This window comes from Mauremys mutica, chromosome 1, assembly GCF_020497125.1.
Source record: "Mauremys mutica isolate MM-2020 ecotype Southern chromosome 1, ASM2049712v1, whole genome shotgun sequence".
In the NCBI taxonomy this organism is placed as follows: Eukaryota; Metazoa; Chordata; order Testudines; family Geoemydidae; genus Mauremys; species Mauremys mutica.
Genome location: NC_059072.1, coordinates 220235445 through 220307533, shown reverse-complemented (window position 1 = coordinate 220307533; position 72089 = coordinate 220235445). Strand labels below are relative to the sequence as shown.

At 40.8% G+C, this 72089-nt stretch overlaps 1 long non-coding RNA gene across 1 annotated transcript; it reads left to right on the top strand.

Annotated features, from left to right (window-relative positions):
• Window positions 1-16334: 16334 nt before the first annotated feature.
• Window positions 16335-55275, top strand: LOC123363782. The gene is made up of 5 exons (XR_006576895.1): window positions 16335-16462; window positions 25852-25896; window positions 37271-37482; window positions 40022-40095; window positions 54832-55275. It is a non-coding gene; the product is annotated as an uncharacterized LOC123363782 (long non-coding RNA).
• The last annotated feature ends 16814 nt before the right edge of the window (window positions 55276-72089 follow it).

The following is a 72089-nucleotide window of genomic DNA, read 5'->3' as shown; positions in this document are numbered from 1 at the left end:
GCACCAGTTTTATAGATTTGCAGATTGCAAGGCCAGAGGGACCATTAGTTCACTAATCTGACCTCGTACATAACACAGGGAATAACATTTCACTCAGTGTTTCCTGCATCATGCCCAATAACTTGCTGTTGAACTAGAGCATATCTTTAGAAAGAAACATCTGATCTTGTTTGAAAAATTTCAAATGATAGAGACTCTACCATCTCCCTTAGTAAACTGAACTAATGATAACCAGTTTGAACTTTGCTGATTTCAACTTCCAACCATTGGATCTTATGTAGTGAACACATTTAAAATGATTTTAAAAATGGCCACAGCTATGGGGTCTAAAGGAAAGAAAAGAGGAGTGCAAAGACCTGAGAGAAGTTAATGGGTTTGTAAGGGTTATTTTCTGACAACCAATATATCATGAAGTCATCCTGAATCAACTGTGAAGGTTTACCCTTCATATCATTTGAGAATTATCTTGGAATAGTATAAGCCCATCATGAGAACATCTTGAATTCATCATGACATCTGGCAGCTATTTTAACTCTGCCACTAACCTTTCATCTATGTTTAATGGATCTGTTACTTCAACTTGATTTGTAGCTCAGCCAGTGTACAGCAAATGAATGACTTTAGCAAGAAGTAAAAACGTTTGGTAAAGCCTAAAAAGGAGCTGTATCTTCTCAAGTCCATCCTAGCCGCATTAGACAAAATGGTTTTCCTACTGGTTTGGATTGTCTCTGGATTTCAATCTTTCTACATTTTTAAATTGTGGTTTTTACTGTCTTTAAAAAGAATATGGATTTTTCAGGCTGGGTCTACACTACAGACTTACATCGGTATAACTACATCACTCAGGGATGTGAAAAATCCACACCCCTGAGCGACGTAGTTATACTGACTTAACCCCCACCCCCGTGTAGACAGTGCTATGTTGGCAGAAGAGCTTCTCCTTTTCACATAGCTACCATCTCTCAGGGAAGTGGATTAACTACACTGATGGGAGAAGCTCTCCCATTGGCATAGGAGTGTCTAAGCTAATTTCCTCTGGGATACCTAAGGGTAGGGGCGGCTCCAGGCCCCAGCACGCCAAGCACGTGCTTGGGGTGGCATGCCACGGGGGGCGCTCTGCCGGTCGCCGGGAGGGCGGCAGGCGGCTCCGGTGGACCTCCCGCAGGCGTCCCTGCGGAGGGTCCGCTGGTCCCGTGGCTTCAGTGGAGCATCTGCAGGCATGCCTGTGGGAGGTCCACCGGAGCTGCGGGACCGGCGACCGGCAGAGCACCCCCTGTGGCGTGCCACCATGCTTGGGGCGGCGAAATGGCTATGGGAGTACTAGTCTGATTCTTAGAAGGAAAAATCTTAAAGTTTTAAAATATCACCACCAGATTCTAACAAGAGTTACCAATTTTTTATTTCGTAAGAATAAAATGCCATTCAATTCATTTGAGAGTTGAAGCACAACAGTCACTGCTGTTGCAGTCCCTAGTCTCCCTGGAAAGGCTGCCTATAAAGATTTTGCTTGTAATATGGACACTAGTTCACTAGGAACTGGACTGGGACCATCAACTCATTTAATTCAAGGCCACTGAATAGCTGCCAAGTCTGAGATTTTCAAAAATGGGAACCTAAATCTAACATTAAGCAACAGACTGATTTTCAGACACTCCGGGGGGAGGGGTGACAGGGCTGTGACACTGGCAGACTGGGTGTCAGCTCATGCCAAGGCCCTTAGGCCTCACTGAACACTGACAAATGCATAGCTGGAAACTTGTCTGGCTCACCTGTGTGGTAGTATTGTTAAAATAGGTATTTACTTTACAGAGCTGTGTTTAGTGTGTGGACTTTATGAAATGCTTATGAGTTGCTGTATGCATAAATATCACTTATAATATCTGTATCCCATGTTATAATGATATATATGAGTGTTTTGCTCTATAAGTATGAAAATATTTGCTATGAAACTGGAAACCTCCACAGTCAGAAACGAAGGGTTACTAAGTATGAAACACTAGTTTACCACAAGAGATGCCATCTCCTGCCCAACAAAAGGTCCACAGACACCAGGCAAGCTAATGTGGAACATCAGTGAACAAAATACTTTGTTGATTGCCTACCCCCACAAACCCTCATTCCATCATAGTTTTGCCAGGGCAAAGGGAATAAAAATCCCTGTCAATAAATTGTTATCACTATGCTGCTTGGAAATTGGAAAGGGCAATATTTCTGAGCATAAGCAAGGGATCCCCAAGCCAAGCTTTACAGGACATCTAGAGCTTGCACATTACAGAAGCTTCCATTATTTTTTGGAATCTAAGTCTGTAATTTTTTGTGCATGTATGTTTACTTGCATGTGTGTTTACTTGCTTTAACCTTGTATATAATGCTCATTTCTTTTTCTTAGTTAATAAATGTTTAGATAGTTTATTATAGGATTGGCTACAAGTGTTATCTCTGGTGACAGATCTAGTGTGCACTTGACCTGAGGTAAGTGACTGGTCCTTTGGGACTGAGATTAATCCAAATATTGTGATTTTTGATGAAAAGGACTATGTATCAGAAAGGCAAGATTGCCTGAATAGCAAGATATACTGGAGTACCCAGGGAGACTTCCTGTGTCTCCATGTTAAGGCTGTTTCAATGCTTCAGGAGTTCACATTTGATACTTGGTTGGTGAAATTTAATTGTAGATCACAAAACCAATTTGGGGTTTGTGCCCTGGTTTGGCACTCATGGTCATGAGCTAGGGTGACCAGATGTCCCGATTTTATAGGGACAGTCCTGATATTTGGGGCTTTTTCTTATATAGACACCTATTCCCCCCCCCGACCTCTGTCCCGATTTTTCACACTTGCTATTTGGTCACCCTATCATGAGTCCCTTCAAACAGCTTGACAGGGGGGTCTGAACCCCAAAGAATAATAAATGTATCGAGTAAGGTCTTTTATGCAAGCCAGTGACACTTTGAAGAACAATATTATTGTGTGGTATGTGTATGATTAGCATGTAAAGAGTTATGTATATATGCTGGAAATATGTTTTTTAAATATGCTCCTAATAAGCACTCTGAGCACCCCAGATAAACAGTTTGTCCTACATTTGCCAGTATGCCAGAGTTAAGCTTTGCAAGCAAAGAACGACAGTACATCTTTTGCAACTAAGGTACACAAATTGATCAAGCGAATCAAAAAAGCAAACCTAACAGGCTAATATGTATATAGTCTTTTTGGAGGCAGCGAACTTAATTTCTGTGAGTGTCTAGTAAGAGGGACTGGACAGGGAGGAGTCTCTGGGAAACTCAGGAACTAATGTTCATTGATTTTTACTTGCAAGGCAAGGCTGAGACTGGCAGAGTCTCGAGGAGTTTGCTGGCAAAGGGTCTCAAAGTTCTGGGTGTCCCGAGAAAGACATAATTCGGAACATCCAGCATCTCCCATTGAGCACATTTCAAACTCATGCAGGTATTTAACTCTGGATTTATGAAGCTTAACTTTAGGCTCTTTTTTTTTTATCTTGGCCTAGCTGTTAATAACTTTTGATCACTAATGCCTTGGACTAGATTCAAAGCAGTGACCTAGAGGGTAAATATACCTTGCTACTAATCCAGTTTCCCATAGTAACCTAATCAAATAATTTCTTTTTCCTATTATTTTGAGAAATCCTAGAGAAAGAAGAGAATCTGTGCAAAATACAATCAATCTGCAAACAATGCCCTTTCCTCCTTCCTGTCTTCTAGTTTTAAATTGTACACTTCTGATTTTTAAGGAAAAAAGCATATATATATCATGAAAAATATTCATCATAGTGCTGTTATTCTATTTTTAAAGTATAGCTGAAGATGGGAGGTGTGATTGCTGGGGAAATGCTCATTATTTTTGAATAGGACAGTAATGACTCTAATGGAGTGGCTAACGCTAGTGAATAATGAAATGAATGCTGGACATGCGTAACCTAAAATTATGTATTTTCCTCTGATATTTTTCATTTTTGAAAGACCAAAGTATAATTTTCTAATGCTTGTAAGTATCATTTTTGCTATATCTCCAATGACACCCTCTTGTGAATTATATATACCCTTTCTTTGTATAATAAACCAAGGCCTAAGGAGCATTTTAAGAATGTAAAAAAATCGTATATACTTGTTCCCATTATTTCCTCCAAAACGACATGAAATTCATTAGTAAATGGCATACATTTTAAAAATCAGTCCCTTAAGAACTCATGGTGATTAAGACATATCCAGTAGGATACTGGTTTTTGCAGTAACCTAATCAAATTAAATATTTCTTGTATTGCCATCATTATGGTATTTCCAAACTACTTCTAAAAATTTTAAAGTTCAATTAAAAAAAATCAGAATAAGGGTTTTAATTGGCTTGGGTATGCTCTGTGATGCCAAAGACATGGATTAATTAATTAGAGCCAGGTTGTGGAACCCTAACTCAAGCTAGTAAACATTTACTCATTCAAATAGTCCCTTTGATATCTGTGTGTTTCATGGGCACTAAGTAAATGCTCACCAGTTTGCTCCACAACACCAATCAGTTTGAGTAAGAGTCACAGAGTTCAATGAACTAGTAAAATAAGAACCCCTCCTGTCCCCCAGTTTCCCCAAAGAACAAAAAAACCCACAAGTAAGTATAGTCAGGTGATATAAAATACTGGAAGCTTGAAAAAAACTGCTTTCACAGACAGCAGCACAAAGGCTGGGGCACCTGAAACAAAGACTGCCGAACTCACCTGTGCTTGAGAGACACAAAGGCCTGGGATCCACGAAGGGACTTAAGCATAGGAAAGCTTAACATCACAATGCCTAACTTTTAGGTGCCTAGAAAAATCACAAGAATAACACTGCGATCCACAAAGCATGAGTTAAGCACCTAGGCTCCCTATACACTGAAAGGTGTTTAAGACTGCGATCCACAAAAGTCAGCATGCTGGACAGGAAGCCAATGGGAAATGCCAATGGGAAAGATTTGTCCTAAACTCACTCTCACTCTCTGTCAGACCGAATGACTATTCAAGTATTTATCCACAGTGGAACAATCATTGGGCCAAAGACAGAGAGAATGACTCTATATGCTGGTGGTTAGGGCAAGGAGATGGGAGACCCAGGGTACAGTCCCCTTGCTCCAGTTACTCTTTAATTACGTGGAACAACTTCAACAAGAGAGACAGAGAGATCCCACATCAGAATATCCCAAAGCTCAGTGGTTAGAGCACTCTCCTGAGACATGGGAAACCCCTGTTTAAATCCTTCCTCCCCTTCAGGCAGAGAGGAGGGAATTGAAACTGGGTTTCCCACATCCTAGTTCAGTACTCTAACTACTGAGTTAAAAGTTATAAGGTGGGCACCACTACCTCTGGCCAGATTTTTAATGAGACCTGATATGGTAGGTCTAAATCTGGGGTTTAGACACCTAACCTTTGTGCACAGATGCCAAACAACCTTGGGGGCTGGGACAGGAACCTGATTAGCAAACAGGACAACCAACTGTAGATCCTGGATAGTCTGAACACAGCTGGGGCTGCCCAGACATGTCCACTTGGCTTGGGCACAGACAGTATTTGTGAGAAGACAGCTGGCTGCCAGGAGCAGAATTACAGCAGCCAGAGGAGAAGCAGCTCTGGAGTTGCTCCCTTGCAGCAGGAAGGGGAGTAGCTGTCAGAGGGCTTGAGACTGTCCTGGAGCATCCAACTCCAGAACGGAAAGTGTGATGCCGACAGATCCCAGTTGCCTGGCTGTAGAAGACTCATCAATCTTTAGCTGGGCTAGGTGCCACTAGAGGGGGACAGAGCACCACACCAAGAAGGCATGGATTACATGAACCCACAAGACTTTGCTGTGTCTGTGAAGACTGACTGCTACTTGAGCCTGGTAAGCCTCCTCTGGTTTGGGAGTCAGGGATAGCCAGGGCTTGAATCCATCAAAGACCTATTTCACCCCTAGGGACAGATATTGGCATATCAGCCAGGGAAACCACCCCACCTCATCAAGCTCCAAATCCACCAACCAGTCAAGGCCTGCGGGGAGATTTTGGGGGAATTTTCATTATTTTACTAAGTTTGTGGGCATTTCATGTTTAATTATTGCCATGTGATTATTCAGTTGGTTAATTGTTATCCCTGATTCCTCTGCCTTTTCCTTTTGTTTTTGGTTCCTGCCTCCCCCCCCCACTTTTATTTTACCTCTGTCTTTTCCTGAAAAAACAAAACAAAACACATTTGTTTATTCTTATAATCTACTAGTCATTATATACACACACATATACAATATATATATAACATATATATAATGCTAGCAGGGAGAGAAAGTATTTGTACACATACATATAAGCTAAAGAACACAAAGCAGCAGCAACAAACAGAAATCCCAGCAACGCAACATGTGTTTAGTAACTGATTAGAAGTTGCTTGAAAGAGAAAAAAATATTAATTTTCTTCACAGGAAGATATTTGAAAAACGAGTTTAGAGTCCAGGCTCAGCTGTTTGGAAGAGCCTTGAGTGACAGAGAGGCTGTTATTCATAACCTGATTTCACCTGAGCTGTCATTTATGCTGAAAGGACAAAATCAAGAGATATTGCTCAGAGGAGACTAATATTTTTACAGAGTAAATTTCACCCGCACAAGGAAAAAAAACCAATATTGGTCCTATGTATATGTTTACATTTAAATCTATTTATTTTCACCTGTTTTTCTGTGGCATGTAATTTAATGCATTATAATTGTACAGTTTTCATAGAAGGTATGAAGTGACTAGATGTGGACACTAGAGCAGGGGTGTGCAAACTTTCTGGCCCAAGGGCCACATCTGGGTATGGAAATTGTATGGCAGGCCATGAATGCTCATGAAATTGGGGGTTGGGGTGTGGGAGGGGGTGGGGCCAAAAATTCAGAGTTCAGAATGTGGGAAGGGGCTTCGGACAGGGGCAGTGCCCCATCCAACCACCCCTTCTCTCTGTCCCCTGATAGCCCCTGGAACCATTGCCCCTGACTGCCTCCCACTGCCCCATCCAACCCCTGATCCTTTCTAACTGCCCCACCAGGACCCTTGCCCCTATTCAATCCCCCTGTTCCCTGCCCTCTGACCCTCGCAACTCCTATCCACCCCCCCACCCCAGAACTCCCCTGCCCTCTCTCCAACACCCCTTCCCTGCCCCCTTACTGCGCCGCCGGGATGTGGCTGGCGGCACTACAGTCCAGCCGAGGCTGGAGCCGGGAGTCCGGGGATGCGGGGCCGGGGCAGGAGTCATGCTGCCGGAGCCCGGAGCCGGAGGGCCGGAGCCAGGTAGCTGGCCGGCCGGAGTAGGGCGGCCGGGAAGGGACGCGGGGCCGGGCGGCGGGGCACGGCGGCGGGGCACGCGGGGCCGGGCGGCGGGGCACGCGGAGCCTGGGACCTGGGCGGCCAGGGAGGGATGCGGGGCCGGGGCCGGGGACCCGGGTGGCCAGGGAGGGACGCGGGGCCGGAGCCGGGGACCCAGGTGGCCAGGGAGGGACGCAGGGCTGGAGCCGGGGACCTAGGTGGCCAGGGAGGGACGCAGGGCCGGGGAGGGACGCGGCCGGGCCAGGTGGTGGGAGACGCGGGGCCGGGGAGGGACGCGGCCGGGCCAGGCGGTGGGAGACGCAGGGCCGGGGAGGGATGCGGCCTGGGCGCACAGCCCTCCGGCTCCTCCTACCTCAGCTCCGTCTTCCTGTTCCTTAGCGGGAAGCCTGCATGCTTCTCAGCCCTCCCAGGCTTCCTCGCGGGAAGCAGTGGGGGAGGAGAAACAGGGAGGAACATTTATGGGAGGAGGTGGAGGCAGAGCTGAGGTACGGTGGGGCCGCAGCAGGGAGCGCTTGTTAAATTGAAATGCGCTTTTAGAACCGGTTGTCCCATGCGGGACAACCGGTTCTAAAAGGGCTTCTAAATTTAACAACCGGTTCGCACGAACCAGTGCGAACCGGCTGCAGCTCACCACTGGCGGCATGTCCCGCCTCTGGCTCCTACTCGGAGGTGCGGCCAGGTGGCTCTGCGTGCTGTCCCATCCAGAGGTACCACCCCTGCAGCTCCCATTGGCCACAGTTCCTGGCCAATGGGAGCTGCAGGGGTTGCACTTGGGACTGGGGGCAGTGTGCGGAGCCCCCTGGCTGCCCCTACACATAAGAGTCAGAGGGGGGACATGCCGCTGCTTCTGGGAGACATGCAGAGCCACAGCATGGAGCGGGGCAAACCTTGGACCCCGCTCCCTGGTGGGAGCTTGAGGGCCAGATTAAAACATCTGAAGGGCCAGATGTGGCACCCGGGCCATAGTTTGCCCACCCCTGCACTAGAGGGTTCTACAATCAAGGTGGGTGAAAGTTGCTTGAGCTCTGAAGCAGTCCATAGATAATCCCCAAACATCATCCCCTAAACCCCATCCTCCAACCCAAGAAATATTGTGCCTGATGGGTGAAACTCACAAGATGCCAGCTAGCTACTTCTACATCTTCCTTTCTGAATCTGAAAGCACAGAAAAAACAGAGGAGATCTGCCTCTTCACCTACAAACAAAATGGTGCCTGAGCCTGATGGCTGTACTACAACAGGTGTCAGCAGATACCGTTGAAACTAAATCTAGTTTCCACCCTACAGGCCACCTTAACTGAGATTCAGAGTGCGGTACAAGCCTTATCTAGCCTGAGGGGTGAAGCAGAACACAGAATTTCTGAGGTGGAAGTTGATTTCAGAGATAACAAATTACAGGTTATGAAGATCTGTATTAATATAAAGACTATTAACTAATTCATCTAGAAAGCCACTCATGACAATGTAACATTAGGATTGTGGGTATCCTTGAGGGAATAGAGAGGGGCAAACCTTCTGTATTTGTTCCTAAACTGCTAAGTTTTTTGATCCGCTGGTAGATTTTTGTTTTGATATAGAATGGGCACACTGGGCCCTTGCCCCCAAGCCAGCTTCAGGAGGTTGGCCTAGAACATTGATTGTGTTTACCACTAAGGCGCTCATGTTGCAGAAATCCAGAGGAAAAAAAGGAGCTGTTATTGGGAGAACCAGCAATTAAAACAGATTATACGTGTGATGTGGTTGCAAAGAGGGCAGCTTTTAAACCAAGCAAAACAATGGGCCAGGAAGATGGGCTTGAGATATTTCATTAATTACCTGGCAATGCTCCATATTAAGAAAGTCGAGAAGACAGTATTATTCAGTTCCCCTCAGAAGGTGAAAAATACCTAAAAAAACTGCAAACTGCTCCCTCACAAGAGAAGACATCTGTGAAATGATCTGATTGTATGGAATTTATGTTTTGCTCTCTGAAATCTGATATGGCTGCTCTAAACAAATTGATGGACTCTAGCTGATATTGATATGTTCGTTCATTTTCCTTTCTTTCTCTCTCACTGGGGTTGAAGGTTAAAGGATTATCATCACTTTACTACATATAGCCTTAACTCATAGGAAAGGCACATCAATGTAAAATCTATCATACATGGGTGGCAAACCTGAGCCTGAGAAGGATCCAGAATTTACCAGTGAACATTGCCAAAGAGCCACAGTAATGTCAGCAGCCCCCCATCTGCTACCCCCCTCCAGCCCCCAGTGCCTCCCACCTACTGTCAGCCCCGCCAATCAGCACCTCCCCCTCCCTCCCCATGCCTCCCTGGTGGGGTGTGGGGAGAAGTAAGGGCATAGCAGGCTCAGGGGAAAGAGCAGGGGCCTTGGGGGAAGGGGTGGAGTGGGGGCAGCACCTGGGGTAGAGCAGGGGGTTGAGTAGTGAGCACCCCCCAGCACATAGGAAAGTTAGCATCTGTAGCTCCAGCCTCAGAGCCAGCACCTATGCAAGGAGCCACATATTAACCTCTGAAGAGCTGCATGTGGCTCCAGAGCCACAGGTTGGCCACCCCGATCTATCATATGATTAGTGTTGGTGTGCTTATATATAAAGCAATGATATATAGCTACATATATTATCATTGCTTTGTTAGATGGTGCTTCCTTATGGACTAATGTATCAAGGTTCTATAGGGAACAGATGATTACTTCTTGGGGCCCCAGGGGCTGTGAGGATTTCAAGATTCACCTAATCTGGCCTCTCTCTCTGGGTGTTAAGTGTATTTTTTGACTATTTAAACACATTCTTTGTTTTGATTGTAGGGTGCTAATGTGTATTTCTCTCTCCACTATCTTTTCCATTTTGTTTTTTCACTTGTTTAATTCCTCTTTCTGTCCCCGCCTGTTACTCTCCCATGCTGAGAATTTCTCTCATTCCTGTAGAATATGTACTGGGAAGTGACACCCAACTCCTGGATTATATAACTTTTGTTGCTTAGATATTCAAGAATTGTATGCTGCTCAGGAATATTTGCAATTTGTCATCTATTAACAAAGCAACTTCATATTTTATCCGGTATATTTTAACAATGATGGCTCCGATAATTAAATGCGTCTCTTTAATAACTCTATTAAAAGAAAAAAATATACCCAGTGCTTAAAGAAGAGAATGTTAACATCATCATGCTACAGGAGACACATCTGACAGAACTGGAAACTGGTAAACTGAATAGAGATTGTGTAAGTTTCCTAAATCTAGTTGCTTTAATTCTAAAGCGAGGGGCATTGCTATACTAATACATAAAAAGTTGAATGTTAATATTCTGAGCACAAGATCTGACAGTGAGGGCAGATTTACTGTCCTCAAGGCTGAAATTGGCAATTCTATAATCATCTTTCCCAATCTCTATGGGCCGAACCAGGATGATCCCAAAGTTTTTAATACATTTTTATGAGTATAAGTGACATAGGCCACCATCCAATTATTATAGTTGCAGACTAACGAAACTCTAGACCTAGTCCTTGATAAATGTTCTCTATCACCACATAAAAACACGAATACTCATCAGGTACGTCATACTGTATATACATGGCTGATTTAGGTTTACATGATGTGTGGAGATTGGGTAATCCTGTGGTGAGAGATTATATAGGGTTTTTTTCCCCGCAGCTCATTCATCATATTCAAAATTGGACTGTTTCTTAGTGTCACAAGACTTAATCGCTTCTGTCACTATTGTGGTACTTGGTACTATTGTTATATCTGACCAAGCTCCTATACATATGTCTCTTAGGCCCCTAGGCTATGCACACACACCCCAACTAAAATGTGGAGATTAAATACGCTCTGCTGTTTGATACATTAGTTGTTAACTCTATCCAGCAAGAGAGAGAACTTTAAAAAAAAATCAAATTCCTCCCCCCCCACATCATCTGACATCCTTTGCGAAGCCTTTAAAGCTTTCATCGGAGCCTGAATCACCCTTATGCCACCTTGAAAAAAAAATAGGGAACATTGAATTGATTCTCTTCCAAAGGAAATTAAGGCCTTGGATGAAGATTATGCTTCTGTCCCCTCCCCATAGAAACTCAGAACCCTTATCAATTTAAGATATGAAATCAACAAACTTCTGTCCCAAAAGGCAGACTTTGCTTTATTCGGTTTGCAGCAGAACTACTGGGAATCTGGCGAGAGAGCTGACAAGCTGTTGGAATACAGACTTAAGCAAAGGGCTAACAGAAAATAAGATTGCTGCTATTCACAATAGTATCAATAAATTATACACAACACAATCAGATATTAACAATTTCAACAGTTTTATTCAAAACCATATTTAGCTAAAAAGGGACACAGTAAAGATGTCCTAGATAACTTTTTTAGTGGATTGTCTCTGCCACAGATCTCTGACTCTCAGAAGGAACTTTTAAATACCCCTCTAGAAACTTACAGAATTGACTCAAGCCATATAAGTAATGAAGGTTGGAAAGACTCCTGATGCAGATAAGTTCCCAACTGAATTTTATAAAAAGTTCTCTGAAACTTTAACACCTAGATTATATTCAATGAAGCCAAGAATGAGCAAACTCTCCTGCCTACTTGAAGAAAAGCTGTCATTTCAGTTATTCCTAAACCTGGGAAAGAGCTTGAACTATGCACTAATTACAGGCCAATTTCTTTAACCAATTGTGATGCTAAGATTTTAGCTAAAGCTCTTGGTATGCAACTGGACAAAATTCTCTAACATACTATACACATAAATCAGGTAGGCTTCCTTCATAATAGACATGGCTCAGATAATTTGCATCCACTGATTGATATTATTGCCGCTTCACGAGATTCTAAAGAACACGTAGCTGTCATTTCTGTAGATGCCAAAAAGGCTTTTGATCACATAGCCTCTTTTTCATGTGTTAGAAAAATTTGGTTTTGGTAAACAATTTATTGCTTGGATGAAGCTTTTAGACTCTAACCCAACTTTCAGGATAGTTACCAATGGAATTATTTCTGCCCCATTTCCACTACAAAGAGGCATAAGGCAGGGCCGCTCCCTTTCTCCTTTTCTGTTTGATTTATCTCTAGAACCATTAACCATTGCCATCCAAGCAAATCAACATATCCATGATATCAGATGAGCACAAAATTATGCTTTATTCAGATGATGCTCTTGTATTTGTATCTAAGCCTGAGGTTATCATTTCTGACCTTCTAATCACTATTCTATTAATAAGTTTGGACTCCTCTCAGGATATACAATTAATTGGGGGTAAGTCAGAAATCTTAGGTGTTAACCAATATGCCCACAAAGGCCTTTTCTCAAATTGGGAGTTTCAGTAGCAATCCTCTGATGTGAAATATTTAGAACTAATGAGTCTTCAAAATATTCAGGACATCCCTAAGATAAATATAGAACCAGTTATTGCCCACATGCTTAACAATTTAGGGAGATGGAGTTTGTTCACCCTCCGTTTTTGGAGTAAAATCAATATACTGGGAATGAATGTCCTTCCAAGATTTTTGTATGTCCATTCTATTACTCAAACTTATTTTAAGAAATTCAATAATATTTTCAGAACATGGCTTTGGAGCATGGGCAAGAAACATATATTGGCTCTGAAGAAATTGCAGCTCCACCTATCTCTGGGAGGATTTCGTTTTCCCAACTTGAAAAATTATCATATCTCCTTTCTGTTAAGCAAGGCATCTTGGTGGTTATTAGGTATGACCACACAGACCCCATTGGGTTGTGATTGAACATTAATTGGTATACCCTCTCCCCCTTTCAGGCACCGTAGGATCAAATTATTATAGAACTGATGGCTCCAGAGCTCCCACAATAACATCTGTGAAGCAACCTTGGTCAAATTTGGCTAAAAGGTTCTGCTTGCATCCATTCCTCCATGTAGAAGCAGTCCTATGGATCATTCCTACCCTTGAAAAAAGTGGCAAAACGTTGATGTGGAGGGATTGGATGGACAGAGGAATTATGTGTTTCTGCAAATTGACAATGATAAATTTAAACCATTTGTAGATTTTCAGGAACAATATGCAAATATCTCCAGTCAATCATTTACTTACAAATGTATTTGGATCAGATGGATTGGGAGCTCCTGAACCTTCAGAACTTTTATTATTTGGGAGCAAGTTTCCTGGATTTACTAGCCAGCAGTATCCTTTTAATTTTCTGGCCCCAAAAAACTGCCAAATATTGATAATATGAGAGTTGATTGGAAGAGAGAGCTGGATATGCAAGTATCTCTGACCCAATGGAATACATTTGTTTCTAATGTTAAAAAAGCAGCTACAGATCAGAGACTATGGCTTATTCACCAAAAGACACTTTTTCAAATGTACTGGTCTTCACCTAGGCTAATGGTAATAGAACTCATAAATACTGACTGCTGTTGGAAATATAACTCCCTTAGTGCTACATTAGCTCATATATTTTGAGAGTGCCCCTCTATCAAGAATTTCTGGTTTGAGGTGGATCAAAGGGTCAATTTGAAATTGAATGCTAAATTGGAGCCCTCCCCCTTAAGTTTCATTCTTGGATATATTCCTGATGCATAGAGATTACCTGGTAACAAGACAGTCTAGTTCCAACATGCAGCTTTGGTTGCTAAACAATTAATCCTGCAAAAATGGAAAATCAGTCCCCACCAAATATTGATTCTGGCTCAGTGATATGCCTGATCTCATGGCTAATGAACAACTGGCACTCTGCAGAAACAAAATGCCAAAAAAATTCAAAGCAAATTGGGCTAACTTTTTAGAGGTATGTGATTAACATAGATCCTGAAGATAAGCATGTTACTTCCTCTCCACGTGCTTTAGTCTACCCCTCTTCATTTACTTTATGGATTATGATGAATCTGGAATTTTGGTAAATTTTAAAAAATAATAAAAAATATAAATATGAAGTGACTGGAAGTTCAAATATTTATTACAAACCAATCTTGTCTGAGTTAAAACTGAGTAGGCGGAGAGACTCACATATGTATGTCTTATAGAAGATGGGAATTTTATTAGCAAGTTCAATTCCTGAGACATGACATTTAACTGAGTAGGTAGGCAAAGATAATGTCATGAAGACTAAACAATAGTAAAGGACAATTCTGGCCCTGCCCTCCCTTCTACAGGTGCCAAATAATAGGCAGTGGAAATGGTAGGGTCTGCTGTTCAGGAGATAGGCAGGAAACGAAGATCTCATGCAGAAGGCATCCATACACCTGCCACTTGTTGATCTATTCACTGTGGGGCTCCCATTTCTTAGGCTATGTCTACACTAGTGTCCATGCATGTGGTTGAGCTATAACTCCTATTGCACACCTAAACACCACAAACACATGTCTGATGGCGAGTAGAGGGAAACTAAGCTAGCACAGCTGAGAGTGTGGGTAAGTACATGTCTTAGGCTGTGATATGGCCCCATACCTGTAACATTTTCAGTTAGGCCGACCAGACAGCAAGTGTGAAAAATCGGGATAAGGGATGGAGTGTAATAGGAGCCTATATAAGAAAAAGAACCCAAAATCGACTGTCCCTATAAAATCGGGACATCTGGTCACCCTATTTGCAGTGTGGACAGGGGTAATGGCTATGTACCAGCTCTTTCTTTAGTTTCATTAGTTCTCCACTCCCTTTCCCACAATGCACTGAATGCTTTTCTTCCTTACCCAATCTATAAAGGCTCCTGTTCCCCCATTTCACTGGTAGTACTGCTCTGATTTTCCACTGCATTCCTTACAGATCAATGCAGGTGAAAATGGATCTTGTTCCGAGAGCAGCTGCCAGGCCCACCAACCTCAGCTGATCAGTGTGTGATTGGAGTACATCGTCCTCCATGCATTTGCCTGGAGCAATAGGAAATTTCTGTACCAGGAAATTTCAGAGGCTGGAGCAGGCAAGCATTTACCAACCTCCAGCCCTGTGCTGGGAATGCATCAAGCACTTGAGGCTTCTGTACAGGAAGGCCAAAGATTCGAAGAGTCGCTCCAGGAGGATTTATTGTACATACCCCTGCTACAAGACACTTGACCAGATGTTGTCAAGGGCTTCCAGTACAGAGCCTAAAGTATCTCTCAATCCCTTCCTCAAACCCACTTTGTCTGGCAGGATTCTCACAAAGGCCAGAGCGAGGAGGCAGCCAGAAAGTGGAGGAAGCCCCAGAAGATGGGGAGGACGAGGGGCATGTGATTCTGCACCTCTACCCAGAGAAGCCAATTGAGGAAGCCCACCTGATGAACCCAAAGAAAATCCCAAGTTGTGAAGGAACCAGAACTCAATGCTGGTAAGTTACAGTGGACTCCCACCTGCTTCAATAATATCCCCTCTTCCTCTGGTGCTAAATTCCTGATTTTAGGATCCAGGGCATTCTGCCCTTTGTCTGTGCTTTTCTTGGCCAGCAGTCAAGAAGCAACGGTCCCAGGGCCTTATGGACTGGGGAAAGGGAGATCATGGGTTGGAAAGGTCCTGTCTGGGAATGGCAACGTTGTAGAAAACTGATAGTTATGAAAAGTTAGTAAAAAAATATATTTTGTCCCTTGGAAGGTATGACACACTCAATCTCAAAGTAGCACCCTCTAACTCCCATATACATCATTGGTATATGGTTGTGATATTTCATACAAAGCATGCCATGTAAGATACAATATTAAAGATAATGGTTTGCTGAAACTCATTGTTCTGTCAAAATATGTATATTTCTATTGTGTATGAAGTTATGAGATTTTGTTATATGCTTGTGAGTTTGAGATATGACCAGTGCTAGCTCTCCAGTAACTAAAAGGGTGATGGCCCACACCCAGGCAGGAGTTATATGACTGTTGATCAGCAGGGAATTGTAAACAAGAGATTTACAATTATGTAAGAGACAATGAGGATTGCTCAACTATAGGGCTCAGTTGTGCAAGCACCTCACAATGGGGATTGCTCAACTCTGTGACTCAGCAAGGCCCACCAGGACATGCCTGGGCCAGTATCTTTCCAGGGAGATGGATTGAGAGTATAAAATAAGGGACAGTGGCACCTCTCTCCTTCCCCACATATGCTGAAGGCAACAAAAATGCTGGGAAGTCAAAGACTTTGAACTGAGGAGATTGGTCCCAGGCTGAGAAGGAAGTTCAGCTTGTGTATTAAGAACTGTAACCTACCAGCAACATCCAGTGAGGTGAGAAAAGCTGTTTGATTCAACTCTTGCTTAATTGGAAAGTTTAGAATTTAGAATGCGTGTTTACTTTTTATTTTCTTAGATAACTATCTTTGACCTTTATGCCTATCACTTATAATCACTTAAAATTTATCTTTCTATAGTTAATAAACTTATTTTAATGTTTTATCCTTATCAGTGATTTTGTCTAAAGTACTTGAGAAATCTACTCAGATTACAAAAGGTGGTGCATGTCCACTATCCTTTGATGAAATGGCGAACTAATTAATGAGCTTGCATTGTTCAAGAGAACACCTTGAGTTGTGTAAGATGGTATATTTCTGGGATGCAAGGCTGGAGGTTAGGGGGATTTACTGGTGTTTCATGTGTATTGTTCATGAGTGTCCTGGAGAGCATTCAGGCAACTTGGCTGGGTTGCTGAGAGATAATGCCTTGAGGGGTTTTTGCTGCTTGTCACTAGCAAAGCATTGTAAGAGACAGCCCAGGCTGGAGAGTTAAGGAGGCACAGCATCCCCACAGTTCCAGGTTGTACCCCTGGGGTCCTGTCAAAGAAAGTTATACCATTTCAGTGCTTCTCCCACCCCCATAACCTTACCATTCCCTTGCAAACCAGAGACATATAGAATGGGCAGTGGAGTGGGGGCAAAGTCCAGGAAAGGAACAGAACACAGTTGTTGAAAACTCTGGATGTGTGAATAAAAGTTAATCGCAGCAGTCCTTCCTCCCTTGAAAGATTACAGCATTTTTACCTTCCCAGTCCTGGTGTCTGGTCTCTCACCTCACTGAGATGTGTTGCACAAGCTGGGGAAAAGGTGGTGGGAGAAAGTGATAGGATAAAGATGGTGTGGTATCCCTTTAGAGGGGAGAGGTGAGGAGCTTGTGGTGCTGACCTGGAACTCCAGGGAATTAAATAAAGTTGTGGGGTGTCTCTGTCTCTGCCCATTTCACCATTGTTAGTCAGGCAAAAGGGCAAGGTTTTCTGGTGATATAGGGTGGGGTTGGTAAGTGTTTGTAGTTTGCATCTCCCTTTGCATGGAAACTCCACATACTAGCTGAGAACATAATCAATTTCCAGTCAAATTGCTTGATAGTCTTGTAAATATATTTCAGCAAATTTCTGGTGTGGCAGAAACTCCAGCTGAGTCTTGTGGTTCAACAGCAATGCAAATCTGCTTGGTCCACCTTTGTAGCTGACCGAACCCTTACCATTCAGCAATAGAGAGAGTGATAACCATGAGCAGAAACATGTCTCTGGCTTAGCTTACTGCATCTCCTCCACAGGACCCTCTCTTTTCCATTCTGGTACATTGAAAACTGATATGTTCTTCAAATGTTGGCCAGCCTTTAAAGAAGAAATTGTAAACTGGCAACATAGCCCCTGTAAGGAACTACCACCTGCTCCTTGAGACGCTATGAATATTTTCAATTTTTAAAAACATCAGTACAGTTTTCTTACCATTACTAGCCTCATCTCCTTCCTCATGAATTGCAAAAGTTGTCTGAGAATCAAGAATAGTCTGGTGAGCCAGATCCCGCCCCCCTCGAGTGACAGGACAGAGAACATGAAGCCTGCAGGACTCCCAGACCTCATCCTCCACCAGCACTCAAAATCTCTTTCAGGGAGACCCTTGTGAATGATTAAGATGGCACTGATGAGCCTGCAGGAGTCCTGGAACATCACCAAGTGCCCACCCCCAAAACCCTCATGGGAGACCTCCCTAGTTTTCCCCCAAAGTCATTTTTCTTCATCATTCCACCCTTGTCAGGAGGAAGGATGGGTGCAGGCACATTAATATTTGGGCAGTGTTCCTGGTTGCACTCACTTAATTGTTTTAAAGATTTGTTGTTGACCTGTCTTTTAAAAAATATTTCAGTTACATGTTCAATCTGATACTTTGAATAAATGTTATGCTTTCCTTGATTTATATTCGGCCCCCCTTTCTAAGTATGCAGAATGGATGATGTTTTAAAGAGTGGGATCAGGGCCCATGATTCCTGGCACATGAAACTGAATGGTGTTAAACTGGCTGGTGCCAGGATACTGCAAACACTTTTCTGTCTGTTCTCCCCTCCTCCCCCAACCTCCAGATTCAGAAATATCCAAAGTCCCAATGATGGATGGAAAAAGTGGAGTTAGTGTTATGTTCTTACAAAAAGCACTATTAGTTTTCAGTGCAGCAGAAGTCTAATATGCAGAAAAGGGGTAGATGAATGTCTTTATGGCTTAGTTCACATACAGAAAATTGAAACTCAATTCCAATAATAGTACAGGTAAATGGTAGCATCTGCCACTACCCTGTGCATAAATGGCACTTTCCCTGTCCCCAACCTTCTCCAATTTCAACCATAATAGGGATTAGTGCCCTATAACCTCCGGTAAGTGCAGCCAGCACCACTGACCATAAATGGCCAGAAACAAGAATGACTGTATACTCCACCGTCAAGGATGTCTTCATAAGATACTAAAGAAAGATGGAGTGTTCCTGATATCAGAGGTTTGTAAACAAGTGTGAATTTTGCAGACAAAAACAATGCACAATGACAGCATAACAACTTGGCCACCACCCGCCACAGCACAAACCCAACCCCACAGAGACCCAATGGAGGTGCCCTGTTATAATCATCTTTAATGTATGCAATGTCACGTGAATGAATGGCTAATGACCTTCGGCTACAGGGCAGCAAAACTCACAAAGCTATGTAGCCCCACAAATATGTACCAATGTTCCCTCATGTATATTTCCAGCAACTGTACAAGGTGTGAAGGTGTCCCTCAGGTCAGGTAGATGTCTCTCTCTGCCTTCCTGCTGTGCCAAGATGTGTGCACGGATAGCATCCATGATTTTCATTGCATGTACATAATCCAGTACTTGAGTATGCGCACTAGAGAAGACTTGTGTGAAAGAGGATTGGTTCAGTGCAGGGGCCTCTGGATCAGTACGGGAGCAAGTTTGTGGCTCTTGGATTCACAAACATGCCAATCCACTTGCCATAACCTGCCTGAAGGGTGGAGGTAGGTCACAAGAGAAGTGGGGACTAATGTAGCTGCTGGGAACCTCAGATTTATTCTCCTCCCAGACCCCTAATACCTACAACTGTCAGCAAACCCTGTGCCTCAAGGCTGTATGGTGCCTACTTAATCTTGTGTGAAGCTCAGGCTTTAGCGACTTTGTGGAAGGATGTACCAGTACTTAAAATTCATCATAATCAAGAACAGAAAATATAAATACACTGCAAGTAAACCTAAAATAGTGGGGCCAAATTCATTCCTGGTTAACTCTGTTGAAGTCAATGGAGTTACACCATAAAAGAATTCAGCCTTTTATGTTTAAGTAGCATTTTTATGGCCAAACACGGAGGTTTCACATTTCTATCCCAGTAACACTTCTGGTAGGTGTACACTTTGGTTTTATAAGCGACATCATAGCTTAGAAGTGACCAAAAAGCTCCAGTTCTCTGACAGGGACATAGTTAAGTATTTAAGTATAATTGGGCTAAATATTAGGGTTGCCAACTTTATAATGGCACAAAACTGAACAACCCTTCCCAGAAGCCCTGCCCCTGCCCCACCTCTTATCTGAGGCTCCGCCCCTGTTCGCTCCATCCCCGCTCCCTCTGTCGCTTCTCTTCCCCACCCTCATTCACTTTCACTGGGCTGGGGCAGGGGGTTGAGGTGTGAGGGGGGAAATGGGCTCTGGGCTGGGGGTGTGCACTCCAGGTGGGTCCAGAAATAAGAGGTTCAGGGTGTTGGATAGGGCTCTGGGCTCGGGCAGAGGGTTGGAGTGAAAGGGGGTACAGGCTGTGGGGTGGGGCCAAGTATGAGGGGTTTGGAGTGCAAGAGGAGACTCCAGGCTGGTGTAGGGGATTGGAGTGCCAGAAACAGAGCAGGGTCTTGGCAGCGCTTATCGCAGCTTCCAGGAAGCAGCTGCCAGGTCCCTGAAGCCCCTAGGTGCAGAGCGGCCAAGGAGGCTCTGCATGCTGCCCTCACATCTGCAGACACTGACCCCACATTTCCCACTGGTCACGGTTCCCGGCCAATGGGAGCTGTGGAGTCAGAACTAGGGTTGAGGACAATACACAGAGGCTCCCTGCACCTAGGGGCTACATGGACCCGACAGCTGCTTCCTGGGAGTCTTGGTAAGTGCTGCTGGGACTCCACACCCCATCTCCTGGCTGCTTCTGGGACCCTACCTTAGCCCCAGGGCCCTGTTGCACTGCTGACCGAAGCCACCAGGATCCCTTTTCTAGGTATTCCAGTCAAAAACTGGATGCCTGGCAACCCTACTAGACCCCCAGCTGGTATAAATTACAGAGCTCTGTAGTTTACACCAGCTGAGGATCTAGCCCCTGGAATAAAATTGCATCACTGATTATTACAGAGAGATAAATTTGCATAGAGTAGCAAATTACACAGTAGGTACACCTGCTGGACCTTTGCCACAGAAAAGGGGGAAAAGAACCTCTGAAAAACAGTAGTGTTTTTTTCCTCCTTCAGAATATTCTGCTGTTCCTTGTGCATTAAGGATAGAAATATTTTGGTTACTTTAGAATAACACTCCAGCAAAATTTGAATTGGAATGCAGTGGTATGAAAAGTCTTCAGAAATGGTCTTCTAGTAATGTCAGGGTAATTTTAACTATGTTGTGCACCTTAGTAGAAATGGATTGTAGAAGGGTATTATTTTAGGACTTGCTCTTACTCATGATTGTTTCATTTCTACCATTTTTTAAATTCTCTTATTCTTATAAACAGGAGAAGTAAGACCACCTACCCAACAAAATGAATGATAATCTTATTACTACCTTAATCATGTTGAATAATACTTAACTCCACACAAAAAAACCCAACTGTTTAATCAATTCATGGAGGAAGGTGCTACTCAAAGGGAGTAAGGACGACAGACTGTAACCCAATTGTACATGATATTTTTGTAGCCTGAGACAATAAGAACATAAGAATGGCCACACTGGGTCAGAACAATGGTACATCTAGCCCAGTATCCTGTTTCTGACAGTCGCCACTGCCAGATTCTTGTGACAGTCAGAGGCTTAAGGACAATCAGAGAATGAGGTTGTGTCCCTCACCATTCTGGCTAATAGCCACTGATGTACCTATCCTCCATGATCTTATCTAATTCTGAGACCATCTGATATGGATTTTAAGTACGCATATTTGCATAGCACACTCAGAAAAGCAGAATATGCACCAAATTTGGGGAGAAAGCCCCCAAATTAGTGACCATTGAAAGGAGACACACTGTAAGTGTATTCCAACAACTATCTTAACCAATAAGAGTTTTTGGTGCAAACAAACACTCCCATTTGTGGTTAGAGATTTGAATTCTCATTTGTGCACTCTTGTTGGTTACTGGAGCTGTGGTGCCCAATCCTAAAAAGTATGGCTGACTGGATTTTTTTTTTTTATCTTTTTCAGTTGTCACAAACAAATAATAGAAGGTAGCTATAGAAACTGTGCAAATTACAGCAATTTGCAGCTCCTTTATCACAACTTGACTGATTTCTAGAAGCCACAAGGTAGCAGAAAACACATAGATCTTGCTGTGACAAGTAGGGCAGTTTCCTGCAATATCTTTGAAAGACCACATTGTATTAATTGTATGTATTATTGTCGGCTGGGATTGTATGTAACCTCTCTAATGGGGAGATGTGACAGATGTAAAACCTGTGAATTCAAAACTTTATATTGCAAATGTGCCACACAAGTATGTTTTTTTGGGACAATGTGTTAGGTGGATTTCCTGGAAAATCCCTAAGGAGAGGTTAATGCAAATTACCCAAATCCAATTATGCAAAAACCTAGCCTTTTGAAGCCATGTTCAGGAGAGGGTGATAGTCTGCTGATTATCTGTTACAGAAGGCCAAGATCAAAGGCCTGAGTTGTATAAAGAAATGGCTGATCTGCCCAGCCCTGGTTCTGGTTCTGGTTCTGGTTCTGAGGGATGAATCTGTAACAGGGAAAACCCAGTTGTGGCTTTTGAAGGACTAAAACCTGCCAGAGCCCTAGGCTGGAGTTACGGGTGACATAGGCTTTCTAGTACGCATTTATTGTTTTAATGTATTTTCTGTGTAATGCTTTCACCTTAAGAACAAATATGCTTCATTATAAGGAGCAGTGTGATAACTTATAACTGTGGACAATGCACTGGTCATAGCCCTCAGAGAGAAAGCAAAGCTCAAGCACCATCCTTTTTAAGCAGTCTGGCTGGCTGAAGATATCATAGGGTAAGGCAGGGAGTTGATCAACCTTTAAAAACCCAGTGAGATGGGCGTGACATAGGGGTTTCCACTCAGGAAAGAGGTTGGAAGCCTTTAAGTTGTAGCCCATAAGATTAGTCTGCTAGCTTGCTATATTGCAAAATGCATTTTCTTCATTAGTTTGATTGATATTGTTATTTTTGTGGGTTTTGTTTAGGTTGAATTCCAGTATGTGTCACTCATACTAGTTGTCTGTAATGCAAGGAACCTACAGGCCTGTATCCTGTATGATTAGCTAGAGCAAGTTAGCATAAGTGTTTGTAACCTTTGGCATAGGTAAATGGACTACCGGTTACCCCTTTTTACTTTGGGGAAACTGAATGGGGAACCTAACAAAGGACTGAATGTGTTTACCATAAGTCTGGAACAGATTGGTAAACGCAGGATACACTGCAGAACATGGAAGTCGTGATTTAAGCCAAAGGTAACAGTTTCGAAGATATGTCCTAATATGTTAGCCCAAGGATTGGCAACCTTTGGCATGCAGCCCGTCAGGGAAATCCACTGGTGGTTTATCTGTAGCGTCCGCAGGTTCGGCCGATCGCAGTTCCCACTGGCGGCAGTTCATCATTACAGGCCAATAGGGGCTGCGGAAAGCGGCGCAGGCCATGGGATATGCTGGCTGCAGCTTCCCACAGCCCCCATTGGCCTGGAATGGTGAACTGCGGCCAGTGGGAACTGCAATTGGCCGAATCTGTGGATGCTTCAGGTAAACAAACCGTCCCGGCCTGCCAGCAGATTTCCCTGATGAGACGGTTGCTGCTCCCTGTATTAGCCTATAGAGTAAGTATACCCAAAGATTTATCTGGGTGAGGAAATACAATTTGAGCATGGTAGTTTGGGCCCTGATTAAGACAATGCCAGGACCCGATAAGAGGCCAAACAACCATGCAGAGTGGTCACTCTTTCCTCTCTTCTATCAAGCTATCAGCTCAGCTTTGCAATATAGCTTAGCTACTCAACACTCAAACCTGATCCCTACCAACATGGGGAGTCTGGACCATCGAATCCATCAGGCATGCCAAAGACAAGGTTCATCCTCTGTCTCCCACTACCAGATCTGCAGGGATGGGTGCTAGTTTAAATAGTCTTTTAGTATGAGATGTTACCACCAGGGACCAGAGAATTGTATTAGTTCTTTGTGACTCTGTGTAGTCTATCTTTGATTATTCTTTCATTCATTTTAATAAAGATCTTAATATTTTGGTATTGTCCTCAGTATAAGTGTCCTTGCCACACAACCCAAGGGTCCGCTCACAATGTTGAATCCTCTGAGTTTTCTAACTCTGTAGCCTGAATTGAGACAAGAACCTATCAATTCAGGTCAACAAAGTGCATGCCCTTGGTGGACAAGGGAGGGTGAAAATAGGGGTGTTTGCCACGAAACTGTGACACATGCACCTGTGTTAGAAGTAAATCTTTTTTTTCAGATTTAGATAAAACTGCACCTATAATAAGCTAAGCAACTTTAACTTCATTGCCTTCCAAGTGGGAGGTCTGAATGGATGATTCTAGAAGGACATCAAACAAAAGGTGTCTAAAGTGAGGATGGACAAATGCATTAAAATCATGGCAAGGGGCACGTGCCAGAGTGCTAGCTGTAGCACCCTGATCACTGCCATTATTGCTGCATAGAAAAGGCTGCAGGCTCAGCCAGAAGTAGTTAACCACTTTCTATGGGGGGATTAGGAGCACCTGGGTGGTAATTACTAGGGTAATGATGCAACTGGGAGGATGTAAATGGAAGGAACAGGAGATAGAGAGCAGCTGCAGCTGTAGCTGTTTAGAGGGTGAGTTGTATGAAGGAGAAAAGCTGTGTCAAAAGCCCCTGTTACAATATGCCTGTGTCATGTTCTGTTTGCAAAAGCACTGTAGAATAAAAAGGTACATGTGATGAAAGACAAACAGTGTGGGTGTGTTTATGACTGTGAGATGATGGAAGCCTACTAAGCAAAGCACCACACTGGGTAACTGAGGGAGCACCTTGTGACAGGAGAGTTTTTTAATAACAACAAGGGCTGTCCAGGGGAGTAGAGCAAAAAGGTTAGTTTGCCCCAGGCCACCAGTGTGAGAGGGCCCCCAAACCCATCACAAACAGGTGTTGTGGCCCTGTTCACTGGGTTGCAGTGCTACTCACTGAAAGTTGGCCTGGCAGCCCCATAGCAGACATTAGGGTCAAACTTGAGTGGGGAGGTGACCCTGTGGGCTGGATTGCAATGCCTGGAGTGGGGAACCAGTCCCATCCCTACAGGACAGGAGCCAAGCTGTCGCTATAGGATGAGTGCAGTGTGAGCTTGCTCTCCAACCCTTATACCCACTGTGGCCTCCTCTCTGTGGTAATTTTTTTGGAATGGTGACAGTTCTCAGTTTCAGATTTTTGCCCCAAGTCCAAAAAACCTCTGATGATAGGATCCATCTGTAACAAGGCAGCTCTTAAGAGGATTCTTTCAAGAACTTATGCTGACATCAACTATTTTGAGTTTGTAGGTCTGTGGTGGCAGGATGTGGTGTTTCCCCAAAGTCACAGAGTTTAATGGATAAATCCCAGGGGTGGGAGATATTAGGCCATAAATTTTATTCAAATTTTTGCCACTGATGATCCTTAATATGTTTTTGCATTTTATAAATATTAAGCTATAAAGTTGGTAAAGTTCATTGCCTCCATTTTACATATTGAAAAACTAAAGTACTTAGAAACTAACAGTGGGATTTTCAAAAGGTGCCTAACTCCCAAAGCGCTTTTGAAAATACCACTATAAGTGTCTTATATCACAGAGCAAGTCAGAGGATGAAGTCCTGGCCCAACTGAACTCAATGGCAAAAAATCCCATTAACTTCTATTGGGCTAGGATTTCACTCAGCCTCTGATTCAGGATTGGAACTTGCACCTTCTAATAGCCAGGCCGTGGTCTGCTGCACTTTTTAGATGAGGCCCTTGCTAAACAGTAGACTATTTTTTAAATGATCTTTTATTCTTATCTCTAAAGTGAAACCAGTAATACTCACTATAGACAAAACTGAAAATATACACAACTGAAGATGTCTGTCTGCAGTCACAGCAGGCAGGAAGATCAGAACAGTAATAACTGCATTATTACTATCCTTATGTTACAGGTTAAGAAATGGAGGTTCAGAAGGGTGAAGTGATTTACCTAACAGGTACTGTGTTCAGAGTAGACTTAAGTGTTGGATTTAGGACACATCAGTGCTAATTTTGGTTCTAGTAGCAACTTGCTGTGTGAAGCTGGGCATGTCACAGACCGTCACCATCCTCAGTTTATCCATGCGTGAAATGATAATATATTAATTAGTGTAAGGTGTATAATGTAAATACAACTTATTAAGGCCAATGAAGAGCCGGGGAGGACTAGAACTCAGGCCCTACTAGCTCCCACCCCTGTGCTTACTCTGTGCCCTCACACAGAATTTTAGTGGAAAGAGGAGGCACCTGTTCTGCCAGAATTCACAACTGCAAACTGTAATGAGACAGAGGCATTATGCAGCTTCACAGGTGAATGTACGTACTAGAAGTGGCTTTTCACCTGTATTGTGGTGATTAAGACCTTGAACATGAACAACACATACATTATAAGGGAGGAAGCAAAACTGCATAAACTAAATTAGCAAAATGGAGCTGCACAAATTTTGCAAAAATGTCACCAATCTCTCTAAGAGCAGTTCTGTATTTGTGGTTATAACACATTCTATTATTTCAAAGAGCTTTTGGGGGCTGTATTTACTGTGTACAGAGATACAACCAACTCTTGATGATATAATGCTCTGTTGGGGTACAATATTGAACAGTATTACACAGCAATATTTTCAGGTATATATAAATCAAGCTTCATTATGGTGGGAGGTGAGGATGGGAGAAGGTTGGGAGCCAAGATGTTGTATATAAACTGCGTTATAAAAGAGAATATTATATACATTGTCCTTTCTACTCTACTAATTGCCATTATAAACAGACAGGGAAATGTACTCCTTTTAAACTGTGATTCAGCTCAATTAGCAAATCTGGAGTGAAGCTAAAATACATGTGGAAAATTTTTCTTCAAAGCTGTCAGTATGAAGGATGGAAATAAAATCTTTAAAAATATCATTAGGTTATTTGTAAGTATCTTGATGAATATGTAATGAATCTGCATGCACATTAAAGTCATAATTGAGTGACAGCACAAGTTGTTTACAAAGCCACATAGCTTGGTGGTCTAGCTATTGAAAAGACTGCTCTGCATGTATTTGACAGACACATAACTTGATTCTAGGTTTGAATACAAAAACATCAAAAGAAACCAAGAGATGCTGGGGGAGCTTTGTCCTGGAATGATAGCAACTGACACATAATATAAATTCCCAAACTCATAGTCACTAAATTGTTCTAACATTTAAAACAAACAACAACAAAAACCACCCTGATGTTACCCAGACCAATGCAGGAAGCTGCAGAAATAAGGCTTTATTTTTGAACTGCTGGCGTGAGCTGTGTTGCCCAGCAAAGTTCATTATTTATTAAACATAATTAGACTTCTAAATAGCTGCTTTCTGTCATGGATAGTGGTTTCAAGAATTAAGAAGATATGTTATATGTATGGTGTGATGCTTTACTAGTGGATTCAATTAGCTTGCAGGGGAAAAGTGAAAAAATAAACTCACAAAGTTGACAAAACTGGTCTTTTTTTCTTTTTTTCTTTTTTTTTTAAAGAAACTCAAGACTTAATCCAAAGCCCATTGAAGTCAATGGGAATCTTTCCATTGGCTTCAGTAGGTTTTGGACCAGAACATAAATATTTGCTCTAGTATATTCAAATACCTGGGAAGCACAAATTTAGTTAGTGATACACACAGAAAGTCTGAATTAAGTATTGAACATTTTAGAAAGAACTAATTAAAAATAAGTGTTTGAATCATGTTTTCTGTATGATAAAATTATGGTAATAAATATAAAAATATTACCCATGTGTTTAATTAAAATTACACCTAATAAAGAAAGCAGTAACATGTACCTAATGGGCTGGCAGAATTTTAGGTATCTATACATGACAGGTCTTCTTGTATAAAGGTAACACTATGCCAGACCAACCCAACAGCATCTGTTTCCATTTTTATTGTATTTCACAATTAAAATGGTTGGGGGAGAAGGAAATCCTTTTATTTACTTACTGCTTTTTTCCCCTAACCAGGATGACATAATTAATTACCTGTCTTTTCAGCTCTACTTTCTATAGGTGAAAACTTGGCCCTATTGAAGTCAGTGGGAGTTTTGCCATTGACTTCAATAGGGAAAAATTTCACCTTGTGATCCTATGATAATATAATAATACTTAGCTCTCACATAACACTTTTTCAACAGCAGACCTCAAAGAACTTTACAAAGGAGGTAAATATAATTATCCCCATTTTCAGACTGGGAAACTGAGGCAGAGAGGCACCATTGTTCAAAAAGGTTACAGAAACTATGGTTCTAATCCTGCATATATTTACACATGATTGTAGTTCCATTACTAATGGGACTAAGTACATATGTAAAGCTAAGCATGTGTGTGATTGCAGAATCAGAGCTTGTATCTGGATACCAGAGAAGAAGGTACCTGATTATGCAGTTTTTACAGTCAATATGATTTTTGCCTGTATGAAGGTCCCAAGTCAATTCCCAATGTAGTAAATGGAAAAAATCCTAATGACATCTTGCGAGTTGGATCAGAACCTAAGACTCCAGGGATGGATTGCAAGTGGGCATGGAAGGCAACAATTCAAAAAAATGACAAACCTGCCCACCCTCCAAAAAAAAGCATGTATGCTTGTTTTTAAAATTATTTTTAATTATCAAAGTCAATTTCAGGACAGGGCAGCACATCACTGTGGGCCTGATCCTGAACCACTGAAGTGAAGGTGACTTTTTCTATTGTCTTCATTGGGCACAAGACTGACCCCTTCTTCTTAGCATATGTTCAGTGTGCCTCAGGTGGCATGTGACTAGGATTCATCACTGAATTTGCTTCGTTGGGTAGATCATTAGCTTCCCCAGCTTGGGCCGGGTACTGATGGGGAGTGTGACGTGAAAACTGATTAAGGCCCCAGTTCAGCAAAGCACTTAAATAGCTGCTTAACTTCAAGCATAAGCTTAAGTCACACTGAAATCATACTTCAAACCTGTGATGTATTGAGGACTCTGTTAGAATTGCAGGCTATCACTATAACAGGCTTGTGTGTGTGTGTGAGAGAGAGAGAGAGAGAGAGAGAGAGACGGTTCCGGGTCTTGCTTGCAGGCTAGAGGCTTCTGCAGGAAAGGGTGAAAGCAGAGTCAGTTTGCAGACAGCCACCTAGAGTATATGAGGTGAGTTGGGGCTCTCTGATATAGGGAGCAGTCTGTTTTGTTTGGCTCTGATTTTGGGTTCTTGTGCATTACCATTCTGAATTCTCAGGAAAAAAAAAGTAGTATTACATTGCAATCTTCTAGCAAAACTATTTGTTTTTATCTACTTCTCTATATGCCATGAAACACAACAATACTTGAAATCAATGAAACTTAATGAAACAGTTAAGTGATTTACATTCTTTGCTGAATTGGGACCTATAGCAGAAATAGGAGCATCTACAATAATACATTAAAAATGATTTAGCCAAGAAAATTTAGTGAAGAAAATGAGTAGTGACATGTATAGAATATTAATGTAAACAGGTGATGGAGTTAAGATTCCTTCAATTCTAATATTTTCAAACATTGTCAGCTATTGACACATAATCTATTTTAACAAGACTCTGATAAATGGCATCATCTTACAGACAGCACATAATGCATTTATTTTGTAGGAGAATCTTGCTTAATAACTGGTGAAACTTCACGTATAAATTCATAGTTGTAGATCAAAGTACAACTTTCCTCATAAAATCTAGCAAAGTGAGTCATAGGTAAGGCTTTTAGTAAAAGTCATGGACAGGTCACGGGCAATAAACAAAAAATTCATGTCCCATGACCTGTCCATGACTTGTACTAAAATACCCCTGACTAAATCTTAGTTGGGGAGCTGCTGCTCTGGGGGTGTGCCTGGGGAGCTGCTAGGGGCTGCTGAGCAGCAGTTGCTCTGGCCCACCCACCACTGCTTCAGCTGCCCCAGGACTGCTGCTCAGGCTGTTCCCAGGGCTGGTCACTGTTCGGGCAGTCCCTGAGGCCTACTGCCTAGGGATGCCCAAGCTGCAGCCGGTGCGGCTGGCTCTGGGGCTTCACCAGCAGCAGCCGGTGCAGCTGGCTACAGAGCCACTCCCGCATTGGCCAGTGTGACTGTCCTCAGGGCTGCCTCAGCAGGTGTCACTGGGGCCAGTTGCTTGGGCAGCCCTGGAGTCAGCCACACCAGCTGCTGCAAAAGTCATGGAGCCCTAGTCATAGGGTATTTCTGGTTCCCAGCTGGAGGAGCCATGCTTACAGTAGCTCTCCTCGAGCCAACATGCTAAAAATAGTAGCCAAAGTAGCATGGGTAGTTGCTCAGGTAGCTGCCCAAGTACATACCCCCAAGGATCAGACAGGTTTGTACTCAAGGTAGCCAGATGCTCCTGCTGCTTGCCTGGGCTCAATGCTACTGTGGCTACATTGTGATTCTTAGTGCGCTAGCTTGGGGAGAGCTAGTGCAAATATGTCTACTTGAGCTGTGAATCACCGCTACCCTGACACCAATAGACTACAAAGAAAAAATAAAGACTTGGGTGATGCTCCTTGTGTGATACATAGTGATGGAAATAAGCAAGAATTGATGAGTCTTAAAATATTAGTGAGAATGCCATATACTGAAATGGGAGTAAAGTTAGCCAGATGTCTAAACAAACAATATTTTATCATGCTTTGAAAAACTAATTTTCTTCAGCATTCAGACATTGTGCTCAACCAAGCAGTAAATGTAGGTGATTTGCAGTTTTTCCACAGGGTAATAATAATTACCCTTTTTGTCTCAGAAGAGTGGTTAAAATGACTTTTTGCATGAGAAATGGGAAGCAGAGTATTGTTTACTAAGTTCTGCAGTAGCCAATTTTGGAGGGCCAATAACTGGTTTAAAATATAAGTTGCTAAGTGCTGTAAATTACAGCTGTTGATTAATTGCAGTTAACACATGCGATTAACTAAAAAAATTAACTCTGATTAAAAAAAATAATCATCATTAATCGCACTGTTAAACAATAGAATACCAATTGAAATGTATTAAATATTTTGGATGTTTTTCTACATTTTCAAATATATTGATTTCTATTACAACACAGACTATAAAGTGTGCAGTGCTCACTCTATATTATTTTTATTACAAATATTTGCACTGAAAAATGATAAACAAAAATAGTATTTTTCAATTCACCTCGTACAAGTACTGTAGTGCAATCTCTTTATCATGAAAATGTAACTTACAAATGTAGATTTTTTTTTGTTAAAACTTTAGAGCCTACAAGTCCATTCAGTCCTACTTCATGTTCAGCCAAACGCTAAGAGAAACAAGTTTGTTTACATTTATGGGAGATAATGCTGCCCACTTCTTACTTAAAATGTCACCTGAAAGTGAGAACAGGCATTCACATGGCACTGTTGTACCTGGTGTTGCAAGATATTTACATGCCAGATGCTTTAAAGATTATATGCCTCTTCATGCTTCGGCCATTGTTTCAGAGGACATGTTTCCATGCTGATGACACTTTTTAAAAAAAAATGTGTTAATTAAATTTGTGACTGAACCCCTTGGGGGAGAATTATATGTCTCCTGTTCTGTTTTACTCACATTCTGCCATATAGTTCATGTTATAGAATTCTCAGATGATAACCCAGCATATGTTTGTTTTAAGAACACTTTCACAGCAGATTTGACAAAACGCAAAGAACATACCAATTTGAGATTTCTAACGATATATACAGCACTCAACCTAAGGTTTAAGAATCTGAAGTACCTTCCAAAATCAGAGAGGGAAGAGGTGTGGAGCATGCTTTCAGAAGTCTTAAAGGAGCAACATTCTGATGCGGAAACTACAGAACCCAAACCACCAAAAAAGAAAATCAAACTTCTCTGGTGGCATCTGACTCGGATGATGAAAATGAACATGTGTCAGTCTGCTCTGCTTTGGATCCTTATCGAGCAGAACCCATCATCAGCATGGGCACATGTCTTCTGGAATGGTGCTTGAAGCATGAAGGGACATATGAATCTTTAGCGCATCTGGCACATAAATATTGTGAGATGCCAGCTACAACAGTGCCATGTGAACGCCTGTTCTCACTTTCAGGTGACACTGTAAACAAGAAGTGGGCAACATTATCTCCTGCAAATTGTAACCAAACTTGTTTGTTTGAGTGATTGGCTGAAGTAGGACTGAGTGGACTTGTAGGTTCTAAAGTTTAACATTGTTTATTTTTGAATGCAGTTATTTTTTGTACATAATTCTACATTTTTAAGTTCAACTGTCATAATAAACAGATTGCACTAGAGTACTTGTATTGGGTGAATTGAAATATACTATTTCTTTTGTTTTTTACAGCGCAAATATTTGTAATAAAAAATAAAGTGAGCACTGTACTCTCTGTATTCTGTGTTGTAATTGAAATCAATATATTTGAAAATGTAGAAAACATCAAAAATATTTAAATACATGGTATTTCTATTATATTATTCTATTATTAACAGTGTGCTTAATCATGCAATTAATCTTTTTAATTGCACAATTAATTGCCATTTATTTTTTTAATCGCTTGACAGTCCTACTGTAAATACCTTTGTAATATTTCCCAAGGTGGCTGCAGAAATGAGTACAAGCCACCTAAATTGACTGACATATTTCTTGCAGTTTAGATGTAGCTGTATGTCAGAGAGATAAGGTGGGTGAGGTAATATCTTTTATTGGACCAACTTCAGAGTTACTTGAAGTCAAACAGTATCTAGTTACAAGTTTTCTTCACTAATTCAATAAGATTGAGGAAGGAGATAGTAAAGCTTCACATCACCTCAAATCACTGATCATTGCCCAATCAGTTCTATTTTAAGTTCCATGACTCATTTATTTTTCTGTGGAGAAAATCACTGGCTATAGATATTACCAAGCCACTTACGACATTTGCAAGAAAAGGGTGGCCTAATTGTAGAAGATAAAGTTCTGTAAAAGTTTAATTTCCCTAATATTGCCCTGTACATCAGGGTAAGATTTTATCACCCAAAACAGATAAAGATAATAAAAGAATAGTAAAAAAGTCTAGAAAGTGAAACATCTTCTATTTTAGATAGACAAGGTAGGTAAGGTAATCTCTTTTACTGGATCAACTTCTGATGGTGGAAGGTTCAAGCTACACAGAACTCTTCTTTAGGTCTGGGGAAGGAAGAAGAGTGTCCATTTTAGATCCCAATTTGATAACCTATCATTAGACATAACATAAAGCCCTTCTGTTACCTTTAGCAATATGCTTGAATGATTTTCACTCTTTTACAAATAGGATTGTCTCCAGTACAATGCATTGCAATGTCTCTAATAATGAGTTAATAATAAATCCACTTAGCCATCTACATAGCATTGCTGGTGTTTGCAAGCCCACTCACAATAGTTAGCTGGTATGAATAGGTGTTTACTGCAGTACATTTCCAGCAGTGTGGCCCTTTGTTCTCTTCATGCTGCTTGCCTGCTCTGTTGTGGCTGCTAAATGCTATTACTGTGGTTGATGCTTATATGTGAAACTATTCTTTGATTAAAAGCAATTATATCTCAATACAATACATTTATTTGTAGTTATTATGCATTTCTGTAAACATTTGATGACTAAAAGTTTGTCTCCACTGGGGTAATGCCAATTAAGCAGGTTCTAAATATAATAGAAATGTCTGAAATATACTAAACTTGTCAATTGCATTTCAGTATGATAAAATATTGTGAATTATATTTTATATTCTATGCCCAATCATTTTATTATGGTCCTGTATATTATCTCCCATAAGGCTCAACTTGTGATTTTTCCATCATTAGTAATTATTATTAGTGTTTGTTAATTAAGGAATTTACAGGAGAGGAGTGTGGTGTATTGAGGACTGTGTTGGAACTACAAACTATTACTTTAAGAGTGGGGGTGTTTCATGGTCCTGCTGGCAGGCTAGGAGGCTCTGTAGGGAAGCATGCAATCAGAATCAGTCTGGAAAGAACCAGTCTAGAGCAAAGTGGGGTGAGTAATGCCTCTCTGCCTTAGGGAGCAGCCTGCCTTTTCTCTTTCTGTTTTTGTTTACTGTGTTTTATTGTTCTGGAGCCTAAAAATAAAAGCAGTGTTACACTCCAACCTTCCAACAAGAGTATTTGTTTTTTAATCTAACTTCTCTGTGTGTATGCTGTGACCATAATAGCTCAAAGTACCTCATGCGACCACCCATACGTGTTCTAGGCACTGAGCCTGTATCCTGCCTCTTGGAGTGCCTCTTTTCCATGGGACAAGCTGCCAGGGCTGGATTAATACATAGGCACTATAGGTCCATGTTCCTGGACTCACATGAACATCTGAGCTTTCATTTAAAAATAGTAAGTTTCTAACTCAGAGTTGCACAGAAATGGGTGGGGAAAAGCTCAAGATGTTCCTTAACAATTCCAAGGAAAATCAGAGGCTTTTTCTCTCCAGCATTTAATCTGGTATCTATCATAAACTCTACTTTTAATGATAAACAAAGAAGCTTCATCTGGGGGAGGCTGTTGCTACTGCAGAAAATTCCCAGCTCTACTGGTGACCTAGTGGTGAAAACCTGTCTCAGCACATAACCAGTCCTCTGAACCAATAAGACCTCTTGTTTCTTATTCAAGGGAGTTTGCTTCCCAAGCACTTACTTCTGTCCATCGAATTCTACCAACAGTGCATACGTTTGTAAAGGCAAGGTTTTCTCATTAGTGTTCAGCTTTTTGCATGCTTTACACATTGGTAACAGCATCGTAAAAATATATTTTACCCATATTGTTCCTCCTAGAAGTTGAGAATCTTCTGAGACTTCATGTTGCTAATTACGAAGGGGATTTCAGTGGGGTTCACTGCTGCTGGAAAGTGAGTTATGCTCTATGCTTCAAGATGATTCTGACAGGGAAATCTTGTTTTGGACGTCTGTGGAAGTGTTAGAACACACTGTTTCTGCTCCCCCAAAGAGCAAAAATAATGAAGGACAAAATGATTTTATAAACGAAGATATTCACATAAATTCAAGATTCCCTGGAGAGCTATTGATTTGCTGACACCTATGCTTCATGGTTTATGAAACATTTGTGAAGACTAAAAAAAACAGTGAAAATTAACAGCATGTGCTGCAGGCAGTGCAAGAGCTGTATCTTTCTATCATTTCTATTTCCCCTCTGATATGCTCCTGTTGTGCAGAAGGCTTTGTAATGAAACAAAGAATCCAAAGTTTGAGTGACATATCTTGTATCATTTTTTTATCTATTATTTTGAGACTCGTTATCTTGAGGGAAAAGCACACATAATGTGTTGCATATAGTAAACATCATCATGTACCTTTTTTAGACTGTTTCAATGACACAGTGTCTATTCCAATGGGTAAAATGGTTTAAATGCAATGTTGAGACTGAGATATCAAAAACTTAACAATGAGGAAATGCAGAGTTAAGAGTGGAAGTTCAACCTTAATTCTGCCCTTCTTGTGGTCATCCTTTAACATATGATTTTGCTTAAAACCACTGGAAATCATAGAGCTGAGTAAACTATTCCTTTTTTTCCTTTGGAATTTGCTTGCTTTTAAGTTCATTTGTAAAACTGGGGCAGTTGTTGGATCAATAGTTGGAAACCTTGGACTCACTGGAACTGGAACAGATCTCTATTCCACTTTATATGCAAAGCTGAAGACCCACAGAAATAGCTGTTTCCATTCCCATGTGCCCTGATTTATCATTATATGAATCATAGAATCATAGAATCTCAGGGTTGGAAGGGACCTCAGGAGGTCATCTAGTCCAACCCCCTGCTCAAAGCAGGACCAAACCCAACTAAATCATCCCAGCCAGGGCTTTGTCAAGCCTGACCTTAAAAACCTCTAAGGAAGGAGATTCCACTACCTCCCTAGGTAACCCATTCCAGTTCTTCACCACCCTACTAGTGAAAAAGTTTTTCCTAATATCCAATATGTATTTTGGGGGGGCTGGGTCAACCTAAATTGAAATATTGTGGTTTGTTGAACCAAATTGAAATATTTCATTTTGGCTTGGTTTAATGTTGTTGATAAATTGTATAGTCAATTGCTTGACCACGCTTTGGTTCATTATGAGATATATTCAAGAGGCCAAATAACCAATGTCAGCCAGATTTACTATTCTAAGCTAATAATAATACAGTACAGGAAACAGGTTCCCTATGATACCAGTTTCCGAGAAGCTGTATTGTCAGCAATGTTACATTCACCTTATGCAGAAGGTGTGCTCCAAAAGTACACATTTCAGCTGGTATTATTTATATGGTTATTTTACAAGTTTCACATCTTTTCATACATTACTCAAATCCAAACTATCAGTTGTTCCCAGTTCCTTAACTTTTTCTATTCCTTCTATCTTTGTTTTGGATACTAGGATTCCAGGTACTGGTCTGTGAAGGTACTTCCCTATCTTATACTAAGACATAGAATGAATGTAACTTGATTTTGACAAGCTTCCTATCTGCTTATGCCAAATGCTTACTTCAGCAAATGCAAATGAGTTATGGGACACTTAGTATAAGTGAACATGATTATTGTATAGGTCATTTTAGGCTACATCACTGTTACAATATTTGTGCTTGATGTTATTTTGTGCTTAATGTAATATATATGTTGCAGATAATACATATTATTAATATATATAAATATTCATGATAGCCAACATATAGTAATCAACAACATTAATCTGTGTTTGAGCTGCTACAGTGCCTCATGGGACTTGCAGTTCAAGTAACTCATGCCTGCTTTCTCCTCTGGGAGCTAGACTCCCTATTGGACCACATGTCCCATAATATACTCATGGTCACATGAGTCCCATGATGCATGCAGCACTTCAACCAGAGGGGAGACTGCTGTGCTTAAAGCTTTGGAAAGTCCTATCTACAATTTGAAAAATTTAATCTGATTAATGTCAAGCTAAGGTTATAGCCACAACGTGGAATCTGGAAAAAATGAGGCATTGTTTTCTGAATAGATTTTTGCTTCTGTGAACAGGCTTTGAGAACACAACATGTCCCATTGGAAGAAACCACAATTTGGTGGTTTGTGTAGTATGATAAATGTGAGGTATACAATACTGAAGAAAATATGTAAGTCTTACTGTCAAGATTCAAAAAATACTGTTCTAACTCATGTTATTGAAAATATTAGACAGTACATGGTATAATGAAGGTGGCTGAAATTCAAGTAACATTATCTTTGAATTCAGGATTCAATTTGGGAGGAATATATATGGTGGATCCCCAAGCATATTTATATATACATTACATACATGTGTATAAGTATGTGTATAAATGTATTTGTGTTTATGTGCTCTGAAAGGCTTCCAGTCCACTTTTTCCCCCTTTTCTCAGGTCTCCACCTACCTTGCTGACATACACACACAGAGAAAGACAGCTAGAAGAAGGCAGGAAAGTGACAGGCAAAAGGGGGGCTTGGATACACTCAGTGAAGCCCCTTCTGCTATGGACAGTCCTGGACCCTCCAGCCTTGTCCCTGAGGGCTCATAACAGGCGCTGCTCCAGCATGGGGAGTTTCTGGGCATCCACAAGGCCAAGGTCCGCAGGTGAGACTTTTCATCTAAAGCAGTTCTCATAGACATTTTTATCATCATCTCTTTCTCGGGGGGTGTATACATCCACAAGCAGGCTCTGGCAGGAAACACGAGTGCCTTCTATTCCCAAACTTAACACTCTTGGGCCCCACTTATCTCTTCACTTCTTTATCCAGTTGGAGTGGCTGCAAGCCAGCCTGTCCAGTCAAAGCCAGTTCACGACTAGCTCCACCTGGACCATGCTGTAGTAACAGGCCAAGGTAACTTGTGGTCAGCCCCAACAGAAAGGGCCAGTAAGATTCAGGGATCTGGGGAACAAAGAGATTAAAAATATAGACAGCAGACAAAAGATGATGAAAAGGAAAACATGAGATAGAAAGAGAGGTGGGCAAAGAAATTAAGAAAAATAATGGGAGACTATGAGGAAGACAAAGAAATGGAAGCAGAAAACAACATTATTAAAATTAGAATCAGAAATGTAGGACTGGAAGGAACCTCGATAGGTCATCTAGTCTAGTCCTCTGCACTGAGGCAAGACTAAGTATTATCTAGATTCTAGACCTAACATATATTCCCTAACCTGTTCTTAAAAACCTCCACTAACAGAGATTCCACAACTTCTCTGGGTAATTTGTTCAGTGCTTAACTACCCTGACAGTTAGGATTTTTTTTTCCAAAAAATCTCCCTTGCTGCAATTTAAGTCAATTATTTCTTTTCCTGTCTAGTGGATGAGAACAATTTATCTCCCTCCTCTTTATAACAACCTTTTATGTACTTGAACACTGTTATCATGTCCCTGCTCAGTCTTCTCTTCTCCAGACTAAACAAACCCAGTTTTATCAATCTTTCCTTTAGGTCATGTTTTCTAGCCCTTTAATAATTTTTGTTGTTCTCCTCTGGAATTCCTTCTATTTGTCCATATCTTTCCCAAAGTGTGGTGCCGAGAACAGGACACAATACTCCAGTTGAGGACTTATCAGTGTGGAGTAGAGTGGAAGAATTACTTCTTATGTCTGCTTACAACACTCCTGGCTAATACATCCCAGAATATTTGTTGGGGGTTTTTTTTGCTATAATATTACATTGTTGACTTATATTTCGTTTGTGATCCATTATAAACCCACTTAATTTTCTGCTGTACTCCTTCCTTGGTAGTCATTTCTCATTATGTATTTATGCAATTGATTATTCCTTCCTAAGTAGAACTTTGCATTCTTATTGAATTTCATCCTGTTTATTTTGACCATTTCTCCATTTTGCCAATATCATTTTGAATTCTAATCCTGTCGTCCAAAGCACTTGTAACACCCCCCCCCCCACACAGGTTGGTATCATCCATAAACTTTATAAGAGTACTCTCTATGCCATTATCCAAATTATTTATCAAATTATTAAATAGGACAAGACCCAGGACAGATCTCTGTGGGACCCCCACTTTATATGCCCTTCCAGCCTAATTGTGAACCACTGAAATTTACTCTGAGTATGGTTTTCTAACCAGTTGGCACCTAACCTTATAGTTGGTTCTTGTAGGCTATATTTCCCTAATTTGTTTATGATAAGATAAATAGTTTGGAGAGGAAAAGCACACAGCATTAAATGGAAAGTGCAAAATAGCATTATAATTAAGGGTCAGATTTAGTGTCACTGAGTTCACGGCAATTTGATTAAAATATTAACAATGCTTTGAGCTAATTTTTAATTGGTATTTTTCTCTGTGCTTCAATTATTTGAGCTGTGAGCATTCAGTAATACACTGGAAAGAATGCTATAAGCTTAGATCCTGCATAAGCTTAAGCACATGCTTAGTTTTACTTATACAAGTAGTACTATTAATGTCCAAATTCAGCAGCTGCATCAATGTTTGCAAGATCAAGGCCTTAGACTTTGTGTGCTTCAGGATTGAGCTCTATAACTTCTTTTGTGTTTGTACAGAACCTTGATCACTGCTGATGCCACCAGAAAGTCACAGAAACAAATAATAACTGTCTTGAGTATTGATAATGTTGCCACATAGTCAAGGATCCCGAGTAGAGGCATAAGACAATACATTTAATTTTTCAATTTTTTTGTTTTATGTTTTTTATATAAAAACCCATCAAAGTAATGGGAGATGCTACATCCTTTATGCAGACCTCTGAACTATGTTGGGAGAAGTGCCTGTAATTAAAAAAAATATGAAGAACTATTGGAAAAATAAAATAATTATACACAAAAATAATAAATCAAATGGCCTTGATTACACAGGTCCCTGGTGCCTTTTTCACATGCTTCAGTCTCTGCATTATTCATCAAGAAGCCAATGATCTTAGGGGACTGCTTACATAATAGCTCTTTTAATTATTACTTTATTAGTTTAACTAAACATTGATGTTTCTGTATGTCCAAGGCTGTACTTCAGTGGTTAATTGATTAGTCTACACAAATGTGGGAATCTTGACCTATTTTATAACATTTCATTAGGCAGTGAGGGTTGGAAAAAGATGCTAAATTAGAATTATTTTAAAAATAAAAATTAAAAATATTTTTTTTCTATTTGGTACAATTTAGGACCTATTCCTGCTCCCAGTGGAATGAATGGCAAAACTCCCACTAATTTCAGTGGTACAATATGAGAGCCAATGGTAAGGGAGTTATATGACATCTGATTGTATCTCATAGTGCTGAAAGAATAATTAAAAATATAAATATCTCACACTTGCAGCTTCCTCAGATATGTGAATTAGTATATCTCTTGCTCCCCTAGAAGTCCTCTGTTCCCAGGTTGTTGGCTCAATCTACATTCCTAAAGACTGCAGAAAATGTTCTCTCTCCCTTTTTCAAACCATTCACTCTCTCAAATTTCTTAAATCCCTTCAGAAATGGAAAGGGGCAAATTATCTTCTCACTTAACAGGGGCTGCATTGGTGGAAGTGAGAGAAGATTCCTTCTGTTGCTTATGAACTTAGGAACTATTATAAGCCTCAGAAAAATGTTTTAATTATACCAATTATGGTCTCACCCACACCTAGGAGAATAGGAGAGCAGATAGCCACGTATGAAACAGAGCTGAGGTAAAAAAATGGGTGTTTGGAAATACTGAAAATGACATGCTCAGAGACAAAACTGTGTTCAGTGTCACTGATAAAGGGGTAAAGGAAAGGTTGTGGTGGGAGCCTGATTAGGGTTTGTAAAAAACAATAGACATTTGCAGAACCTCACAAGCCAGAAAGATACAAATAGAGATCACATTTGGGCCACATACTGACAAGTTCATACAGGCTCTTATATAAATTTTTTTTCAAAGCAGTATGGGCAGGGACCAGCCACCTGAGCGTCAGAGCAAAGCCTACATACCAACAGTTCACACAGAGAAACTGCATATGCTGTGGTAAAACACACCCACCCAGAGTCTGCCCAAACTTTGGAGTATCATATCACAAATATGGAAAATTATATCACTACTCTTCTATGTGCAGAGCAACAAACTTACCCACAACAGAAAGCCAGAAATCTCTGGCTGAACAAGAATGTGAGCAATCTCTTCTTGTAAATACAATCCCACAAGGTAATAGAAATGGAATTGTTCATTCTGCAAACTTTCATATTCCACACTGTATATAAGAAGCGTATATAAGGAACTTATATATAAAGTTCAAGCTTGACTAAGCTAATGTTATACCAATACACCTGCTGAAAAATATACCAGGTCCCATCCAGATAAAGCAGTCTGATGATGCACGTATGGCATATGGCAGTTCCAGAATAGACTCTGAAGGAGAAGTCACCCTAACAGCAGCAATGACCAAGGACAAGATCAATCTTCAGTTCTGTGTCACTAAGGCATCTACAAGACCACTGTTAAGCAGAGAAGCTTGCACACAGCTACACTGAATATGCAGAATAGGGATGCTGCACACCCAGCATTAAAGAAGAATTGATTGCACAATACCCAGAAGTCTTCAGGGGACTAGGAAAGTTCTGTGGAAAGCACCACATGTATACAGACCAAGCAATCTGCAGTGACAGACAGACTCAGAGATTCACTCAGAACGTGATCAGATACTGAAGAAAGGTATCCCAAGGGCTCAAGGAGAGAATATCAAGTTCAACCCAGATACAATCCCATTCATGGTAACAGAAATCAAGTACATAGCACACATTCTCCCATCACAAGGAATTAAGCCAGATGACAGTAAGGTTGAAGCCATAGCTAACATGAAACTCCCACAGGACAAAAAAGTATAACAGAGGATCCTGGGAATGATTAGATTGCTTGAATGGCATGGCCCAGGTGATGGATCTTTGATTGCTCCACAGAGACAATTGCTATGTGAGAACATAACTTGGCAACGGTCAAAGGAACATGACAAGGCACTGCAACAAATAAAGACAGTGCTCTGGAATGCACCAGTACTCAGATTCTATGATCCCAACAAGCTAGTAATTATTCATATCCATCATGGACACTAGCAGAGGCAGAGCAAAATTGTGTTCTAATTGACTATTGTGCTTGCAACAAAGAAATTTCATCATTATGACCACCCTGCACCTTTAAGTGAGGGGAGGGGGTACTTGGCTGGCTGGCCAAATGAAGAGAACAGTGCTTTATGGCTGGTGGGGCAGGAGAAAGATGAAAACTGCTGCAAAAAGGGTCAGCATGGTTGCTCACTCATCCCCTGGGAATGTAGGGCTTAAAAGGGGCAATTCTGTGCAGGTTGAGATACAGTCTCATCATAAACCACTGGAGGCAGTATCCTTAAAGCCTTTCGGAAAAGCACCTGCAAGGCTACAGCACATAAGAACATAAGAACATAAGAAAGGCCGTACCGGGTCAGACCAAAGGTCCATCTAGCCCAGTATCTGTCTACCGACAGTGGCCAATGCCAGGTGCCCCTGAGGGAGTGAACCCAACAGGCAATGATCAAGTGATCTCTCTCCTGCCATCCATCTCCATCCTCTGACGAACAGAGGCTAGGGACACCATTCTTACCCATCCTGGCTAATAGCCATTTATGGACTTAGCCACCATGAATTTATCCAGTCCCCTTTTAAACATTGTTATAGTCCTAGCCTTCACAACCTCCTCAGGTAAGGAGTTCCACAAGTTGACTGTGCGCTGCGTGAAGAAGAACTTCCTTTTATTTGTTTTAAACCTCCTGCCTATTAATTTCATTTGGTGACCCCTAGTTCTTGTATTATGGGAATAAGTAAATAACTTTTCCTTATCCACTTTCTCAACATCACTCATGATTTTATATACCTCTATCATGTCCCCCCTTAGTCTTCTCTTTTCCAAACTGAAGAGTCCTAGCCTCTTTAATCTTTCCTCATATGGGACCCTCTCTAAACCCCTAATCATTTTAGTTGCTCTTTTCTGAACCTTTTCTAGTGCTAGAATATCTTTTTTGAGGTGAGGAGACCACATCTGTACACAGTATTCGAGATGTGGGCATACCATGGATTTATATAAGGGCAATAAGATATTCTCAGTCTTATTCTCTATCCCCTTTTTAATGATTCCTAACATCCTGTTTGCTTTTTTGACCGCCTCTGCACACTGCGTGGACATCTTCAGAGAACTATCCACGATAACTCCAAGATCTTTTTCCTGACTCGTTGTAGCTAAATTAGCCCCCATCATGTTGTATGTATAGTTGGGGTTATTTTTTCCAATGTGCATTACTTTACATTTATCCACATTAAATTTCATTTGCCATTTTGTTGCCCAATCACTTAGTTTTGTGAGATCTTTTTGAAGTTCTTCACAATCTGCTTTGGTCTTAACTATCTTGAGTAGTTTAGTATCATCTGCAAACTTTGCCACCTCACTGTTTACCCCTTTCTCCAGATCATTTATGAATAAATTGAATAGGATTGGTCCGAGGACTGACCCTTGGGGAACACCACTAGTTACCCCTCTCCATTCTGAGAATTTACCATTAATTCCTACCCTTTGTTCCCTGTTCTTTAACCAGTTCTCAATCCATGAAAGGACCTTTCCTTTTATCCCATGACAGCTTAATTTACGTAAGAGCCTTTGGTGAGGGACCTTGTCAAAGGCTTTCTGGAAATCTAAGTACACTATGTCCACCGGATCCCCCTTGTCCACATGTTTGTTGACCCCTTCAAAGAACTCTAATAGATTAGTAAGACACGATTTCCCTTTACAGAAACCATGTTGACTATTGCTCAAGAGTTTATGTTTTTCTATGTGTCTGACAATTTTATTCTTTACTATTGTTTCAACTAATTTGCCCGGTACCGACGTTAGACTTACCGGTCTGTAATTGCCAGGATCACCCCTAGAGCCCTTTTTAAATATTGGCGTTACATAAGCTAACTTCCAGTCATTGGGTACCGAAGCCGATTTAAAGGACAGGTTACAAACCTTAGTTAATAGTTCCGCAACTTCACATTTGAGTTCTTTCAGAACTCTTGGGTGAATGCCATCTGGTCCCGGTGACTTGTTAATGTTGAGTTTATCAATTAATTCCAAAACCTCCTCTAGTGATACTTCAATCTGTGACAGTTCCTCAGATTTGTCACCTACAAAAGCCAGCTCAGGTTTGGGAATCGCCCTAACATCCTCAGCCGTGAAGACTGAAGCAAAGAATCCATTTAGTTTCTCCGCAATGACTTTATCATCTTTAAGCGCTCCTTTTGAATTTTGATCATCAAGGGGCCCCACTGGTTGTTTAGCAGGATTCCTGCTTCTGATGTACTTAAAAAACATTTTGTTATTACCTTTGTTATTACCATGCTACTTTAGTTACTGAAATATGATTGTGTCACATATACGCCTGGTCACATATACCCCTGGTAAAGAAATGTTAATTGCTGATACGTTATTGAAAGATGCAGTGGAACATACTACAGACCCAGAGGATGTAATCACTGATGAAAATTTTGGTTTGTGTATGTAGCTGAGGTTGTCTTCACATTCAGCACAGATTTGTTAAACAAACTGAAGGAGGATACATAGAAAGATCTTGTAATGCAAACTTTAAACATTATCGTATATGAGGGCTGGCCATGTAGAAGAAGACAAGCGAATCCCAGGCTTCAGCCATGTTGAGCAATGAAGAACACTATTTCATTAGAACACAAGTTTGGCAACTGGCAAGGGTGGTGACTACACATCGGGAGCCACAGTCATATCACACTGAGACACCCTGAAAGATAAAGGTACGGACATAATAAAAGGCACCTAAGACCTGACCATACAATGCCAACAATAGATACACTGCAGGCATCTAAAACAGAAGAATCACTTGAGCAGCAAGTGGTACCTGTACCAGAAAACCAGTAGTCAGAACTGACACCAAAAGCTTCGGAGACACAGGTTGTATCGGAAGCAGACATCAGGTGCACATGCCAATAAGATGCAGTGTTGTATACAACTTTTACACAGGAACTACATACAGAAGCATGGTACAGACTGAGCTCCAACGAGTTCAGCGTTAACAACTTCTGACTCACACAGATGAGGATTAAACTGCAAGCGGAAAGCAGTGTAGTAATAGTTTTCTCGTGCCTCATGATGAGGACATTGCTTGTTTGATTATTGAGAGGGATTTTGAGAACAAAGAAAGGGAGGTATAGTGAACTGTGGTACTGTCTCCTTGAAATTAATCATGCATAATCACCAGAGGGACTCCCATTGTGAGGGTTCTCTCACGTGATGCATGCACAGTCAGGGTCTGCATGCTCAGAGACATCTCATTATGTATCTAATAAAGAGAGTTGTGGATTAAACTTTATATCCCTGCACTCACTCTGAGTTCCAGAAGTACAGAGACTGCAGCACACGCAGAAGGAAGAATCCACAAAAGAATCTCATGGCTAGCTGGAAGTAACAGCTCTTACCAACTAGTCCCCAGGAAGATACTGAACAACCAAGGTACCTAATGCACCTGGAAGCCCTAAGAAGTTAAGGGAGAGAGTCAGGAAGAATGAAGCAGTCTGTCCATTGCTTATTATGGTGATAGGTGTGGTATAAAAGCAGATATATAATACAGATAGATTAGAAGACATCTAAGGTAAAGTCAGGGAGGCGCCTAGGGCCATGCATGGTTGAGTCAGCTGGTTGAGAGTGCTTAGGAAAGTCAGATGATGTGGTAGACTAGAGCTGTGCAAACTCAGTGATTGACCTTGTGTAACCTAATTTTGAATACTAATTTTGGACGTAAATAATGTAAGTTTGAAAGTTTGTTTTGTGAAAATCTATATTCTGCTTTACGAAGCTGCACAGGGAAAAATCCAGGGGAAAAATATGGTGAGAAACAGAGAGTGCGGAAATCAATATATGGAGTTCTGTTCTTGGAAAAAATAGAGTCATTGTATTAAGCATATGCAAGCCACACACTTTTTTTTATCCTAGCTATGTGGTGGTGTTATATCCCTAAACACATAGCTACAAACATTTTATTAAAAAAAAAAACATAACAAAACCTGGTTATAACTTCTGTAGTCTCCCCCTCTTTAGCCTTGATGCCAGCTATCGTGTCCTGCTTAAGTCTATTAAAAACACTGGTGCCAAGAGCATTTTCCGAACTTCTCACTCTTACCAGATCACTCCCCTCTTCTTTGTGTTCCTTCACTGCCTCTCTGTCCTCTACTACACCAAACACTCCTGGTCTTTGCCTTTAAGGCCCTTCACCATGGAGCGTCACTCAATCTATCAGAGCTGTTAGTTCTTATAAAGCAAGAATTCTATCAAACTGTAATAGGATGCTATAGAAGAAAGTCTATGAGATTTAACAGAACACATTACATTTTCTGTCGGTGCTTTGAATCATTCTATAGCATTGTATAACAGGGATTTTTTAAAATTAAATTCTATGAGAATTTGAACAAAAATCAACAGAAAATGTTGTTTTAATTCAATTCTACAGGAGTGCTTTTGAACATGGCCTCTGGGTCTTATGCGAGGGCCTGAAGATCCATATTTGGGAACATTGTATAGAGATAATAGGATCACATTGCCTCTTCTCTAGTGAGCAACGAGTCTCATATACTGAAGGTTAAAATATAAATCACACCTATAAGCAAATAGCTGAAGAAATGTCTATATTTAATTTAGAGTGTCAGGTCCTGTAATGGCTCCTTCATTTCTACACTGCCTCATCAGCTCCCAGTAAGGCCCTAGTCCTGCAAATATTTACATATCTGTGTGACTTGAAACATGTGGGTTGTCCCATTTACATCAATAGGACTGATCTACTGCATGAACTTAAGCACATGGTTAAGCATTTGCAGGACTGGGGCCTTAACAAATAACAACAAGAAGCAGCAGCAACTATATGGAACGAAACTGAATTTGAAACCTTAGATTACAATTGTAATTGATTGGACTGCACAATAGCCCTCTGTAGCCACTGCAAGCAAAATACACTACACGTGCTTTGTTTTAAATCTCATTAGACTGACAGTCATGCCATACTGGTGACTAAAGGAAGCTAAATGCAGTTATAATGAGACCTGATAATTCTCACTTCCAAAGATGTTTTATTAAATTCTGAAACAGCTTGCATTAAACTAAACAATGAGGGACTTAATTACTTCAAAGCCTGTTGATTCATTACAAGACAATAGCTTTTTAATACCATATTCAGCAGCTGACTCATCTAAGGGCTCAGCTGGTGCTTTACATAACACACGATGCTGTGATTGAGACACACTACATAAATCATGTACCACGGAATCTATAAAAATGCATTTGTTATTGTAAATAGATAGCACTAACTTACATGAAGAAAATCAAAATCAAACCCAATATCAGTTTCCTATTCACACGTAACAAAACACTGCATACAAAATTATTTGGTCTTTTATTGCTTATTAATTTCCTTGCTACTTTTTATATCAGTGTCTCTCTCCCATCTCCAGCATCCCTGATAAACAAACAGCTGTGCAGGTTGGGAGTTTTCACTTAAGAAATAAGAACTAAGCTTTTAATGTTTCAGTCTGTGCCATACTAATTAGTCCTAGAAGCAAAGAAAATAAAGTTATTCTCCTTATCCATCATTATGCAACCTCATCCATGTTAAAATCACAGTATATTACACTCAAGGAACATTTTGCTGTAGCAAAAAGTAACAAAAGCAATAAAGTTCAATGACTCGTCTTTCCTGCTATGCCCTGGCATATCAGCACACCTGGCAGTATTCCATGCATACTGTTATTTAACATTTGTATAGAGGTGTGCCTGGTTCTTTACTAGAAAACAAAAATCCCTTACAAATGTGTATGAAAGTCTGAGAATGGAAGTTATTTCTGTTTCATTTTCATTTCTTAGGTTATGTGGTTCAGCTGACTCCTATACAAAACTCTTTGGCATTTCCTATCTATATTTCAACATGAGACTGGAAGGATGGTCTTGTCCTTAGGGCTGTGGCCCAGACTAAATTAGGTCTGGCTTTAGTCCTTGGCTGTGCCACAAATTTCCTTTGTGAATTTAAGCAAATCTCTTAATTTCTTTGTGCCTCAGTTCCCCATCAGTTAAACATGCATAACAACATTAACTCTTCATATCTTCTTAGATAATAAGCACTTTTGAAATGGGACTGTCTTTTAATATGCCTAGCACAATAGGACCCTGATCTTGGTTGGAGTTTCCAAGAGCTAAAGTAATACAAATAAGTGATAACACAATTAGAACACACAATATTCTAGAACAGCCTGGTTCAAGTAATACTGCCAATGTATTTACAATTATCTATATTAAATTAAATTCTACCCTTGCTAGCAGACCTTAGAAGCTATACATTCTGTCTGCTTGATTCTGGGAAATGCAGACTGAGAATGAGGGAGGAGATACAGTGTGCAATTAAGTTCGAGTGTGCAATTAAGTTCTCCTTTTTTTCTTTAAAGCGACAAATACATTTTCTGTGCCAATAGGTTTCAGAGTAGCAGCCGTGTTAGTCTGTATCAGCAAAAAGAACAGGAGTACTTGTGGCACCTTAGAGACTAACACATTTATTTGAGCATAAGCTTTCGTGGGCTAAAACCCACTTCATCGGATGCATGCCACCATGTGCCAGCAATGCCCCTCTGACATGCACATTGGCCAAACTGGACAGTCTCTACGCAAAAGAATAAATGGACACAAATCTGAAGTCAAGAATTATAACATTCAAAAAATAATCAGAGAACACATCAACCTCGCTGGTCACTCAATTACAAATCTCAAAGTCACAATACTCCAACAAAAAATCTTCAAAAACAGACTCCAATGAGAAACTGCAGAATTGGAATTAATTTGCAAACTAGACACCATTAAATTAGGCTTGAATAAAGACTCGGAGTGGATGGGTCATTACACAAAGTAAAACTGTTTTCCCCATGCTAATTTCCCCCCCTACTGTTACTCACACCTTCTTGTCAATGGTTAGAAATGGGCCATCCTAATTATCACTACAAAAGTATTTTTTTTCTTCTGCTGCTAATAGCTCACCTAATAGTTTACCGTCGTTACAGTTGGTATGGCAACCCATTTTTTCATGTTCTCTCTGTATATATATTTTCCTATTGTATCTTTCACTGCATGCATCCGATGAAGTGGGTTTTAGCCCATGAAAGCTTATGCTCAAATAAATTTGTTAGTCTCTAAGGTGCCACAAGTACTCCTCATTCTTTTTTCTTAAGACCAAAATGGCTTCTTAAAAGACTCTGGGAAGTGCACAGGTGGTGAAATCATATATTTATAATGTATAAAGTTGTCAGAATTCCCTTTTAAGCTCCACTATTTCAGGAGCTAATCAAATGGTATCAAAATGAATTCCAAGACTAAAGATGTGACAAATCCACCTATGTGTGGTTCTCAAGTGGGACTATTGTTGGATACTAAATACCACACCTAAAATATCAATGGATATAAAATTTAAATTCCAGGCAAGGTTCTGTTAGCCCTAATCACCTTGAGTAGTAGCTTACTCCACAAGGAATCACATTGATTCTAGTAAGACCACCTACTTTGTAACCAACTATTCAATGTGAGTTGGGGTAGCAGAATCAAGCCCTCAAAAATTGAAACAAAAAATATCAAAGTTATTCCATTGTCCCTGTGAAATGCCAAATCAGTCAAACTACTCTTCTGAGTGCTTCAGATACAGTGGGTAATTTTTATAAGTGCCTAAGTGCCTTAGGTACTTAGTAGCCAAAGTCATTAAAAGTCAATGAGATCCTAAATACCTCTGTCACTTTTGAAAATGCCATTAGGCTCCAGTCATGTAGGTGCTTTTTGAAATTGTACCATGAATCAATAAAACTACTTTTATTGGTAGTGGTTTAGAGGCTAAAACTAAGCCATACTGTATATACAAACTAAATTCTCTGCATCAGTTCATATAAGGCAATGTACATTATGAGACAGATTATATCAGTACAGTGTGTGACAGACCATGCCACCACTAAAATGAGAAAACCCAAGATGCAGAGCTATTAAAGGTTTAATACCTAAAGGTATTTTACTTATATTCCGACTGTTAAGGTTCAATTCTTTTATTGATAAGATGTCAGATAACCTAGGGTGAATCCATTTATTAATCAAAGATAAATCAGGGAGGCTCACAGATTACTAGTCTCTGGGGATCAGCTTTGCAGCAATCATGTCTTACATCTCAAGTCTGTGTCTGTCCCCAAAGTGATGACAAAAATGGGCTGTTTTTATACCCTGCTTCTTTACAATGGACAGCAGAGTCCCCAAAATACCACTGTACTACCACCGATCTTACAGACCTTGACTTATCTAGCTTTGTGTTTTGTAACAGTCCCAGCACAAATAATTATCTATACTTGGTAGGCTGTGCATATTTTGTAAGCCTCAACAGCATATATCTTATTTTCTGTCAGATTTTACATATACAATGAACAGAGCTCAATGTACAAAAACAGACTGCAAGAGTTTAGCTACCAGTAGATTTCTACAACATAATTCGTAGTTCCACAGCTCAGCAGAAATACATGATATACCTGTCTTGATTACTATTAGTTTCTTTCTCATTTTAATTACACAAAACACCAGCCAGAAAACAATTTACATATTTTTGTTAATATCTCTGTTTGTGAAAGCTAGTTAATATCTCTGTTTGTGAGAGTTAGTCTCATGGTCATTATTACAATTCTGTTCCTTGTATTGTGAAACTACCACTGCAGCATCAGCACTATATTTTCTCGGGCAGTAGTATTTCACTTAACCTTTGTCTAGCCATCGAGCATTATGGGATTCTGATACAGTTTGGTTAAAAAAAACGCTTAATTGAAATTATATTTAAATCTCCACTGGCAAAGATAGAGAAGGAGAACCCAAGCACAGGGTGCACAAATCCAAACACATGACCTAAAAGGTGGTACCACCGCAAGTATTGCTAGTTTCTCCTGGTTTCAGAGAAAACTCTAAGGCAAAAAGATACTTTCCTAAGGTAAGAGTGACAAGGTCTCTCTCTGTTTTCTTTTTTCTAAATCAAATATGGGCAGTTGGAAGGAGGAAGGCTTCCTTTTTCCTCCTTCTAACTGCCCTGATGTAAAAAGCTCAGTGGCTGATACCAAAAAGGAAGTGGAACTAAGAAACTATAAAGCTTGCCTCCAGTGCCTGAAGATCAGTCCAAGTCATAACTAAGTACAGGTAAGACCTTAGTTTAGGGCTTAGTCAGATGCTCTTTTACATTTAAAACTGAGCCGTATGAAGGAGACTATTCTAACTGAATTTTGTTACTAGAAATTGTAAGTCAAATTAATGCACTTTTTGTATGGCTCTTTGATACCTACAATGAACTCCTGAGTTCTTTCTGCCTTTCTGCTCTTCTCTGATTTGACATGTCATCTATAACTTGCCTCTCCCATATTATAATTTTAGTGTAATAAAATTATGTTAGAATATTCCTTTACATTTAATGGAACAAGATTTGGAAACCAGACATCAGAAAACAAATGCTTAGGTTTTTATTTAAAAAACAAACTAAAATAAAAAAATGTTTTCTTACACTTAAAAGTGGAAAAAATATTGGCAAATTATATCTTTGGAACATTGTCTGGGGGCAGTCTGCTTCTATGATTAGAGTAGATGCAAAAAAGAATTAGAAGTGAGATATGCGTTTCTGTTTCCACCAGTCTGTAGGATCTGCTGTTCATGGCATCAGATTCAGACTGATATAAAGTTACCTCTTCACTGCATTTTAATTATCAGGTGACTGAGAATCAGACAATAACTTCCCCAAGCAGCTCTTGATTTTGGTTTTTTTTACAGGTTGGAGGATAACTGTTTCTTACTTGCAACTTTTCTTTTGGTCTGTTCAGTTATGGCTTTTCTATACATGTTTTATCCTGTCAGTTCACTGTGTATTTGTTGTGACAGTACCGAAAGCACAAAACCCAGGGACGGTGCAACCATTTAGGTGACTTAGGCGGTCGCCTAGGGCGCTAGGATTTGGGGGGTGCCATTTCTTCGGCAGCGACCGCGGCGGCCGGATCTTCGGCCGCCCTGGTCGCCGCCGGCATTTAGGCAGAGGGAGCTGGGGCAGGGGAGTGCAGGGAGGGCTGCCTGCAGCAAAAAGGGGGGGGCACACAGGGGAACTCCCTGCCCCAGCTCACCCCTGCCCCGCCTCCTCCTCAAGCACACCGTGGCCGCTTCACTTCTCCCGCCTCCCAGGCTTGCGGCACCTAAGTGGAGAGGGGGAGCTGCCGCAAGGGGGGGTGTGTGCCTCAGGGCGGGGATGTGAGGGGAAGGGGAGGGTGCAAGGTGGAAGTTTCGCCAAGGGCACGAAACATCCTTGCACCAGCCCTGACAAAACCTAAAGCAAAATCCAACATAAAGTCAACTCTATATCCTTGGAATTCAGACTGACATACAGTATCCCTAGAATGGTAATTGGACGTTGGGTATTTTGGTAACTGAAGTAAAAACAACCAAATTATCTCACTAGTTGCTATTTAAGCTCAGTAAATATTTTTTTTGAGGAAAATGTCAAAAGGAGTTTTACTACAGCATATGAATTTAGACATGCTTGGCAGCCAAGTTTTGAGGAAGCAAACCCCTCCCACTTGGATTCAAAACAGAAGGGGAACATACAGGCCTAGGTGACATATTGTGATGGAAAAAATAAACTTGGACAATGTAAACATTGTGTATAGTAGCATCTTGTATGATTTCCTGGACTTTTAATGCATTACTTCTTGTATATATGAATTAAGAGGTTTGTACATGTTTCCATCTGTTTCTCCCTTTTTTGCAAATATGCTACACAATAGCTGTACATTCTGTAAAGTTGAAAAACAAAACAAAAAAGTAAGAATGCAAAGGAGAGCCTGGAAACAGTGCTTCAAAGGCTTCCTTTCAGAGCCAAATGAGATGGAGATGTTTGGTCAAATAAGAAGAAATATTAGCAAATATAAAAGACTTAGAAATAGAAATAATTAGTCTGCAGACCTTACACTCCATTACAAGAAATACAAAAAATTATCTTCCCAGATAACTGCGAAGGGGCAATTAAACAGAATACTATGCAAAAGAACAGAATTTCTGATTAAGTTGGCTTGGAGCAGACTGTTTAGCAAGGCTAATAATTCTGATACAGTTGTAGTATTTGCCTTGCTATTCTGGACTCAGTAAACCATAATTAAGTAGGATAGCCAAAAAACAAGACAGAACTAACACATTAAAGGAAAACAAAATATCACAAGAATAGTTTGAGCCTTACACTGCCTTACTCAAGTTAGTGACGGAGAAGCTAAAATGTGTGCATCACTGGAAGACGTACATTTATGTAAATTAATTGGAAGGCAGGTGGAAAAACTAGAGTTTCTACTAATAATCACTAAAACCCAATACAATAGCAAAGCTTATAACTGGTTGTGCTTTCTCTACTTCAGATAGAATTGGAATTTTGCAAAGCACTTTCAAAAGAGAGGCTCACATATAGGCTGACCTACATGTGTTTCAGGTCTGGAACACTACTAAACATCAGGGGTGAAATCCTAGCTTCACTGAAGTCCATGGGAATTTTGATATTGATTTCACCCCATGTTCTTGCCCTCACTATACAGAACAGTAACAGAACATTCTCCAATCAGGCCAGTATTATTAAAGAAAGATGATAAAATTATGACAGGAATATTTTCCATAGTAGAGCTATTAGAAGCATAAGTAGGACACATTGCACGTGTTGACCACGTGGAATTCCTAGTCAGATCCAAATTTAAGCAAGATGCTGACCAAAATACTTGTGGTGTGTTTTGGCCGATCAACACTTGTGAAAAACAGTTGACTCCCCCAACTGGAGTATGTGATGGGAGGCATTCTGGTTTATTAATATATATCAGTTTTTTAATTTATATGAATTTCCTCATCTATGAAATGGGGATAATGATACTGACTTCCTTTGTACAGTGCTTTGAGACCTAAAGATGAAAAGTGCTGTATAAGAGCCAGGATTATCATGTATCAGAGGGGTAGCCGTGTTAGTCTGGATCTGTAAAAGCAACAAAGAGTCTTGTGGCACTTTATAGACTAACAGATGTTTTGGAGCATGAGCTTTTGTGGGTGAATACCCACTTTGTCAGAAGCAACGAAGTGGGTATTCATATTATTTATTTGTAGTTCTGACAATGTGCTCAGCACTGGACAGGACACCATTATAAAAACAGATCCTGATTTTCAATTCTACTAAAGCCCTTTTACACCACTCTGGCAGCAAAAAGGGCTCTTAAAGTTAGTGAAAGAGTAATTCATACCCACTTGAAAGACTCTTCACACTGCCAGAGTGTTGTAAAGGGGCCACACTTTTAGTGGGGCCTACAGTCTCTGCCTCAAGGAACTTGCACTCTAAGAGGTAAATGCAGATATTATGTTTTCCCCTAGTGGTAAGATTTCTGTATTCTTTCCTGTTTGTGACATTACTCATATTATTAAGTTGTGGCGCTAAGAATAATGTCATAAGTATATTATTTGTACCTTTATTTGCTATTATAGTTCTGCAGTTTTATTTCACCTTGTTTTTGTGTTTGTAAAATAAATGCTGATATTTCAATGGACAGGGAAAGTGGGATTTTCAAAAGTGCTCAGCGCTGGCCTAATCCCCCAACTGAAGGTTAATGCCAGAGGGAGCAGAGTTTGGCCAATGCTGAGTGCTTTTGAAAAATCAAACACAAAGTGACTGGGGACTGTGTGGTGCTGTATGATTGAATATAGCCATCTATACCAGTGATATTGCCACTGTTACACAATTGCAAGAAGTCTTGTACAAAGTATATCATGTAAGGTGTCAGTGGAAAAGTTATGCTTTGCTAAATATGATTATCCTGTTTAAATCCATGTATCATCACTGTATCTGAAATTATGAATACTGGCTGTGTAACTATATCTTAAATGTGTTTGTTCTTAGGTGACATCCACCAGATAAGATTTACCTAAGAGTCAGACAGCTACCCGTTGATGGCTTGTTAAGGTCAATTAATTCTAACAACGGGTCATAGAAGAAGCTCCTCTTGCCTGGTGAATATTCCTGTGGACGCTCCAGCCAGAATATGGATAATGGCTGCCCCTGTATGTCAGTAAGCCATGTGACTTGTTGATGTGATCCTGGACTCCATCTTGTGCTAGTAGTTTTCCACAAACTGTACTGTGAACTTTGTTCTGGGACAGTAAAATTCCAAGCACATGGCAGAAGGTATAACAGACCCTTGAATCATCTCCATGTTGCCTCTTTCCTGCTCTGATTCTGTGGACTATGGACTTAAAACTAAAAGGAGCATATTGAACTACAGACTGAGGACTTTCCAACCTTTTGGAGACTTTACAATCCAGCAGTCTATAACATCACTGCCACAAACCTGAGATAAGAACTTTGCAATGATTTTATGTATATGATCTATTAGCCATTTTAACTCTTTTTTTCTTTTCTCTTATAAATAAACCTTTAGATTTTAGTTGCTAAAAGATTGGCAACAGCGTGATTATTGGGTAAGATCTGAGTAATATATTGACCTGGCTGTATGGCTGGTCTCTTGAGATCAGAAGAACCCTTTGTTTGATGAAAGTGGTTTTCAATAGCCATTCATCATAAAGTCTAGTGTGTCTGGGTGGTGAAACAAAGTCTGGAATGCCTAAAGACACTTCATTTTTGACTTCTTGTTAACCAGTAGGGTGAGACAGGCATTTACTTTTGTTACTGGCTTGGTATATTTAATGATAGAATAACCACCAGTGTGGGGTGAGTCTACCTTATTTCTCAGCAGTTTGTCCTTTATCTGGTATGCTCAGCTGTGACCCACTAAGGCATGGTGACAGCCTGATTAGCTTTAAACAGTGAAAAGTGCATATAACACACTACCAAATCAGAAAGCAGCATTTTGCACTACTGCAAATGACTATGTGAGGTGGAAGGAAACAGGCTCCCTAAGTCTAAATGTTAACAGTATGTTAAAGAATGTTATCGACCTAAAAAATATATATGTCTGCCTGAGACAGATTGGTGTGTGTTTAGGTGTGTGTAAATACTTGCAAAACCATTAGTGTGAAGACTCACAGCCCATACCAGGAAGACCAGAAATTGAACTTGTTAGGGCACAGTGTGAAAAGCATCTAAAGAAGCAGAAGAGACTAATGTAGATTGGAACATGGAAGAAAGGATGCAGATGGGGATATTGTGATAATTTGTCACTGACAAACAGCCTGACACCTTCCATTATCTTAATATATAGGTAGGGATTTTGTGTGGAGCTAGACCTCTCGTAGTGGGCTGATTCATGCATCCATTATTATGGATGGCAGACCTCAAAACCTTAGCTTTGGATAGTTAGATCTTTCAGCTCCCTTCTGACTACTTTAGCATAGCACTCCGTCTGATCACAATATAGCGTAACCTAAAAACAAGGACATGTCCTATAAGAATGATGATCTGGATAGTCTCTCTGACATTGGACCCCTGATTTAAGCAAACTAATTGCACATCAGATCAACCTAATAACAATGGAAATAATCGTCTGCAATATCTTAGATTGCTTTTACTGAAAATGTTGACTATATTAAAGTTTCATTTTAATTTTCTTATCCCCCCTGTTCATGAGGCAGCTGGTTATTGACTTTTAGCAGAATATGAGCATTAATCTAAAACTCATTTTTAAGAAAACAAAATTCTTCATCAGAATTTTGTGCACACTCACATATTATTCTGCTTTTTGTGTTTTCTTTTTTTTCAAAGAATGCAGACCAAAAATGTGCATGGCTGCTAATAAATTGGAAGAGGCTTCAAAAGCAGCACTGTTTTCCATTGTGTTTATTTAATAATTGAAATATTAAATAAACAAGATGACAGTTGCAAACATTTGTGGGAGGGGGAATGGAGTTCCTTATTGTTGTTTCATGATGACATAATCAGGTTATAGGATTATCTACATCAGAGATGATGACATTATTTACAAGTAATGTAAATGTGGGTATTTACATCTATATTAAAACCTAATTAATTTTGCTAATTAATGAAAGAAGCCAGATTATTAGTCCTATAGTAAGAACTCTTCTATTCCTAGATCCGGTGAAGCATGGTAGAGGAGCTAGAAAATTCCCCACCCAGATGCTTCAACCCTGACCTCCAGTAACCACCTCTGTATTAGAGGTTAATTCAGTCTCTGTCCCCATTCACCCATGTGTTCTTTCCTGAGGATAACATCCATGTTGGGGCTTTTGTTTTTGGATTCTGGCTGACTTCCACCAGGGACTGAACTTAGACATCCAACATATTTCATGTATCTCATGACACACCTGATATTGCTAACTGGTCTTGGAGAAAAATTCCCATTGAGACTATAAAGGGCTTTGATTTAGGCTGCAGCTGCTGAAAGTCTCCATATCTCTTTACCTGTCTATCCTGTTTCCCATGTTGTAGGGTTGGTTTAAGGTGATTGATCTATTTTTGTTCTCTTTTTTATTTGATTGTATACAGTCACTTATTCATCTCTGGAAAAAAGTTGGATAGAGTTTATTTACACAAGAGGAAGTAGAAAGGATGATGCTTGATTGGAATATGGAAAATACATTCACTATCATGAAATTCACTGTCACTGTTGGATTTTACAGGTCATGCACTGAACCATAAAACTCTGCTAATTTTTAAATAGCTTTTAATTCCCCTTTGCACATCCCACATGCACGCAAAACCCAAGCCTTGTTTTGTGTGTATCATTGACTTGGTTGGCTTTCAGGTCATAGTTTTGACCTTTGAAATGAATGTATACCATACAGTACAGACTACTTGGGAAATTATGTTCTCATTTCAGCACTTCCTCCGTAATAGACCCCAACAAGATTTTTGTTTAATTACTGAATGATTAATGCTGTAATCCATATAAAGCTATTGGATCCCACTTCAGTGATATAAAATTGCTCTTACTACCCCCACAAAGTGGAACTTTAACAAACCCAAACCAACAACCATTAGCTTGATGCTACAGTGGCTCCAGAGGCCATCTAAAGGCTGACATGAGGCAAAGGAGGGAGGTCGTGCTGCAGGTTTCCAGGTCATTTGCAACATATCTAACAGCAGTTCTGGAGTGGTGAAAACATATGCATGCTCTTCCTGTGTGATAAATCAGCCTTTTACCTAGTTTTAAATGGGCGTAGAAGAGCCCAGATCAAGATGGATAGTGAGGGATAGATTTATTTTTAGTATTTTTATCCTTTCAGTTTTCCTTTCTTGTTTTCTTGCCTGGAAAGAAAACACTTTTTCTGTGTCGGGCCCAGAGTTATAGTCTTCCTGTGCTTGAAGGGAGACTATATGAGGGAGTGCTGCAGAGTAGGCCCTGCATTACCTTTGCGTTCCTCTCACCTGGCTTATTTATTTAATTTCATTTAAACCCATAGGAGATGCTCATCCCAGGATTTTTTATGCACCTTGACTAATCATGAAAAATCTTCCATAGCCGTAGCAGAAAACAAACAGGAGAGCAAAAACATAACAAAACAAATTATCCCCCACCTCGACTCCCAACAACCCTCCCCTCCAAACCCACACACCTCCGCCATCCCCAACCACTCAGTCAAATAGATGGACTGTGCAGCATGCCCTAAAGACCAACACATTTGGGCTGTTTCAAAAGGGAATGAATTAAAAAGCCACAGGGCTTCTTGGAAAAGACCAGCCAGATGCTTGCCTCATTTATGAGTCATGGGGGGCTGCAGCTTGAGTGCCTCTGTCTGACTGTAACTGCAACATTTGACCTGTGGAGAGAGAGGTGAGCTCTCAAATAGGCATATTCCTCAGCTAGTTAAGGCTTTATACATCAAATCTACACATTAAACTTTCCCACATGGTTAATTCCCAAGCAAGCAAAAAGGGTTATAGGCTATTGTGACATCTTATGACCTTGTACATACTTGTTACATTTGAATTTACAATTAGAGTACATTTTTAGGCCCAATAATCACGTCTTCTCTGACCCTGGCTGATCCATCCCCTCCTGCTCTCCTGCCACAGGCTCCCCATATGGCTCTCTCAGTCTTTACTCTGTGAATCCTTTTTAGATGCTTGCAAGCACCACCTTGGTATCTTTGTCCTGCATTGGGAATGTTCCCTTCTCCACATGCCAGCACTCTATTGAAGGAAGTTAGAACTGATTTCCCCTAGGATGTAGTTACTCTTTGGTTCTCCCTTGGTAAGATCTATTCAAATGCTTATAATCCTGCACTATGGGCTATTGTCCCTGGCCTATGAGAGGCTGGATTAAAGGCTCATCAGCCATGGTAGATACACGGACCTAAAACATTCCATGATACAGCAATTTTCATAATAACTTCACCTTATTGACCAGAATTCATAAATTGTAGAGGGTCCCCAGATCATTACCCTGGTCACCCTATATTAGAAGGGCTGACATAACCTCCATACATAACTTCATAACCTCTTGAAATAACAACTGAGCAACTGCGTTCTGCACTAACTTCAGTTTTCAAGGTGATTAAAGCACAGATCCATGTAATTGGCACTGCAGTACTCTAGACATGTAGTCTCATTATGACAATTGGGATGACACACAGCAAAATCATATTATATACTTCCTCAGTAGATGCTATGTGTGTGTGTGTGCATGAGCGCATTGCCAGACATCCTGCTTAGGCTCCTGATATGCCACATGAGTGGGATACTGTGTACACAGTGGTCTTGTGTGTGCCTGTTCCACTCCCAGCTCTGGTCGCTGATGACAATATTGCAGTGTTTCCCAAACTTGGGATGCCGCTTGTGTAGGGAAAGCCCCTGGCGGGCCGGGCCGGTTTGTGTACCTGCCACGTTCGCAGGTTCGGCCGATCACAGCTCCCAGTGGATGCGGTTCGCTGCTCCAGGCCAATGGCAGCTGCTGGAAGCAGCATGGGCCAAGGGACTTACTGACCACCGCTTCCAGCAGCTCCCATTGGCCTGGAGCCACGATTGGCCGGATCTGCAGACGCGGCAGGTAAACAAACCGGCCTGGCCCGCAAGGGGCTTTCCCTGCATAAGTGGTGTCCCAAGTTTGGGAGACACTGAAATATTGTGATGGATGCATGGCTGCCATAATTCAGCTGTATGCAGTGTTTTCCCCATCAGCTAATTACAAGAACAAATGTAAAGTCAATACAGACCCCGCTACTGTCCTTAGCAACTCTGATTTGAAATCTTTTTTCTGGGACTAACTTGATCCATATAAAACAGATTAGCACTCATATTACAGCCAAAGAATTGAAACTCATATGTGTATGGAGGAAGGTCAGACTTCTGGATGTTTTACAGTGGGAATACCTGTAGGTTAAGAAACAGCTTTTACATATTTTGAATAACAGTGTAGCAGCATATTGGTTTATTGTTGTTCCAGTTCATAAACCTTCATTTAAAAATGCAAGTATATTGGAAACATTAAAATGATAACAAATGCCTCATTGGTAAAGAGTGGATTTTAATTTCAATTAGCCATTAACTCTAGTTGTTTTGCTATTTTATTCACTGCATGTTAATTTGTAGCTCCTTGCCTATTATCCCATGATAATATACTCTCAAAGCAAATATATTTGCTTAAATCAGATTTACTGTAATTTTTACCCTTTATGAAACAAAGCACTGTTATACTACAGGCTATTAGGAATTTCTGAACAAAATCCCACCCAGTAAATTCAGTACATTTTACACTGTGCTGCAATACAGATGGAACAAAACTTCAGCAAGGCATAAGTTGGTTCTGAGTCTATCACACTAATTGTTTCCGTGTTTTGCTGAGCCACTACTATCTTCGGTTGCAATTAACATGACATCTGGCAACATACTAGGTCTGAACATTGGTTATTCATATGTCACTCATTAGTGATCATTAATAACAGATGAATAATTTGATCAATTATCAATTAACTTCTTCTGGCTAAGATTTTCAACCTCTATGTTCCTGTTTTGGAGACACATAGTGTGTACTGTTTTAATCTCCTTGATCTTTGATGCTTCCTTGATCTGACGAGGAAAGCCAGGGTTTCTTTCCTTTTAGTCTTAAACAAAGTATCAGTGTGGCCACATAACATGCTTATGTTTCAGGAGCCTAACAATCACACACTATAAGCACTGATATTAGACTTGTGAGCTAATGACACCACTGGAATGGCCTGATAAAACTTCTCAAAGGGCTAGATTTTGACTTTGTCTGCCAGCCCATGTTAGGATACAGAGAGGATTAAGATTCTCCTCTTCTCCCCATATGGCCTACCTGGGCATGCAGGGGTAAAGGGGAGAGAATGGGAAGAATCTAGGCTTCGCTCCCTAGAGAGACATGGAGGGAGTAATAATTTACTGCTCGTAAATTACTACCCCACCCCAGATTAAGCAGGGAGCAGGAAGAAATTGTGACTTCCTGAGCCACAATTCTTTCCTTGGGATATTCCTGGTGTTGCACAACAAGCTGTATCCTTGGGTCACAAACTAGTACTTTTAACAGAATAATTAGTCCATTGCAATTCAGTATACTGTTATTTCTTATTCACACATCTATTTATAATACAAAGATTTTATACTACTGTGTTGATGCACTAGGTGTAAAATCTGGTGTGTGAACATTTGTGAAAGATAAGTGGGATAGGAATGAGAAAACAGCGTGAAGACTGGAGATTTGTATTACTAATTTTAATTTCCCAACTCCACTGCCATTCATAATCCAATCTGCGTCAGACATCAGAATGGAAAAATAAATAAATGATGGTACGGTCACAGTCTGTCCCCATGTTTGATGCCAAAAGGAAATGCCACTCCTTCAAATGATGAAGACCTTCGTACTTTGATCGTTCTTCCTCTTTCATGCATGCTGTGAACAATTGCCAAATAGTTAACATTATGTACATTTAAGTTGGCAGGGTTTAGCTTCAGAGTTAATACCTCCTTGAAATGAATAGGGACAGTTCACACCTCACAGCTGCTACAGACTCATACACTGGCTTACATCTGTTTCTCATTTTAAACTTGTGAGGAAGGCCCAGCTCATGAGCAGAGGCTGAGGAGTGCTCTGCACAGCTCAGAGTATGCATGCAAATGTGGCTTTGCACTCTTCCAAGCCTGAGGCCAACATGGATGAGCATTGTCTCTTGGCACAACAGAGTAGTCATCAGCCTGTTGGCTGCACTAAGTTATGCCAGATACCTATAGTGCTAAGGGATCCCCAGGATGCAGGGACAATTCAGCCACATGCCCTGCACTGACCACTGGGAGGACTAATGGCATAGAAGGAGCTATGCTGACTCTTTGGTTTCTGAGGGTCCCACTAGGCTAGAGGGATGCTCCTGTGGCTGGCTAAACCGGCCTCAGAGCAGCTTTAAGCTGCAGGAGTGGTATAGAATTTGAACCTTAATTTAGATTCTGAAGCAATAGAGACACTCGCCAGGGAGAAGCACCAACTCGCTGAGCTGCTGTGAGCTGGTTGAATTTGACCTTGCTATACAAAGGGCAAACTAGCATCATGGCTCCTCTGAACTGTGGCAGGGATGTAGAGGAAGCAGAATGCTAGTAGGCCATTCTCGAACCATCCTGCCTGAGCACACCACTGGGCAGGCAGCTCGCTCAGCCACATCCTTTCCGATGCTTCCAAAAGCAGCACAATGGGCTATGCCCATCAGCACTTGTTTCCCAAAGTGACTGAACATGATCACTTAGGGCAAAAGAGCAGTGCTTATGAGCTGGACCCTCAGTCTGCCACTTAGAGAAACACTAGATGCCAGATTTTCAAATGTATTGAATGGCCTAAAGTTTGATTCCAATGGGACTTAGGCGCCTAACCTGCTTAGTTGTTTTTGAAAATTCCACTAGCCACCTTTTAGGTGCCCAAATATCTTTGAAAATCTGACAGTTTTTTCATAACAAGAAGAACTGGGGAGATGGGTGGAGAATCTCTCTGTTCCCTTCTCCTCTCTGCACCTACTGCTCCCATGAAACATATAGGCAGGATTTTGCCCTAATTAATTAAAAACATATCAAAATCCATACCCTGCCAGTACCCTTAAAGCAAACTCACAGTCAGAGAAATGCAACGTTGTCCTCAGAGAACAGAGTGAAGCTCAGATTGCTAAACTACAAATCCAAAGCTTGTTTTATTGGCTGAAGATTCAATTATCAGTCACCATTCCTAGATTTTTGATCTTGACTTTTTAATTAAGGAAAAAAAAACCCTCAGATGCTCATTTTCTTTCACTTTTATTTTTGGTTGTCGGTTTTATTTCTCTTTTCTTTTTGCACAAAAGAGGATGTATTTTTTTTTCAAAATTTTCTCCTTTTCAGATCTGCTTGAATTATTTATTTCCAATCATTTATCTGGCAATATTTTTATTCTATTGTGTGAATCAATCCTGATTTCCATTACGTGATTCATCATTCCAGAATAGTCACCGAATAATTTGTGCAAACAAATTTCAGCCTATGGATTTTTCAGAACCCATTTGCTGATACTTGCTTTGTATATTAGCCACTCATTTTGCATGGTGTGTGATTGGCCACATAAATGACATGATATTATTTCTATTATGGGACTGGATGATAAACTCTTTAAATGAGTGAGTAGTGAATAACAAACAGTGAAGAAAAATTGTGACTAATTTCTGGTGTTAGTTTTTGGATGAATGCTCTTTTATTTTAACGTGTGAAAAAAAAGGTTTTTCAAAAAATTCCACAAACGGATATTTGTGAAAAATGAATAATGTGACCCCTAAAATAAGAGCAGAGTAAACTCATTCTCTGATTCTCCATTGCTCTGTACCTTCTACAGTGACTTGCATCAGCTCAACGTGGGTTTAAAATGCTACTAAATTAGAATGGTGACAATTTCTACTTGTTTTGCTATACGGTAAATGACCACACAGAATGCAGGATAACAATTTGGCCCACCGCTGTATTTATTCATGAATTTCTTTTTCACTGCGCAGCCAGTTGTAGTCATTTTGATTAGCGATTTTCAGCAAACTCTATTATTTCAATCTTCCTGGTCACCACAATAATATTGCGCATATTGGCTTCAGTTACATATTTAATCTGGGTGATTTAACAGGATGCCTTGTATCATTGCAATAACACGGCACCATCAGAAAATGTAAAGTGATGGGGTTTGCTCGCAGACATGGTTAACGAGACTGTGACTGTCAGATGTAGTGCACAGAAGAGGAAGTTAAGAGCAATCATCCTGTCCATTTCTGTAAGTGATGTTTAAATGGAGAAATCCTTGAGACTTTGTTAAAGGATTGAGGTTAGTTGTTCATCACAACTTGAATATTGGGTAGAAGTGGACTGAGTAACAGCTTAGCACCTTGCACAGAGGCAGCAACGGAGTTTCTTGATGTCATGGGCTAAACTGTGACTATCCCTAATGCATTCACAGGTGAGTAATTCGCAGGAGTAAGATCCTGCTCACCAGGGCTGCCCAGAGGATTCAGCGGCCCTGGGGTCTTTGACGGCGGGAGGCCCCCGCTTTGGCAGTAATTTGGTGGTGGGGGGTCCTTCTGCCCCGGAGACCCGGAGCGAAGAAGCTCCGGGGGCCTGGGCCCTGCAAGAGTTTTCCGGGGCTCCTGGAGCGAGTGAAGGACCCCGCTCCAGGGGCCCCAAAAAACCTCTCGTGGGGGCCCCTGCAGGGCCTGGGGCAAATTCCCCCACTTGCCCCCCCTCTGGGCGGCCCTGCTCACACACAGAAACACCCCCTTGGGAAGACTTCCACAGCTCTTTGCTTAGCCATGGAGGGAAGGCCATGGACTATGCACCACACCAACACCTATTCTTCTTGTGCAAGAAGGGGGAAAGGGATCTTGTCTTTGTGCTCAGCACAAAGACCATCAAATCTGCCCAGGGTGTGGGGGGACAAGTGGGGCAATTTGCCCCGGGGCCTCCATGATAATATAGTATTCTATAATATTGCAACATTTTTTTTATGGAAGGGGCCCCCGAAATTGCTTTGCCCCAGACCCCATAAATCCTCTGGGCAGCCCTGGAGTCAGGGTAAATGGGAAAGTAAACTTGACTCAGTTGAAAGGGTGGTATAGATTACTTTCATTTGCTACCCCATTTTCAAGGCTAAGAACAAATGATCAGCCTACTCCTATACTGGTTTGAAATGAAGAATACCCATAGTTGCCCATGCACACATTGGGCAAGACACAGATACTTCATACTAGGCAGTAAGAAGTGCTGTTTGGAAGAGGGTGACTCAGATACATGCAGAGGCCTGAAAAGAATAGCTTTGTCTCAGAGATCATTGATACAAAGCTTTACAATGAGTATTTCGTGCTTCATAGATTCACTGTTTCCACAACTGCAGTTAACATAAGACTCAGGTCACTGAGTAGCACCTTACTACATGAGTAGTTCCATGGAAATCAGTGGGACTACTTACATAGTAAAGCAATAATCTCAGTGAGTAAGAGTGGCACACTCAGATCCATAATGATCATAGAGAGCTTCCTATAGAGGGGTTTATTCAACTCAGACACTAAACATTTACTTTGTGCCAAATACTGAGATCCTCAATGAGCTTTTACTCAATCCTTACTCAGAAAAGCTCCCAACTGCTTTCAGTGTTCCAGGGATTGGTGCACAGAAGGTACCCTGAATGTGCAGATCTCCCCCTTCTGTGTGACTTAGTCCTCTGGTCTATACTCTATGGAGGCACCAAAGACCTGCATGTGTTGGAGGCCAGAGAGACATGCGTTGTCCTGGCAATGAGAGGTAAACCTGCTGAAACATCAAGGCAGTTTAAACAAGGCATCTCTGTACCATAGGATCCCCTCTTTAGAGGCATGGGCTAGAATGTTTGATACTGGGGTAGAAACCCTTGCAATGTGGCTGCCGTGGTCATGTGCTGCTACGGAACATGGAGTCCTGGGAACATGGCAGAGAAGTCCACAGACCAGAGGGTCAGATTTTGAGCCCTTGTTGTATCTGTGAGCAGTTAAATATATGAGTATTCTTATTGGCTTCACTGGGGCTTGTAGGAGCAAGCACTCACCAGTGCAAATAAGGGAGTTACTCTATAACCCCAAATGATGGGAGTAAAATTCAATGAAAGGAACCACAATGAGCTTTTCTGCTCTCAAAGCCTCCTACCAAGGGGTTTTCTGCAGGAAGAGCAATCCCCTGAAAGTAAAGGGCTCGGGGCTTGCCTTTGTGAGTCAGTTTATGGTACAGCTTATTAAACAGAATGAGGTGAATTATTTTTTACAACATTTCCACTCAGTAAACTTGGTCTTTACTAAGTTGAGGAAAATACATTGTGTTCAGCTGTTTCTGACTTGTTTGTTTATTTTGTATTCCCCCAGCTTAAAAAAAAAAAAGTGCTGTAGTTTTTAAAATTCAAATTTTGCAGACCACTGGTCCATAATATGAAGTAGTCACAACTGACAAAACTGTCATGTTGTTAATGTTACACAAGCAAGTACTGTGCTTGGACAGAAACCTCCAAAGTTTGAAAAGCTGTAGAGGGAATGACGTTCAGTGGGCCAAACTGAGAGATAATATGTTAAATAATATAAGTTAGACTCCCATAGAGCTACTTACACCCACTCTATGGATATTTAAGGAAATCTACACTGGTGAACCTTATATAACGGGGTTGGAAGAAGGAATAGTTTTAAGTAGCTCCCATCTTCCTTTCCCTACCACCTTAGTATGTAAATTACTCCCTTAGAAATTGACAAAGTGAGTGTACGTAGTTGTAAGGGAATCTAACTGATTAGAAGGGTGTCTAACCTGTGAATTTGGTCCAGGAAGTGACATTTGAATAAAACCTCCTCTGCAACACTGTAAGAATATAGGATTAAAGTTTCACTTTTAATAAAATTTATATAACACAAATTGCATATTATAAAACTGATCTGATCCCACTCTATTTCAGTAGGACTTTATATATGATAATCACTAGAGCCCTTAAGCATGCAGGGTGTGCTACTCTTAATATACATTGACATTGTAATGGCATTCAGGCAGTGAATCATTATGCCCTACTGGGAACTAATGAATCTATGCCATAAATTTAACACAATGGATCTTGCGAATGATGCATGTTATAGGGCTGTCTTAGGCCTTATGAGGTAGGACTTGACTCTGTGGCTTAGTGCAGAGATGTTGCAGGAGGAACAGAGGATTTCCATTTCCTACTGCTCTAAATCGGAGCTTTCTGGACCTGCAGCATACTCTAAAATGAGGGAATAATGTCCATATCTGGTGGCTTCCCAAAGATAGACTATGGCAGAGTAGCTAGCCTGTGACTTATGAAGATCATGGAAGAACGGCAGGTCATGGAGGCAGCAAGAAGGCCATTAAGCCCCAAAGATAGCAAAATAAAGGGTTTAAGGAGATATCAAGGACGGGGGCATAGTGAAGGGGTCATGAACAATCAAGCCAGAATGGCTGAAAGGAGTATGTTACAGCTTGGTTTGTAAAGCATATCAGACCTCAAACCCATTCTCACTTTTACTAGGTTTAAGGTTCCATGAAAACTTTCACAGCTTTAATGCTCATGAAACTTCAACTGCATGAAAGCTGCAACTTAAGAGGTTTGGACGAACATCTAAACATTAAAATGTTTATACAGAAAAAAAGCATCCTAGAATGAGTTGAAGTTGGCTCACTATGAATAAGAACACATATTTCCCCATATAGTACTTCAGTAATACTGACTCACAGAGCATTTTAGCTAGAGAAGGAGTCATAGATGTGGTTTGAAATTTCCTTGCTGAAATGTTCATTTTAAATATATTAGTGATGGTAATGGGGATAATGCACTTCCTAGGAAGGTGCTAGTGACTGGATGCCAAGTGTTTTTCAGATAATGTTTTGCAACCATCATTAATATTTATTTAGTAATTGTACTTAGACTGATAAATCTTTTAACAATGAGTCAAATTTAATCACATAGCAATTGTTCAGTTCATCCTGAAAAAAACAATCTTACACTGCCAACTGTTGAAGACTAATAGAGACTCACATTTAATTGAAAGGGGAATATTATGAGTTCCTTTTTCCATCTCATGAATCTCAAGTATTAAAAAGTCAACATTTGCCAGCAGACACTACACTCCTATGGCAGGAACTTCTTATTCTAGGTATAGGGGGAAATTATAGTACGTCAGATGTTACTGTTTTGTCGGCAAGTGTTGACTTTTTAATGGCCACTTCTGTGATACAGGTAACAGGACAACTGGTTATAGGATATCAAATGCCTTATGTCAACATTTGAAAATACTCAGTGAAAACAGCAAGGTTCTTACATGCTACTTTTGGCCGAGTGGTCCCCAAAGAGACGACATAAAATAAGAACTGCAGAAGGTCATTGTACTATATGTCCTCTGCAATGATCAACACAGAGAGATGACTTTTTCCAATGAATTGTGTTTAACAACCTTAATAATGAAAGGCAAATGAGACCACCCAAGTATGCCAACTAGCATGGATGTGAAGGATGGAGGAGAGAAGGGAATATGACCTGAGGCTGTGAGCCTGGGATACAAGAAGGATGGTGAAATTATGCGCTGTGCAGATGAAGGGAAGGAGAAGATTGTTTTCTGTCATGCAGAGGAAGATGGAGGAGTTCTATTTTTCCTGTTTTGATTGTAAGTTGAGAGTGGGAGACCCCTGAAGAGATGGCAGAGAGACAGTTGCAGTTACCAACAGAGGGAGGAAGAGAGAGGGGAACAAGTGAAACCCCCATGGGAGATGCTGAAAGAGTGGTCAAAAAGGCAGAAGGAAAACCAATCACAGAGTTGGTGACAAACACATAGAAGAAAGTAAGACTGGAGAAGAGGCCTTTAGAATGAGCCAGGAAGAGGTCATCAGTGGAGTCATATTACCTAAAATACAAAAAGAGAGTTAGACAAAGTATAGGACTGGCCACAAAGTGGAATCATTTTCATGTATCCTAATTTGAATTAATAATAAAATCTTACAGCATTACAAATTACCTAAAATGTCTGCCACCACTGAGTTCTGAGATACACCTTCCACATTGGGACATAATGGCCACTACTACCACTGCTGAATGTGAATGAAAAGAGAGGGTAAAAGGTGGTGCAACTCTCTTGCACTCTGGGACTTCCACAGTATCAGTACTATAGAATAAGATATTCAGAAATGAAAGCCTCCATCCTCTAGCTGTAGTGGCATTCCTTCTTCCTCCTACAAAGCATCTCTCAGCAGCCATTTTGGCTCCACAGGAACAGAATGAGGCTTTTCTGGCAGCAGTCACATGTTATTGGATACTGTATTCAGAACTGATCTCCTTTAATATTTGGAGTAGATGCTAGTGCAAGCATTCTATAAAACACTTTTACTACATGTGAAGTTGTGAAGTTGAAAATAGATGCTTTCCACTGCTTCTCCCCAGAAGGGGTGACTGGAGTCTTGAAACTGGATGCTTGTGAAGCTGAAACTGAAAGTTGAAATTGGATGCTTTCTCCCCCGCTCCCCTGAGGAAAATGACTGCCATTTCAGTTGCTTCAGTTTTATCCAATTTTGTAAACAAATTTATACTACAAATTTGAATCAGTCAATGTTATGTACTTTTTAAAAAGTGAAAAGATGTATGGGAAAGTTACACAGCCTGTGAGTTCTTAAATAAAGCCTTGAATGTGGAACTTATCATGTAACCTCTATGCAAAGAGTCTGCTACAAAGCCTATACACTACTTAAGTGCCACTAAAGCCTTGCTTAGAGTAAGACAAAGTAGGGCATATGCAGGCTCCCTTCACAGGGGTACAATCACTGTGAGAATAAGCATCACAAAGTGAAAGATGACCTGAGTATTTCAGAAGGGTGTTCTCAACTTTTTCTGATAGCTTGTGTTGCTAGGGAAACTGTATCTTTTGTCTGAGCCTACTCAGAGCAGCTGGCTCTCAAATAATGTAGATTAGAATATGTTATATTTAACTCTAGGAGCATGGAGTGGAATAAATTACAATGTAAAAAAAAAGTTTGATGATCAAATGTGTTTATGATACAAAATATGGACATTAATAGTATAGTTCTCAGTTGGTAACATAAAATATCATATTCTGAGCCATCTCAGTCATGTTCATAGCAATATGACATCACACTATGGCTGGCTCCACCCCAACCAGTCTGCCAGTGAATAGCAGCTGCAAAGCTGGTTTAGTCTGGAATTCTTCAATGTTTGAGAACCCCAAGGGAGCACAGGACTGGAGTACCTTTATCTATGCCACCTTTCATGGATCCTTTGGCACAGTGAGAGTTGCTGGGGAAAGAGGCCACCATTGCAATCCAGTGATCCTCAACTGCTAGAAAACGCCTTTAGGGGCTGCTGTAGCCTGCTGCAAGTTAGAGCAGCACAGTGAAGCTCCTCTAACTTGCTTCAGGGGGCAAACTGGACCCTGGCCAGCCTCAGGATCAGTTGACATAAGGTGGCATAAACACACTCTTGCCTCCCCTTTGCTTGTAAAAAAAATGAAGACCATGATTTAAAATACTCAGTGTTATAGTATCCATTTGAAGCAAAAGTATAAATTTGTGCTATAGCAATGTAAAACTCCTGAGAAATAGCTCACATGGATGTAACAAATACCTGACGTTTTGCTATTTACATCCCCTTTCCCCCTATGATGTAAACCTCAGGGGGTGTTAAGACAATCTTTCTTTTTAAACCCGCCGATTTCCTTTGCAGATCAGCTATTTCAGCCATCTTATGCCTGTTCTTTTCCCTCCCAATATAGGTCTTCCTAAAATACTTCTAGGCATGCTGCTGGTTCTAAATGGTATGAATTAATTAATCTTCATAAACAGCAAACTCTATATCTCATGGTATCAGTAACAAGTTTTTTAAAAACCCTGTATTTGTCACTGAGAAATTTCTGTTCTAAAGTAGCTGAGCCACCATCATTATTTGTTGTTTCTTTTGTTTTTCGAGCACTGATGCTATTCATCTAAACAGTTTGTCACACACTGCACAGCATAGGTTGGCTTGCTTCCCAGCCATCTTCTCCCGAATCTAATTGTCTGCTTCCCTGTCATCAGCAGCCAGCTGTGGTCTATTTTGGCTTTGTGGTATCTCAAATACAGAGCCATATACTTTAGAGCACATATACATTAGAGCACAAAAGAGATCAACAATCTGCACTGTTAAATTCTGTGGCAAGAACCTCTAAATTCTGTGGCAATGTTAATTAATTATACTTCCATGAAACACCCTTCACTCCCATCTCCCCAGCTTTAGGACTTATAGTTAAAAATACTCATTAACATAAAACTACTCACTGAGTATTTTCAGTAATGATTATTTTTCATGGTGGGTTTTTGTCAGTATGCTCTGCAGTCGGGTATGGCTCTATTGGCCTCAGCAGTCACTATGCTGTCTAGGCAACCTGGTTCAGAACCTTCTTCCTCCACATACACTAAGTAAGAAGGAGTTCTCGCAGATGGCTTCAGCAACTCATCTCCCTGCACCTTAGCTGCTGCACTGCTCCCCAACGAGCTTTGCTGGCCAGCCTAAACTCTGGATGCAGGTTGGATTCCCATTCCATGGGACAGTGCAGCGCAGGGAGAAAACAAAAGAGACAAAACAAAATGCCAGGCACCTGGCTGGAGGAAAATGATTAATTCCACAGTAAAAATGTTGAATTCTGTGGCCTCTTGGAAAAATGCCATATATCTTGGCTATGGCATCATGGAGTCCATGGGGCCCTGAATGAGGCTGTTTATCCCTCTCAGTTATTATTTCAGAGTCTCTGTAGTCTCAGGCTGGCATCACTGTATTGGTTTTATATTTAGTTCACTGTTTCAAAAATAGCTTTGCAATCCTGATTTCATCACACCAAATTTTAGATGAAGTCTCATATTCTGGGGTGAGTTCTATGCACAATCATAGAATACACAGGACCTTTTAAATGCATCTAGGTTTTAGTTTCAGTATGTTTCTGATTTCTAAGTGTGAGTACAAAAGAGATTCTTGAGAGGCACAAGATAAAAGTCAGAGCCCTGGAGAAAGGGGGAGATAGGTGGGTGTAAGCCTAGATTCAAACTATGCTGGGTCACAGTTCTATGGCAACCTACTCACATTTGCCTCTATGGACATATGCAGCCCAGAATGATTATAGTACTATGAGCACTCCTACTCTTGCCCCGATACATGCCACCCCACTCCCAGTATGCCCCCTGCAGTAGGGGCT